We start from the raw sequence: 72,089 nt of genomic DNA, 5'->3' as shown, positions 1-72,089 counted from the left end.
CCTTCTAAATCCTAATTGAGCATCGGTCAAAATAGTTTTCCTTTTCCCATTCCATAACTGTGTTATATATATTTTGTCGATGATGAATATCAAGTATTAAAAGATAAGTATCAAATAGTGATTTTGTATCGCATTTCTTCTGTTAATCCATTTGTTTATCAACATTGAGGAATCAAATATGTTTAAATCATTAATTATCTTTATCTTATTGTCCGTTTTATAGTATTCATAAGTACATGTGAATTACCGAATACAGTTGAATGTTCATTGCTGTGTGAAACAAAATCAGGACAACAAATAATCTCCCATGATTACACCCTTCTTAAATTAGTATAGAAAATTTATTTCAATTAGCTATGGTATTTGAGATAGATAAATTGCAATTCACTAATAAATATATATATAAACTTTAACGCGTGAGCAACATATCTGTTAGACTGTTTCAAAGAGGCCCGGATTAATCTGTCTTACTTCGTCATCTGGGATATTATCTATTATATATTTACAGCTGCCGTGGTGGATCTCTTTGCTCTGCTGGCGATGTCGATTTGGACAGCTGACAATGGCGACATGCTTTACGTGTTTTCACTGGCCTTTTTATGGGGGATAGGGGAGGGCATCTGGACTACACACTTAAACAGTGAGCATTACTCATGAATATTTATTATTGTGTATATTATATATTAAACAGAGTTACAGCAGTTTTACAGGTGTACACCTGGTGTCATGACATTCTTGTTCTAGCCTTAAATGAAATGTTTAATGCTCACAAATTATAATGTTAATGACGAAATATTATTTATGCATGTGTGGTTGAAAATGACAATTTAAAATCTTTTACTATTTTGAATTAAACATTTGATTTACTTAGTAAAATTTATATATTTATTGTGCAAAACTTAAGCCCGTAATGAAAGGAGTATATTACTTCATTTGAATTGCTAACTATATCATATCATCATGCTAAATAAGGTAAATCGAGGTACATGTATTAAAATAACTTTGCTTCTGCTACCACGTCACATTAAAACACATAAAAAGATGAGCTCGGTAATTGGTTATGCTAATGTCACTATTGTACACAGGCAATATGTCTTCAGGTAAATTCAGGTCAATTTCAGGACAATTTCAGGTGAAGAGCAAAAAGGTCATTTCAGGTCAAAACCTTGACCTGATATTGAGCTGAAAATCATATGAAATTGATCTGAAATTGACCTGATTTCACATGAGAAAAAACAGCTCCAAACAATAAAAGAAAAGGAAATGCTATTCAGTATATCATTAGTCAATAAATGAAGCGTTTATTCAATGTCTCTTTGATTTATATTAATAAATTCATTAACAATCGAAAAGAAGACACAAAATAAATAAAAATGTATTGGATCATTCGCTATGTTTTTAACATTAAACCTTATTTTATATTAGCATATTATATAATTATCTATATTGCCTTGATTGTGACGTCATGTGTTTGTGAGCGTAGCGTCAAACAATGCAGAGAAAACGATGCGAGTTTCGCTCACAAAATAATGACGTCCCAATGGATACCTTTCCGTAATAGAGGTAACTATATAATATGCAAAGAAGGACTATATGTTTTTGTTTTTACAGGTTTGGTTGGGACACTGTATTCTAATCAGCCCGAGGCCGCCTACTCAGCTTATAACTTTGTTCTAGCCTGTGGAATGACAGTAGGATACATATATTCTAATTACGTGTGTATGAACATAAAAATCTACGTGACAGGATGTCTGTGTGTCATAGGCATATGTAGTTATCTAGTATTTATACTGAAGAAACCGTTTTATCGGATGCAAGAGGAAACTATCATAGTTACAGCAACTATAGAATCGCCGGAGACAGAACAGCTTAATGGCAATACACCCCAGAACGAAGAATGAAACACGACATCATCGGATAGTTCGACTTTATAACATATCCAGAATAGAAGTATGGATGATTCACATTCCAACGTATACTGGGGACAGAAGTTTTTCCGCGTCTCAGAAACCAGGGCACCTCAAACTCATTGCCAAAGTCTACTTCGTGATTGTGTGTGTGCTCATTCATGGGGTCCAGTACACACAAACTGTCCTAGTAGATGAAGTATAGACTTTGAACCAGGCTTTGGTTTCAAAACCAAAATAAACCATTTAGGACAATTAAAATCTTCATCCTTGTGGGAGCTTTAGTCCAGTAAACAAGTGCAGACTTGGCGAAAGCTGGAGGAAAATATTCTTTGCTAAGGAATATAACAGAATAATATCACGCAAATTCCATTGACAGGCCTTGGAAGGTGGCGGATTAGGACACAGGATTATGAATGAGGTTGAACGAGACCACTATTGCCCATGTGATTGATACTAACGCTCAAGTTTAATATCTTAACCAAGAAGTTTAGATGTAATTGCATGCATAATATATAACATAGCGTTTTAAGAATTGCACTTGAAATATTTCATTGCCATGTTTATACGTTATAGTATATGTTAAACTGCCTCATTTTTATACATATCAACCTTTAGTCAAAAACGGGCAATCAATATTCTGTCTATATTATAGAGGTATATGCCCTTGCGGGTAGGTAAAAATTGTGACGTCATATGTTTGAGAGGTAACATAATATTTCACTATATTTAAAAAATGCAAAATAATGACATCACAATCGATACCTTTTTACAAGGGTGACAACTCTAATATGCAATGACAGAAATATGCATTAAGTACCAAGAGGCTCTTGGAAGTGGAAATGGAGTCTATGAAGTTTCGTTTCCTTTTTGAGTTTTGGTTATGGACAAATTAAACTCAAATGACCTGCACGCAAAGAAAAAGGGAAAGCAATTTTCACTATTGTCAATATTTGACGCCAATTCATTGTCGACGCTATTAGGTCAAAGTGGTTATCTGCTGAGCATAACCAATAATCAAAGCGTATTGTGTGACTAGATAACAGGCATACTATGTCATAAATAAATCGTTGTTCCATATAGTCTTTCAGTAAAATATAAATGTGAATACTAATATCCAATATTTATATGTTTTTTGTTTGTTATTTTTAATGTATGTGTACGTGTATTAGAAAAAAAACTACCTATATTTTTACTGATAATAATATTATATAATTTTGTATTATTGCAAGCGATTTCACATTTCTGAAAGTATCTATGCAAATTATCATGGATTGTTTGTCATATTCTCATAATAGCATTCCATCATATATAGCCATACCTCGTATTATGAGAAAATTTTACTCCAGATGTCTGTTGTATTAGTTATTTAGCATAGAATATATAACTATATCGATATACAATGTTATGTAAGGTGAATGTATTAAGTCTGAAATATGTATTCCATTGAAGATTGATATAGATATTAATTATAGGCCTACTATTAAGTCATTGTTTAATATCTTTAATGTGATACTGAAAGAAAAAATGCGAAAAGCTTTAGAATTTTTCGCCATAGTACGTCTATTAATGAAGTTAAAACCGACCAATCGTATTAATAAAGATGTTGCTATTTCCTTGTTTTTTTTTGTCTATTTTTTTTACTTTTATTTGTCTGACGGAAACACTGAATCCTAGAATCCTAATGCAGATTGAAGAAAATATTGTCGAGTCTTATAAATTATGACCAGGAAAACAAATAATAATTTAATCATAGCCATAACGTCTATGGGCCTTTACGAACACCAGAGTTCAGATACATTACATTGACCATGCGTTCTTTTTGCGGGTTCGTACCAGAACTACTTGTATCGGTCCTATCAAGATGGTGGACCCGATGTATTTCTTTTGTCATCGAAACAAATTCATATTCGTTGAAATTGGATTTAAAATGCGTTTCAATGCATTTTGAAACTGTTTTGATGTCTATATCCGTAATGCTCTTAGATAGAAAATACTTCATTTTTTGAATTCGAAGCGTATCTTTTATATGAGTGACATCCGTCATACGTTGAATTGTAGTTATAACTAAATTACGTCTACGGTAGTATCAAACTCTTATCCCATATCTCATTACATCTAAAATTTGGTCATTTGAGTAGATTATTTCATCTAGAAAAATTCGTTGACTTATAGTAAATATTGGTTGGTGAAGGTTTTGGAAGTTTAGTCAACATAACCTCATTTGGAACAATCACCACGCCTCTGATGGCGTAGGAGAAGGTCTTGGACAAAGCTAATGCTAAAAGAGTATTTTACATGTAAAAATTACATGTTTAAAACTTGACTACTTTCTCTGAGGATAATGAGGGTCCCTTGTTACGTCCTAATTAAAGAGATTAGTAGTGGAGGTTTTATCAAGTTTTACCTCTTTTTTGTGTTAGCTTCTAAGGCGTTGACTGTGAGTGATCTTTGGCCATTTGATTTAAAATTGTGTTTAATGTGTTCAAAAAAGTAGACGAAAATGTAAATTGTTTACGGACGCATTTTTATTGTCGACATAGTAAGATATGACTTTTTATTGTCGACATAGTAAGATATGACTTTTTTTCGTCATAGTAGGATATGACTCTTATTGTCGACATAGTAGGATATGATTTTTATTGTCAAAACAGTAAACTATAACGATTTGAATGCAGTCAAATAGAACCCAGATAAGTTTTCTTCAGTTTTGTAGATGATTCCATTTCCTAATTACCTAGGGGTAGACATTGACTAACTGGAGTAGGTGAGGGATGTTTTGAATTAGTATTTTGTCACATACAAATGAAGTTTAAAATTGACTATTACAGCTGGTGTGCTTTTGATAAAATTTCTGAAATATTGATTTTAAAAATCTGTCGACCATATCAATATCATGGGCGTTATTGGCAACTTATACTGGCCATCTAATTAGTCTCTAGAATATTATATACATTACTAAAAGTTGGCCAGATATTTGTTGTATATCTGAGTCTAAGCTTCAAACCAGGGGGAGATATTCCAGCATTACAATTCTGCATAGGAAATCTCATCAATAATTCTATTGATTGCACAGTTGTTTAACCGTCACGAACGAGCAGCAACTGATCATGGCGGCTCATTCTGGTTCACTGTTGTATTGTAGCAGTTATTACCGATATTTGTAAGAAAATAGTATCATTCTCGACAGAAGTTTACATGTTGACATTGGTACAATTGTATATAATTAAAAAAACCTAAAACTTGGACTGAATTCCAATTTCTTGTTTCACTGTAATAATTTAAAACGAATATTTTATCTGCAATTATTTGGGATTTTACAGATTCCCTTTTGATTTAAACGAAATGTACAATCAAATAGCAAGGATATGATCGGTAGAGGGAATCAAGAGTTAATTCCATTGATAACTCTCACAACAAGAATCAAAAAGAAGAAATCTTGTTTGTTCCATGTACGGCATTGGTTATTGGAAACTATGACCGTTTTTGAAGATAATTGTAAAAAGATTCTAACGCTTGAATCCAGATTTTTCTTTTAACATTCCACAAAAAGATGCTTCAGATTGATTTCATGATTTTACCTTTCAGCAGTGCATTTATTTGTAAATAAAAAGGTTTGAAGCATACGTGATAACTCACTGTGTGATCCAGCCCTGTGTTTCAGCACGTTTGAGACACCTCATAAATACAGTTTGATTAATAAATGTCCAAACATAATAAACAAAAAAAAACAAAAAAAAATTGAATTAATTCAAGATTCATGATCCCTCTCTTTTTCCGACCTCATTGATGCGATCTATCTATCTTTTTATAGTACACAAGGGTAAGTGCAATTCGAAATGATTATAACAAGGTGTTTTGTCAATCATTTTTTTTTTTAAATTATGACATTTATCGATTTTTTAGGGGAAAAAAACTGAAAATATCACACACACACACCCCCGACATTTTTACAAAACTGAGAAGACGTAACGTCATAATTATGATTTAATCGTATTCAGCATGTTTCAATCATATTAAAAAATGTGTTTATTTGCCTCTGATTGTTGTCTAGTTCTCTATGCGCATATATGCGAATGTGTCATTTTGGCCATTTTTGATAACTGAAATCCAAGATGGCCGCCATATGACCCCCATGGGACATTAGTTGTCAATGGCAACAAGCATAAAATGAAACAAGACATCATACCAGTCCTAAAAAAACCATGTTTCGAAAAACTGCCAGAGGGCTACATGGGAACCTATTTCTCCTCCCCCACTAATTATTTTCATGTTTAAATACAGGAAATTAAGAAAATGACATACAATTTTTGTTCAGGGTAGTTATAGTTAGATTAAATTATACACTAAAAATTCTGTATCACATATTTTCATTGTTCCATTTTGGTTAGCGTCACGTTATATAGAACTTTTCCAGTCAATTCATATTAAATTTGCAATCGTATTGTTGGTAATATAGTATTGTTATATCGTCAATTAAGAATACATTAAATTGTGTACATGTTTGATCTTTTCCAGTCAATTCATATTAAATTTGCAATCGTATTGCTGGTAATATAGTATTGTTATATCGTCAATTAAGAATACATTAAATTGTGTACATGTTTGATCTTTCATTTTGCGCTTAATTAAATAAACAATTTTTATATAAAATGATCTTAGTTTATTTATGATCAATTACGAAAGCAATTGTGAACACAGAAAATGACCGAATAGATTGACAACATTACCAAAATTAGACCATTGTGGAGTTTAAATTGATATGCGAGGTGCTTCCCTAAGACTGTTGATGAACAGTAGAGAATCAAGCGTACTAAAGCCGTTTTTACTGCGATTATAAATAAAAATCCAACACAAATTATTATCAGATCTATTCAAGAACATGTCATTATGACGAGAAAATGGAATAAAAGGTAATGCGTTTGAATGATAAACTTTCATGTTTTACATAACATACAAAATCTTACAATGCATTGTTGTCACAATATATTGTTACATACAGTTTTGATTTGGTTAAGAATAATGTTTATATCGATAAGTTTGAAATTTCAAACTTCCTTATTCGCTAAATTGTAAGTGTAAATTATAAAACGACAAATAATGTTTAATGATATGCATCTTAAATGATGTCGAAGGGACAGGCGAGGCCGCCTTATTGTACTACCTACACACCCTCTTATATGTTGCGGAGCCAATCATTTGGGAGCATTCCCGTCTGAAGAGCTCCAACCCAAAAGTGCAATTGTCAGACTTAACGGTCATTCTCATCTAGGGGAAACGTCCTAGACTCTATTAGCTTATGTCAGGGTTTTCAGAAGGATATGGAAAAAAAGAATACTGGAATAACACAAAATTTCCAATAATCGTAATATGACTCATGTCAGACTGGCCTACATCTGCCACTATCACTGTGCAAAAATCTAATTGAGGAGATATTTTCTTTGAAAGTGGGTAAAATGGACATTTTTCATTGACGAATCACGCTAAATTAATATAGAAAAATCGCTTATGACTGACAATCACGGAGGTAAAAAATGGAAGGTTTTTAAAAATATATATATATATATATAGGAAACACGTAATACACTTTGTGGTTTGCTTTTTTTTCTGTATAGACTATGGTAGGGTCAGAGCTTTGAAAATTATTAGCAGTTTTCGAAATACATTGTAATCCAAAAGAAAGTCAATCGAAAAGGAATTTGATCCTGGACCCAACAACATGCGTGCACAATTTAGAATACTTGTGTACATGTTTGAGCTGTTTTCACATCTGAATCCCTTAAAATTATAGGATATCATATATTCACCACTGAAGTTATGTCCCTTTAATTGTACGATATTATTATATCAGTACATAAAATATATTGTATCAAAATATACGGATATTCAATAGATAGTTGTTCCTGACAGCTCTTATTAAAGTACGGATGTATATATTATATAAACAACAACAACAAAAACAATATGAATGCATCTGGATATATTTGTATAGATAACTATTATATAACATGTGCTGCTTGTTTTTAGTGTCTCGAGGTCTCAAGGTTGTGAGATAAAGAAATGTACCACGAACAGTCAAGTGTGGTTTCTTCGCAGAAATGTATCAGTTGAGGTCATATAGTTGTTTCTGCATACCAGAATCGACTAGCAGAAGGTACACTTCCTGCACCCCTGGAAAGGTAAAGTACAATGTCTGAAATGCTTAAACATTGTGATAACTATTAATCTTTTATAACTTTTTTTGCTAAAGTTATGCATTTCTATGTGCCGTAGCTTTCATTACTCGCCAATTAAAAAGGGTTTTTAATTACATATATAGACGGTAATTGTCGTGGGAACTGCGGTAGACCATAAAAAAATCGGCTTCTTGTGTTGACTGTGTGTACTCATTTCATTGCATTGTAAACGTAGATATCATGATTTTTGGACTCTTATTTTACTTTGAATTATTGTAAGTAATGTAATTCTTAAAATGTTGGTATTTTGTGGTGGTGAGTAACATATCAAGATAAGCGCAAAGAAAGGAGGTACAGACGCCCAAAAATTAAATACATAGCAGATGTAAAAAGATGTTTTTAAAAGATAATATTATAAATAATCAGACAATTAAGCATAGGCAATTATTTTGACAACCATAAACATATTGAGTGTGTCTTTAGACCGAATGAAAGTTATCACATAAGTATCTTTGTATGGATCACGAAGAAAGAGGATTTTAAATGAGCTTACAATGGCTTTCTATATATCAAACAAAAGACAATTTACAACTTACTTTTAAATCAAATCAATAAATTTCAGTGTCGTGAAAATTTTAAAAATTTCAAAAATAAATGCTTGTAAGGTGTCTTCCAGGTTTCTCCACAAATTAATTAGCACTAGTAGACGGTGTGCCGAGTGGAATATTAATTATTTCAAGCTCATGATATATTAAATAAGAGATACATTTGAATTCAAAGCCATTTTTATTGTTTATCTTTTATATTCGTTTCAACACCAGTGTATTGATATCTCTCCAAATGTTCATTCATTTCGATCAGGAGTTTTGTTTGAAAATGTTTCGTTGTGTTGGTATGAAATGTGGAAGCCTATTTGTAGGCATCCATAAGGCGGCGGTGAAAGACTGATAACAATGATAACGAAAGATAAGTGGTCAGCATGTGTGTTATACAGTACATGTATAGTATTAATAAGGGACTAGAGATGTCGCACGTAGCCATGTTGCCTTGGTGAAATTGGATATACATTGTATGTGAAAGTGCTGTAAGAAACAGGTTATAGAATGTGTATTATAGCAAACACAAAATAGTAAAAGCTGCAGAAAAAGATAAACGAAGTAAAGAAAGTTGTAATTAACTAATTAGCTAACATTTCATCGCTGTCGGGAACACGTCTTCAGCTCTTGCAAAGTTATTGAAATAAAAATTATAGATTTTCGACATTATATTTAATGTCTGTATTTTTATTTCAATAATGTCGTAAAGGATGTGCATCTCATGGACTGCCATTAAGTGTTAATTATAGCTTATTAGACAACTCTTTCACTTACATTATCATATTTTACGTACTTTTTTGCTATTTCGTGTATGCTAAAACATGTTATTAACTGCACTGTCTCTAACAGTGCTTCTGGGCATATATCCAATTTATATTTCTAGTCCCATGAACAATAAAATAGAACACTAATAGTTTCTGTGTCCTTTATTGTGAATTTTCTCAATTTATACAATTTACACATCTGCTCATTTTTGTGTTAGTTTAATCGACATAATGATTTAATTGGCATGACGTTTACTTTTAGGTAACTTTGTAGTTTTGTGTTTTTATTTCTACCATCTAGATTCTAATTCTTCTTTAACAATGCGACATGTCCCAAAATGTGACCTGGATATTCATGACAGGTCCCATGATTAAAGCAGATAAGTTTTCAGCGCTTCCGATTATATTTTCCATGCACTTTCAGCAGCAGAAAAGCTCACGGCCTCTAAGGGCCAGAGGAATATTATAGTATTGATTAAAATTCGCACACCAACTACTTATGATCGGTAACGTCTAAAAACATATTTTTTAATGAGTGGATATTGATTATTAGCATTTAGTTAATGACACATCCAGATACTTTAAGTTTTGCTAGGATTTAACGTTACAAGCCGTTTGTCACTCTAGGTTGGGATTTAAGAAAGAATCATACACGTACAAATGTATATGTATAGCTCAGTTCTCTCTTTTCATTGCAGAACTCGAAAGACTGCAATGGATTCCGCCAGTAAAGATGGTAAATATAAATTTAATATTTTATATATAGAAATCAAAAGATTTATGCTACACGTAAAACTAGATTAAGTTTGGAGGTAAATTAAGTTGTGAATACAAAGTTAAACTAGTCAGCACCAAGTGCCCATCTGATTTTTAATAATAACCACAAACAAATTCAACTATTTGAAATTGAAACAAATTGTAAATGCGTGCTAAAGGGTTCATTGCTCATGACATCATCATCAGGTTCAGTAGCTTTCCTTTTAACAATGAACGTATGCCATTTTATCAAAATATCATACGCACATCTTAACGTGATGGTTCCTTGTTTTTTTATTTTCATTTAAACATTTCTGAATATTCTGACATTTCACTTATACCTATAATTTATATTTAAAGCATAACAGGACGTACTGTGAACCAGATTTCTTTCGTGTACGAATTATTTTATCGAATAAAACGACCACGGTAATTTCGCGAAAGATTTCTTCGCGAATTAATATCTTCCACAATTATTTTGAAAGGTATTTCCATTTAATTTTAAATCCGCGATACTCAACCTCCGCAAATATGCTTTAAAATGCAAATCGAAAATTTAGTAGACGGGAAAGTTGGATTATAACATTAGCTTTCAGGTTATATATATATTAGAAACTTTACATATCTATGAACTTCGCTATATATTGACCGTCACGCAAAAATCCATCTTTGGCGCAATCGTTTATACACCTTATTTTTCAATGGTTGGTTTTTGTCTATTAGCCTATTATATAAATACATGTAAGTAAGTTTTCATATTTATCTCTATGTATAAAAATGTGTATGTATACTTATATTGATTTATAAGAAACAACAATGCCTTATGTATTCCTGCTAATGTCTGTGACAAATGATATTGCAGTGTGAGGTTATAGATAGAATATTGTAGATGGTTGTGACTTTTCTAGTCATTAATTCATCATTGTCTTAATTTCCTGGTCTCGTTTAATTATCTTAGTGGTTATAAGACAAATGAACTTTAAACTATTTCAGCTGGTGGCCTTTTGGAAAACTTTCTGGGGTATTGATTCTTTTTTTAGTACCTCCGGGTTACTGATCTGTCAACTATATCAATATCATTGGTGTTATTGGCAACTTATACTGGCCTTCAGTCTCTAGATTGTTAAATACATCAAAGAAATTTGGCTTGATATTGTTGTCTCTACGACATATCTGATTCTAAGCTTCAAACAGTATTACAATTCTGCATAGAAAATCTTATCACTAATTTTATGGATCGCACGGTTGTTTAACCGTCACAAACGAGCAGCAACTGATTATGGAGGCTCGATCTGCTTGAACGCCTCATATCCTTCCATTGTTGCATTGCAGATACCGATATTTATCAGAAAATAGCAGAAGTTTCATTTTTGAATTAAGTTTACAAGTTGTCATTGGCATAATTGTACATAATTGAAAAAAAAATCGATTGAATTCCAATTTCTTGTGTCACTGTAATAATTCAACAGGTATATGTCATCTACATATGTTTGCGATTGTACAGATTCTGTTTTGATTTTTGTTTTTAAACGAAATGTACATTCCATAGAACTTGTGATTTTCTTAACACCAATTCATTCCCGTGTCATCAAACTGATAGCTAGACAGAATCAAGAGTTAATTCTCTTGATAATTCACAAAACAAGAAATATCGATGTTCTATATACGGCGTTAGTTATTGGAACGTTTTTGAAATTGGAACATTTTTAAAGATAATTCTTAAGTGTTCTACCTTGTGATTGAATCCAGATTTTTTCCAAAAATTCATGCCTTCAGTTTAATTTCATGATCTGTTTAATTGTCAACAGTGCATATATTATAAATAGAGATTTTTGAAGCTTGCGTGATCCTACATTCCCTGTGCGTGATCCAGCACTGTGTTTCATTAGGTTCGAGAACCCAAAATGCAAAACCTTCTAAGTATTGTTTGATAAATAAATATCCAGACACCACAAATAAGACTTTTGAATTCATTCAAAGAAAATTTGAAATTCGAACTTTTTTTTTGAAATATTCCAGTTTTAAACTACACTGCCCTCCAAAGTTCTGTTACAACTCTCTTCATTCTGTATAAAATTATTTTCGACAAAATTATTGGGGATAGATTTTTTTTGTCATTTGTTTTAAATGAAGTAAAGGGGGATAATGCTACTTTGGTATTTTAATACAAATAATTGTCCTCATTAAGTCCTAAACGGGTTTTTATTAATAATTCAATTATTTCATATTTTATACAGACCTATCAAATGCCTAAAAATAGTAAAACAAACTCACTTATGGACTGTATTTCCATGGAAATTTAATTTAAAATGACAAAATTAATCACTGCTCACCATGTGTCATCATTTTTGTTATTCTTAAATTATGATTTAATTATGAAAAATTTCATGTAACAAAATGTAGCGATTATCTAGAGAAGACCGTTTTCAGTGTGTTTTTAACCATCGTAATGGTGTTCCGGCGGCACAAACTGCAAGGATACTTGGAACTAGCAGGTGAGTGATCATTGTTTTCCTTGAAACTTTTGAGGATTTCGCAATTCATAATTTGGTATGCAGTTTTAAAGTTTGACCATTTCTCTTTTGTTACAGACAGAACGTGTACAGGGCTATTAAAAGATTCCAAGATACGGGTAACTACGAGGATCGGGAACGTTCTGGTCGGCCAAGTATTTCTAAGGATCGGGATGACAGATTGCTAGTCCGGGCCAGTCTTAGAAATCGTAAGCAGACCGTTCCTGAACTTCGAACTGAATGGATCCAAACTGGTGTTGTGGCATCCAATACAACAGTGAGGAGAAGATTACACAATGCAGGGTTGAAGAGTTGGGTTGCTGCCACAAAAATACTCTTAACAGTTACCCATCCTCAGAAGATGTTGGCATTTGCACAGAATCACACAAATTGGACCAGGGTGGACTGGTCAACAGTTCTATGGACTGATGAGTCAAGATTCACTCTCTTCCAAACAGATGGCAGAACGTACGTGAGAAGACGAGTGAATGAAAAATTACATCACGAGTGTGTAGTGCCTGCAGTTAAGTTTGGTGGGGGTGGTGTGACGGTTTAGGGTGCTATGTCTTTCCGAGGGACTGGATATCTTACTCCTTTGAAAGGAAATCTCAACGGAATAAAGTACATTGACATTTTAGAGAACAGTGCAATACCATCAGCACATCTGCTAGGCAACGGTAATAACTTTTTCTCCCAAGATGATGGTGCCCCATGCCACAGAGCCTGTATAGTAACTGAATGGAAGGATGAAAACAATATTCAGTCTTTGGAATGGCCCCCACAATCGCCTGACCTGAACCCAATCGAAAACCTGTGGAGAGATCTTGGTATGGAAGTCCGCAAGCACAATTGCGGAAACCTTGGGGAACTGGAAGCTGCATTGCAGCTAGCATGGAATGAGATACCTGCTAGAAGATGTAGAACATTGATCAGAAGTATGCCTGACCGTATACAGGCAGTACTTAGAGCACGTGGAGGATATACAAAATATTAACAGAATAACAATATTTTTGATTTTTAACAAATATTCCAATTTCATTACAATACATGAACTCAGGGTCATTGCATTATCATGAAAAATTGTAAAAGTATTTGGACAATAAAGTATTCACGTTTTAACTAAAGGAAAATTGAAATTATTTTTTTTTTTAATTTATTTATAAAAAATGCATGTGTAACAGAACTTTTGGAGGGCAGTGTATATGGTGTTTTAGGGTTGTCTCACGACATCGTTTCCCGGTTTTTTTTTTTGTTTTTTTTACATTTTAATTATTTTCATGTGTTGATAGAGATAATAAGCAATACGAAAGAAAATGACATATACAGTTGTCATAATTACTACACACCACCAGCATATATTATAAATAGAGATTTTTGAAGCTTGCGTGATCCTACATTCCCTGTGCGTGATCCAGCACTGTTAAATAAATATCCAAACATCATAAACAAGACTTTTGAATTCATTCAAAGAAAATTTGAGATTAGAACTTTTTTTATGAAATATCCCAGTTTTAAACTATATGGTGTTTTAGGGTTGTCTCACGACATCGTTTCCCGTTTTTTTTCTTTTTTTTTTTTTTTTTTTACATTTTAATTATTTTCATGTGTTGATAGAGATAATAAGCAATACGAAAGAAAATGACATATACAGTTGTCATAATTACTATACACCACCATAATGTTTGTTCAGGGCAGTTATTGTTAGGTTGGATTGTACACTTAAAAGTCTGTATCACACATTTCAAAAGCGTCCCATTTTGGGTAGCGTTCCAATTAGGATAGCGTCACGTTACTTGTATATATAACTTTCCATTTATTTCTATATTACATTTTCCTTGGCTTGTGATAAGAGTGATACTTTATATATATATAACGATATACAATAGATAATCGGTCCATGTGTTGATACCATAGTATTGTTTGTAATAAAGTGTTTTTTATATTATAGTACTAATAGTCATTCCTATACTGTCAATTTGATGATTCTTCTTGTGTAGTGAAAAATATCTTAGTTTATTTATGATCAATTACGAAAGCAATTGTGAACACAGAAAAAAGATGAAATCAAGTCGACCACCTAGTGGAGGAACCTGCGGAGTATAGGCTGATTGCGTGTGTAACCGACAATGTAGTGAAGGAAGAGTTCGACAACGTTTTAACATTACCAAAGTCTTACAAATTTACTGTTACGATAATTTTATCGTCGATACAAATAGTTTGGTTTTCTTAATATGTTATGTTTCATTAAAGATGCTCCATCGCCGACAGAACATAAACGATACCTATCATTTGAACAATAACTGATGTATAATCGTTTTTATATGTGTCTGATTAACACAAAAATGCATATGAAATAATTCGTTTGACTTTTGGTGCTTGTACAATCAGTACTTAATTTCATATAGGACACAGTGTGACGGAATTTTTTCGGGATGCAATTAATTATTTTTAATAGTTCTATCTTTAAGTAAAATTATAAACCCAAACTTTTCAATGGTGATAATGGTGTAAAGTAAGTAACTTTTGTAACTGAAGAAAAATACGAAAGTGTCTGCTCCTGTTTTTGAAAGTGAAAAAATACCATTTGTCAGCGGTGGAACCTGTAATCATAAAACATTTACATTACATATCATTCAGATATTCTTTTTTCACATACATTGATGAATATGCTTAAGCCCTTATTATCAAAGTTTGAAGAAAAACAGTATATTAGTGTATTGTTTTTAAACAATCGTTTATTTAAGCATTTTGAACAGCATTCAGGTGATAGTCTATGGTTTATCATTATTAAGGACTATCGGGCCTTAACTAGTTGTACATCAGTAGAACGGGCTCAACGTTGGCCTTCGGACAACCAGGCCTTCGGACTATTGGGCCGTAGGGATATAAGGCGGTCACCCTTTGGGATAGCAGGTCTGTAGGTAATCCAGAATCTCTCAGAAAAGTCTGGCAACCGGATTCTGATGTTGAGTGGACCGCCAAGGTCTTGTACATTTTTTTATCTGCGGTAGGCTAGTAGCGGTGGCTTTGGGAAAATACGCCTGAGTTTGGTAGATGACTCGATGATTTTCAAATGGTTCCTAATGATAGAAGGGAAATGTGGTAAGTTAGGATGGAATGTTTCCACACAGGGAACACGTTGAGTGGCAGTTCTGGTTTGGTATATGAGAATATTGGCTCTATACATGTACATGTATAGGGCGCGGACCTTGTCGATTTCTTGGTCGATCAGATGCGATTTGTATCCTCTAGAAAGAAGGTGGCATTTCATCTCATCGCAGCGGCGTTCGAAGGTTGTAATGTCCGAAACTATTCGTCGGATTCGAAAAGCTTGTGAATAGGGAATGCTTCTGGTAGGACCATGATATACATTCAATTAGTAGAATACTAAAAAAAAAAAAAATGTGTCACAAACAACGGGCTGCATAAACAAATTTCTATTTTGCAATCAAATTATAAATATAATATTTTTTGCGCAAAGATTCGAACAAAGCGTCAAAGTAAAATCCCGAAGTCAACCCGAAGTACTAAAACCACTGGCAACAGATCAGAATGCTCTGCTTGTTTAAAAGAAACTTGTGTGCTCTCGAACTATCAAGGAAGCCTTAGTAAATATAGACAAGACTTTTGATATGTATGCAAATGGATATGTTCGTATAAATTTTGCTGACAGCGAAATAAGCGAAATACCGCAAGTAATCCCTCTTTAACAGTACAGTACTCTTATGCAACGAAATATGTAGTCCACACCTTTACACAGTATATAAAGTCACACACTTTAGCTCTAGCCTGTATTAAACAGTACATGTAGTATTCAGGGAGTTGTTGCGTTAAAGACGGGAGTTCTGCTATCACAAGAAGACACAACGCCAGTATACAGCAGCATCCAAGAATACACTATCACATGGAGACACAACACCAGTATACAACAGCCTCCCAGACTACACTTACACATTGTAATGAACGGAGGAAGTCATGAAATGGACGTATTTGTTGTTAGGACATTACATTATAAAGATGAGAAATGATATTTTTTCAAAATCAAAAACAGGAGCAGACGATTTAGTATTTTTCTTCAGTTACAAAAGTTACTTAATTTACACCATTACCATAAAAGAGTTTGAGCTTCTATTTTTACTTCAAAATAAAAATATAGAAAATAATTAATTGCATCCCGAAAAAATCGGTGGCACTATGTTCTACATGGAATGAAGTACTTATTGCTCATGCACTAAAGGCAAAATAAATTATTTTATGTTATTTTTTGTGTTAATTTGACATATACATACATAATTAAACACCAATTATTGTTCTAATGATGAATGTCATTTATGCTCTGTCGGCGGTGGAGCATTTTTAAGTAAAGGGACGCTTTCTTACAGATTGGGGATAAGGGAAGCAACTCTGGTATATAAACTGGTGTAACTGATAACTAGCTCTTGCCAACAAATTTCTTAAAAACCACAATCAAGCCATTTAACAACTGATACTATTACATAAAGTGACAAGCTAAGAATATAGTAATGTCAGTGATAATGGTTTATTGATATCTCATTGATACTGACGTACTTAATAACTGACATTATATATACTACATACAATTATACTGCATAGAAAATATACTTCATACAACTATAATGCATGTATACAGCATAAAAATATACTTCATACTAGTATACTGCATGTATACTGTAGATAATTTTAGTACATGCAATCACACTGCATACAATCACACAATGCATACAAATATGAACAGGACCAGTACCAAATGTATTGCATGACATATGGTCTGAATATAAACAACAGCAACATTGATTTGATCCTTTGAAGATACCATCCAAAACTTGGATATTTGATAAAAATATCTTTGGTCTATTTAAAACAATAATAACACATTTGGTAGTTAAAGATCCTACCCAATGTTTGGATAACTGATCCTCATTTTCAGCAGTATGACAGGTAATTACCATCTGAATTTCACTTCTCACTCACAGATATTGAACATAAAAACAGCCATTTTTTAAATATATTATTTGGCTACATAAACTAAGTCGATATTGATTGTCAGAAAATCAATTTGTGTAAGACACCCTTACTGCTTTCTCACATTAATTAATCAATTAAACAGGTTTTGATAAGTGCTCATAAGAGCATTTACCATTGCATACACTGACCATAAATATCTTGCCAACATCACTTTCATTCTCAGCTCAAGATTAACTTTAGTCTGTTCTAAGACAAAGAGAATCCAGGAAACTATTTATTGGTGCCCACTACTTACATCTGATATGTTTTTTCAACCTTTTTTTTTTCTTTTTCTCCCTCTTCCCTTTAGTCATTGATAACATGGAGAGTCTATGTACAATTTTAATGATTTGATTATAAATCGATAACAAGAGGCCCATGGGCCTTAACGGTCACCTGTGTTCAGATACAGAATGAAACAAAGACATGCATATAAACACTATATATTTGCCCATCAGGCCCTTGAAGTCAGTCAGTGATTTTATAAATTTGACTTTTTAATCTATGAAGATTATTTGGTTCCATCAAATCTGTGAAATCAGAAGAAAGATTTTTGAAATGTTATCCATTTTGACCCCTTTTGGCCCCACCCTCTGGCCCCTGGGGGTCGGCCAGGACCAATATGGATATGATGTTAAAATGCTATCTCAGACTAATAATTCTAACCCAGTTTGACTAATTTCCTATGTAAAATAGGCAAATAATGTTCATAAATGTGTTTTTCCTATATAAACTAATATAAACTTGACCCCCTCCCCAGAGGGAAACATGGGACCCCAGGGCCATGAAATTCACAATTTTTGTAAAGGACTTTAACTCCTTTCAATCTATGCAGAGTATTTGATTCTACAAGTTCCAGAATTTCAGAAGAAGATTTTTGAAGTTTTAGCCTATTTGACCCGTTTTGGCCCCGCCCCTAAGGCCCTTGGGATCAGTCATAGAAAATTTTGGTAATAAGATTCAATGGTCATCACTATAGGGATAATTCTGACTACAATTGACTATTTCCTATTATAATGACTAAATAATGCTCAAAAATGTCTTTTCCCTTTATAAACTACAGTAAACTTACCCCCTCCCCAGGTGGGAAACCTGAGACCCAAGGGTCATATAATTCACAATTTTCATAAAACACCTTAAGACCTGCCTTTTTTATGACGAGTATTTGATTCTACCCATTTCCAGTATTTAAGAAGAAGATTTTTAAAGTTTTAGCCTATTTGCCCCTTTTGGCCCCGCCCCTGTGCCCTGAGGGGGTTGACCAGGACCAATGTAGATATAATATTTAAATGTTATCTCAGGCTAATAATTCTAAACAAGTTTGACTCATTTTCCTATGAAAATTGAGCAAAAAATGCTCATAAATGTGTTTTCCCTATATAAACTATAGTAAACTTGACCCCCTCCCCAGGGGGAAAACGTGATGGGTCATATAATTCACAATTTTCATAAACACACCTTAAGACCTGTCCATCTAAGAAGAGTATTTGGTTCTACCATTTCCAGTATTTAAGAAGAAAATTTTTTAAAGTTTTAGCCTATTTGCCCCTTTTGGCCCCGCCCCTCTGCTGCCGAGGGGGTTGACCAGGACCAATATAGATATGATATTAAAATGTTATCTCAGGCTAATAATTCTAAACAAGTTCGACTCATTTCCTATGAAAATTGAGCAAAAAAATGCTCATAAATGTGTTTTCCCTAGTAAACTTGACCCCCTCCCCAGGGGGAAAACCTGAGACCCCAGGGTCATATAATTCACAATTTTTGTAAAGGACCTCAAGACCTTTCCATCTATGAGTATGTGATTCTACCATTTCCAGGATTTCAGAAGAAGATTTTTGTAGTTATAGCCTATTTGACCCCTTTTGACCCCACCCCTAAGGCCCCTGGGGGTCAGTTATGGAAAATTGGTTAAATAGGATTCAATGGCCATCTCATACGGATAATTCTGACAATATTTGACTCATTTCCTATTACAAAAGATCAAATAATACTCAAAAATGTGTTTTCCCTATATAAACTATAGTAAACTTAAACCCCTCCCCAGGGGGAAACCTGAGACCCCAGGGTCATATAATTCACAATTTTTGTAAAGGACCTCAAGACTTTTCCATCTACGAAGAGTATGTGATTCTACCATTTCCAGGATTTCAGGAAGAAGAATTTTTGAAGTTATAGCCTATTTGACCCCTTTTGAACCCCGCCCCTAAGGCCACTGGGGGTCAGTTATGGAAAATTGGTTAATAGGATTCAATGGCCATCTCATACGGATAATTCTGACAATATTTGACTCATTTCCTATTACAAATGATCAAATAATACTCAAAAATGTGTTTTCCCTATATAAAACTATAGTAAAAACTTAACCCCCTCCCCAGGGGGAAACCTGAGGACCCCAGGGTCATATAATTCACAATTTTTGTAAAGGACCTTAGGACCTTTCTATTATGAAGAGTATTTAATTCCCATCCACATCTGTGAGTGGGAGAAGAAGATTTTTGAAATTTTAGTCAATTTTTCCCCTTTTAGCCCCTCCCATAGCTCCTGGGGGATGGGGACCATATTTATTTCACAATTTTGATTGGCACCCTTATGCCTTAGAAGGTTTGTACAAAATTTCATTGAAATTGCTTCATGCAGTTTTTGGAGAAGATGTTGACTAATGTAAATTGTTTACGGACATCGACGGACGACGCACGACGCACGACGCACGACGCACGACGCACGACGGACGACGGACGACGACGGACAAAAGGCGATTAGAATAGGTCACTTGAGACTTCGTCTCAGGTGACCTAAAAAGACACTCCTGGTATCAAAATAACCCACCCATACACAGGATGGTGATTTTTGAGGGGAACCTGAACATATATTATTTGAAAAGCTTTATGTAGGTTCTTTTGAATGCACGTATACAAACTGTATAACTATTCAAGATGGCCACCAATAGGCCATTTTGTATTCCAATAAGTATCAAAATTTTATGTGCATGCATACTTAAAAGCTAAGACAGAGTGATCATACAATAATAGAATATTAGACAGATAAGCAAAATGATTTTTGAGAAAAAGCAGTTATAAGTGGTGCTACAAAAAGCTACAGAAATGTAGCACTTGGACAAAAGCCAACATTAACAGTTCATCATATATCCATCCACTACTTGATTTGGTGAACTAAAAAGTTCAGCAAAAGAAATGACGTCTTAGAGTTACTTCCCCTTGTGTAACTGAAACAAAGGGAAGTAATTCTATGATCAGAATGCATAGCCGTGAGACAGAGGGGAGATAATTATGCAAAAGGAAGTGGAATTGCCATATCATTACAAATATATGGATTCCAGTAGATGTGACAGGGGAGATAATTATGACAGAGGGAGTGAAATTCCCATATCATTAGACCTCCTCTACACACACCAGTAGGTATGACAGGGGAGATAATTATGACAGCGGGAATGAAATCCCCATATCATTACAGACCCCCTCTAAACACACCAGTAGGTATGACAGGGGAGATAATCATGACCGAGGGAGTGGAATCCCCATATTATTACAGACCTCCTCTATACACACCAGTAGGTATGGCAGGGGAGATAATTATGACAAAGGGAGTGGAATCCCCATATCATTACAGACCTCCTCTATACACACCAGTAGGTATGACAGGGGAGATAATTATGACAGAGGGAGTGGAATCCCCATATCATTACAGACCTCCTCTATACACACCAGTAGGTATGACAGGGGAGATAATTATGACAGCGGGAATGGAATCCCCATATCATTAGACCTCCTCTATACACACCATTAGGTGTGACAGGGGAGATAATTATGACAGAGGGAGTGGAATCCCCATATTATTACAGACCTCCGCTATACACACCAGTAGGTATGACAAGGGAGATAATTATTGACAGCGAGAGTGGAATCCCCATATCATTACAGACCTCCTCTATACACACCAGTAGGTATGACAGGGGAGATAATTATGACAGAGGGAGTGGAATCCCCATATCATTAGACCTCCTCTATGCACACCAGTAGGTATGATAGGGGAGATAATTATGACAAAGGGAGTGGAATCCCCATTTCATTACAGACCCCCTCTAAACACACCAGTAGGTATGACAGGGGAGATAATCATGCCGAGGGAGTGGAATCCCCATATTATTACAGACCTCCTCTATACACACCAGTAGGTATGGCAGGGGAGATAATTATGACAAAGGGAGTGGAATCCCCATATCATTACAGTCCTCCTCTATACACACCAGTAGGTATGACAAGGGAGATAATTATGACAGAGGGAGTGGAATCCCCATATCATTACAGACCCCCTCTAAACACACCAGTAGGTATGACAGGGGAGATAATCATGACCGAGGGAGTGGAATCCCCATATTATTACAGACCTCCTCTATACACACCAGTAGGTATGGCAGGGGAGATAATTATGACAAAGGGAGTGGAATCCCCATATCATTACAGACCTCCTCTATACACACCAGTAGGTATGACAAGGGAGATAATTATGACAGAGGGAGTGGAATCCCCATATCATTACAGACCTCCTCTATACACACCAGTAGGTGTGTCATATCCTGAGGATACAGGTCCCCAATATTACCTATCCTAAAGCAATCTGCATTCAACACTTTGCCAGGATATATCACCTGATCTGAAAGAACAAACATCAATTTTACCTTGATGAACAGAACAAGTTAGAAGAAAAAAAGTGCTTTTAACAAAATTCGATGGTAACTAATAGAATATAAAAAAGTTTCTTACAGTGTAAAACAGCTCTAAGTAACAGTGTATTGATGATTTAAACATATTATATATAAATTTATATGAGACACTTCTACATTTCATTTTTAATGAACAATTAAAGAAAATGATAATATATCGAACCTTATTGTTTTGTTACTAAATTTTTAACAACTGATGATCCCAAAGAAATCATTTCATTGTTGCTAAATTAGATAAAATGTTATCTCTTGTAGCTGTGATTAACAATAATTTGATGCAAACCTTTCTCATTAAGTTTACTGTAGAAAATTTTGAAGTCAAAGTTAGGATGATCCGGGAAGTTGTATGAAGTGATAATATAGCCATCATGACTGTCATCTAAGAATTCTGTGAATCCCAACTTCTTCATTCCCTCTCTGATAATCCTACGGTTTTCTATGTACCTAAAATGGAAACACATACTTTATATCAGCTTAATAATAATGATTCTCTTTGATTTAACATACTGCTGTGTGATCAATATTAACACACCAGACAACAGTTTAGTGGTGAAAAACACCAAATCAACTTTAAATGGCATATACTCATATATACAACTATCTTAATTATTTTCCTTCCCTTCATCAGTACAGAAATATAGTTGCAATACTGTAGCTCTAAAGACTTTTCGATGTATATTGTTGGCGTCTTTAGAAAAGTATAGTTGGCCAGGTACGTATATTTGTGAAGCAAAGGGAAGTAATTAAAATAGATCAAAATGCTTTTACATTACATAAAATCAATCACATCCACCACATAGGACTTTTGAGTGATGAGAAGATTTTGAAATACCCTGACTATTATACCTGGCAGATCGTCCCTGAAGACCACCCTCGTCATCAAACTCCTTGAGAGCTTGACAGAAGGCCAGCATGGTGTGAGTGGCTGGAGTGAATCGGAACTGACCAGTGTCTTCTAGTCCTTGGTACTGGTCATATAAATCCAAACTCAAACTCCGAGAATTTCCTTCAATAGATCCAACATTTAATGATACTAAAAGGCTTACAGTTATATAAAAAAAAGATTTGAGGATAAAAACAATACAGATCATCTATTTTAACACAATACATGTACGTAGATAATATATATAACCCAAAGAATTTCGTTTTCAATGCCTATTCAAAAGTCAATAGGAGCTGACAGAATGTTCACCTCATTACAACAAAATGTATAGATAAAATAATTCAGAATTTGAAAGCAACAACTAGTAAGTTTAGAATTTAATGTAAGGATATAAAGATAATTTAGTATAACAGTGATAACATTGTACCTACCTTTACATTTCTGTAGAGCAGATTTCCTGGCCACTGTGTATGAGAAGCCTGGTATTCCCTGGAGACACTTGTTGGCTGAGCTGACCATGAAGTCAACAGAACCAGCGGTCATATCCAGGGGGATCGCCCCAAAGCTGCTCATAGCATCCACAAAGAATAAACAGTCTAGAAGGAGAATCAATTACACATTATATTTATGATGCATTATGTTCTTTTAAAATTTGATATATCCTAGTTCAAGGTAGAAAATTCTATAAGGATTTGCTAGGTGATGACAGCGGATGACATTGTATAAACAACTATAAAAAAAACACTTAGAAACCGATACATAACATAGACAATATAAAAGCATCTGTTACACAAGTTGTATGTCTAGCAATATGAAACTGACATTTCAACATGAGCAGTATGTGGATAAAACTAAATAACATGTATTATGACTAAAATTCTTAAATACTAGATTTGAAAACTCAAGTAAAACAAATACACATTACTTTGCTATAAGGTTTTATACACAAATGTTAAGATTCTCTAACAAATAAACCACGAGCACCAACAACATTATAGCTTTTAAACTAACCTGGTCTAATCTCCCTGACGACAGACCCCACCTCCACCACAGGGTTTATAACACCAGAGCTTGTCTCACAATGGACCACACTGACTAAAGTGAAGGAGTTGTCTGCTCTTAGTATATCTGCTACCCTATTCACATCTACTTTCTTGTTCTCAGGGAAGCTTTCTTTGTGGTAAGGTATACCTATGTAATCACATACCTTGCCGATCCTCTTACCGTAGGCTCCGTTCTCAAGTAACAGTACCTATATATATCCAAAATATAACTTTGTTTTTATAGCACAAATCAAAAAGTCTGCTACAAATAGCAATGTTTGCAGGACACCAAGGAATTTTCTACAAGAAATATCATTCAACGCAATTCATCGCATTTTTCCTCAATTTTGATAAATATTTATAATCTTCTGTATTCTCACCTTGCCACCTGTACGAGGAACTGCTGTCTGGATAACAGCTTCCACAGCAAACGTGCCACTCCCCTGGATTGGAATAGTGGTATAATCCTCCCCACTTACACCTACAGAAACAACACAGGATAAAGGGGTAGGGGTGAAATAATTAATCAGTTTAATTGCATCTCAAGCAAAGATCATCATGGTTAAAGGGAAAACAGGTCCAAAAAGTTTACTTCATACAAACACAAAAAGGAGATATCTCAAGATAGTTCAATTGCTCATTCTCAATACACAATTATAGTACAAGATGAATCAATGGGGATATAAAATAATAATTTCAACATAGACAAGCATTATATAGGACAAAGGGGAGATAGTTTGCCTGAAGAGAAGGAAAAAGAGTAGAGAAAGATGTATGTATATATTGTTTAGTTCATTATACAAGCACACCTTGCATGGATATTAAAGGAGGAGGGGGGGTGGGATTTCAAGCCGACACAGCCACCAATGTTGAACGATCAAGGGAAGATAAGCTGCTCAAAGAAAAGGAAGGGGAGGTGAAGGTTTACAAAGCTTTTCATTCCCAATACACCTCCATATGTTGATGAAGGTCTATACAGTGTTACACAAATACCGAGGTGTCTGTAATGAAAACCAGTGGATCCATGATCAGCTCATCACACACTTATGACCACAGGGAGATTAAGGTTTTATCAGTATACATATTTGAATTTAGCTTGATCAAAGATAAGTTTTAATATTCTAAAGGAATTTTGTAATGGATCAGTTTAACATGGCCAACCAAACCAAAAGCAGGAGGTTCATGAGAAAATAAACAATTCCTTACAGTAGATTTCTGACAGGTTCTCCTAAAATGGATTGTTTATGATCATGTAATGAGAAAAAAAGGAATTTTTTATCATGGTCGATGCAAGGAATTCCATTCTCATGTCACTGTTCATTTTTAAATTCTGTGATCTAGCATATAAAATGAAGTGTCCGATATACTAGGACAACTATGCAGCTTATATGTATCCTCAATATATTTCTTGGGATTTACTTGATAATGATAATTTGACTTCTAATTTAACAGACATATATTGCGAAAGTTGAAAAAAATGGCCGGATATTCGGACCGGCAAGGACTGTGAGTAAGCCGGACCGAACCAGATTTTGCCGGACTGAACATTAATGTGAATTTTTGAATTAAAAGAACTTCCTGCTATTAGTATCCAGGCAGCTGTTTTCATGATTATCTTATGCAGTTTACATTTTTGCCAGGTTCTGCACCTGCATAAGACTTCAGAGAATGATGGTCGGTCCGAACCAGATTTAAAAACGGGCGGTCCAAGTCAAATTTTGCCGGACATGTCCGTCGGACCGGCAAATTTCGCAATGACTGATTTGATTAGACCTTCACCTACATTCTCTTTTCATAATTCTTCCATCAATCTTACCAGCAATTTGTACAAGCCTGGAACGCAGGTATTTCACCTTGTCTATGAACACAACATCTCTGGAGCCCAGGTCAGGCAGTGCAGCCTCTCGAACAGTCCTTGAGGTTCCTAACGGACCTGGGGTAAATAGCTTCTTTCCCTGTTCTACAATACCATAAAAATTACAAGAAGGGACTACACTACTCCAATAACATGAGAGGTCACTGGTCAGCTTAATTTAATCAGATATCATTCTACTTCTAACATTGTTAGAGTCAGAGAATGTACATTATGCAATAAATAAGCATATGAAGTTTACTACAGCTATTGATGAGAAATTGAATGATAATTTTTTTTTATTTCAACTGAAATTAACAGAATGCCATGTACATTAGACTAAACAGTTATTTTGAAAAATAAGCGGCAGTCTACTTAGAGTGGCAATAACAAATTATGATGTGTAAGGGAGGTAACTGAAGACAAAAAATCAGGGGAGATAATTTACATGTGATGCCGAAATTGTCAAGTTAATAAGAATAATTAATATAAATTATTGCAGTTAAATACTACCTGCAATGGACCTTGATTTTCTAGACATAGTAAACCCTCGTCTGTGGCCATACTTCAACGCTGAAATAGGCGATGATTTTTGAAGTACCATTCTTGTAAAGGCTCTTCCACAAAATCTACTGATTTCTTCCATAGTGAATGTCGCTTGTCTAGTCCTGTCGACAGGATGCACTATTTTTAAAAATGTGGTTTATCACAATAGTTGATGTTTAGACGTTTCCATGCAGTGTTGTAGAACGGCTACGTAAACACCGCATGTAGCAGCTGATTCTTGTACTCCTATAAGTAGTCAAATAAAATATCCGGAAATATTCAGTACAAAGGAACAAATGGTGGCCTGAAAATTAAACTAATAAATTTTGGTGTTGCTTCGTACTCCACGTAAACAATACTGTTAATCTGTGGTACAAAATTAATAATGTACCGTGTTCGGTCTTGTGTAAATAAATTATTCGTGTCATTTCAGGGGAAGATTAACCGTTCGTTTAATTTACTAGATCGGACCCGGTGCGGAACCGGAAGTGAAGCACATGCCATTAGTGACAAAGCTGAAAACGCTGTGAGAAAATGAGTTCGATAGGAACCGGGGTAAGACGACCAACTGTATAGGCTTTAGCTTTAGAATTATTTGGATACGCATTAAGTTTTAAAGCTATTTTTGTTTAGACGATTTACTTTCTTTTGGCAATGTCATAAAAAACTTTTATGGGCTTGCTGACTGTAAGTTGTAGCCATCAGTATAAAGTGTTATCAAAATACCATTCGTTTATTGTCTTTCATTGAATCAATGGAAGAAAGCTGCTAGGAGCATTGTCAAAAGTTATCCAAGATTCAAGATATTTTAAATTACATTTATATTTTAACTTTCAATATTGAGCTGGAAAAGTAAAAAAAAAATTCATTTAATACATGTACAGTATAAATAATTAAATTATATAGTATTAAAGTTCAATAGTTATGTTTGATCATTTTTAAAAATAAGAATAAAATAACAAGATGACAAAAACGTCATTAAAAAGGAAAGAAATATGCATAGAAATTATTCTTCCTAGCTGTAAAAGTTAAAGTAGGCCTACAGTAACACTTGCATAGTACAATGATAAGTTAAAACATATTACAAGATACAAGAAACTTTATTTAGTGTCGAATATATAAAAACATGGCAACATAAGCTAGGTCGAGCTTGTATTTCGACAAAACAAAGTATATTGTATATATAACTGAAAATTAAAACTAAAGCATCACAGTCGTCAGTAATTATAAGTACAGGCACTATATAAGCTATCACAGAATTGTTCACAGATTTATATTAAAAGGGGTGGCAAAATTTAAAAATAAAATAAAGACATGTGTTACACCACAGGATACAGGGAGACATTAAGAACAAAGTTTACACTAACAGTCCAGGCCGTCCCACTTACGGAGCAGCCTCCGAAACTGAGGCTGTTCCATATGCGGGACGCCTCGTACCTGAATGATTTCTTACCATACCTGGTGGTGTTAACTCTGTGTAGGTTTGCTTTGTTTTCAGATCTGAAATTATAAATGTTTTCTTGTTTTTTTAATAAGGTTACATATGTAGTCAGGAGCAATATTGTTAAAAATTTTAAAAACCTCACAGGCAGGGTTCTCACTAAGTTTTTGAATACATGGTTGAAAATTTATAATAGGTGTTTGAGGGCCACAAGCCCCCATGGGGCCAATACTTATTTCTGACAAAAATAGCCGGTTGTAAACAAGGAAATACACAGCTGTTTTTGCCGGCAACCGGCTTTTAACGAGAACCCTGACAGGCCATCATTTTCAAAAGGCCAAATTTGATCCGGCTAGCAGTTCTTTAAGGTTAGAGGTGTAGTCATTATGAATGAATCGCAAGCCCCTCTCTTGCACTCGTTCGATTTTTCTAGTTGCAGAAATACTGCAGAAATGCCAAATAAGGGGACAATAGTCAAAGTTTGATAAAACAAAGCATTTGTAAATTAAAATTTTGGTTGCTTTAGGTAAACAAGAGGCCCAGAGGGCCTGTATCGCTCACCTGGTTTGTAATGCCAAGTAATATTCTGGATACAGGTTCATTGTTTATTTTCTGAAGAAATTTGAACATTTACCTCTAATTCCCCTATTGGGCCCCACCCCTCCTGCCCCTGGGGGGTCAGAGCCAAAATTTATACAAGTTCTGTTCCCCTTCCCCAAAGAATGTTTGTGGTCAAATTTGGTTACAATCCATGCAGAATTCTATGACTAGTAGCGATTTATAGGATTTACCTTTATTTCCCCTATTGGGCCCCGCCCCTCCTGCCCCTGGGGGGTCAGAGCCAAAATTTATACAAGTTCTGTTCCCCTTCCCCAAAGAATGTTTGTGGCTAAATTTGGTTACAATCCATGCAGAATTCTATGACTAGTAGCGATTTATAGGATTTACCTTTATTTCCCCTATTGGGCCCCGCCCCTCCTGCCCCCGGGGGGTCAGAGCCAAAATTTATACAAGTTCTGTTCCTCTTCTCCAAAGGATGTTTGTGGCCAAATTTGGTCACAATCCATGCAGAACTCTAGGACAAGTAGCGATTTATAGGATTTACCTTTATTTCCCATATTGGGTCCCGCCCCTCCTGCCCCCGGGGGGTCAGAGTCAAAATTTATACAGGTTCTGTTCCCCTTCCCCAAAGAATGTTTGTGGTCAAATTTGGTTACAATCCATGCAGAACTCTATGACTAGTAGTGATTTATAGGATTTACCTTTATTTCCCCTATTGGGCTCCGCCCCTCCTGCCCCCAGGGGCTCAGAGCCAAAATTTATACAAGTTCTGTTCACCTTCTCCTAAGGATGTTTGTGGCCAAATTTGGTCACAATCCATGCAGAACTCTAGGACAAGTAGTGATTTATAGGATTTACCTTTATTTCCCCTATTGGGTCCCGCCCCTCCTGCCCCCGGGGGGTCAGAGTCAAAATTTATACAGGTTCTGTTCCCCTTCCCCAAAGAATGTTTGTGGTCAAATTTGGTTACAATCCATGCAGAACTCTATGACTAGTAGTGATTTATAGGATTTACCTTTATTTCCCCTATTGGGCTCCGCCCCTCCTGCCCCCAGGGGCTCAGAGCCAAAATTTATACAAGTTCTGTTCACCTTCTCCTAAGGATGTTTGTGGCCAAATTTGGTCACAATCCATGCAGAACTCTAGGACAAGTAGTGATTTATAGGATTTACCTTTATTTCCCCTATTGGGCCCCGCCCCTCCTGCCCCCGTGGGGCTCAGAGCCAAAATTTATACAAGTTCTGTTTCCCTTCCCCAAGGATGCTTGTGGCCAAATTTGGTTACAATCCATGCAGAATTCTATGACTAGTAGCGATTTATAGGATTTACCTTTATTTCCCCTATTGGGCCCCGCCCCTCCTGCCCCTGGGGGGTCAGAGCCAAAATTTATACAAGTTCTGTTCCCCTTCCCCAAAGAATGTTTGTGGCTAAATTTGGTTACAATCCATGCAGAATTCTATGACTAGTAGCGATTTATAGGATTTACCTTTATTTCCCCTATTGGGCCCCGCCCCTCCTGCCCCCGGGGGGTCAGAGCCAAAATTTATACAAGTTCTGTTCCTCTTCTCCAAAGGATGTTTGTGGCCAAATTTGGTCACAATCCATGCAGAACTCTAGGACAAGTAGCGATTTATAGGATTTACCTTTATTTCCCATATTGGGTCCCGCCCCTCCTGCCCCCGGGGGGTCAGAGTCAAAATTTATACAGGTTCTGTTCCCCTTCCCCAAAGAATGTTTGTGGTCAAATTTGGTTACAATCCATGCAGAAGTCTATGACTAGTAGTGATTTATAGGATTTACCTTTATTTCCCCTATTGGGCTCCGCCCCTCCTGCCCCCAGGGGCTCAGAGCCAAAATTTATACAAGTTCTGTTCACCTTCTCCTAAGGATGTTTGTGGCCAAATTTGGTCACAATCCATGCAGAACTCTAGGACAAGTAGTGATTTATAGGATTTACCTTTATTTCCCCTATTGGGTCCCGCCCCTCCTGCCCCCGGGGGGTCAGAGTCAAAATTTATACAGGTTCTGTTCCCCTTCCCCAAAGAATGTTTGTGGTCAAATTTGGTTACAATCCATGCAGAACTCTATGACTAGTAGTGATTTATAGGATTTACCTTTATTTCCCCTATTGGGCTCCGCCCCTCCTGCCCCCAGGGGCTCAGAGCCAAAATTTATACAAGTTCTGTTCCCCTTCTCCTAAGGATGTTTGTGGCCAAATTTGGTCACAATCCATGAAGAACTCTAGGACAAGTAGCGATTTATAGGATTTACCTTTATTTCCCCTATTAGGCCCCGCCCCTCCTGCCCCCGGAGGCTCAGAGCCAAAATTTATACAAGTTCTGTTCCCCTTCCCCCAAGGATGTTTGTGGCCAAATTTGGTTACAATCCATGCAGAACTCTATGACTAGTAGCGATTCATAGGATTTACCTTTATTTCCTATATTGGGCCCCGCCCCTCCTGCCCCCAGGGGGTCAGAGCCAAAATTTATACAAGTTCTGTTCCCCTTCTCCTAAGGATGTTTGTGGCCAAATTTGGTCACAATCCATGCAGAACTCTAGGACAAGTAGCGATTTATAGGATTTACCTTTATTTCCCCTATTGGGCCCCGCCCCTCCTGCCCCCGGGGGCTCAGAGCCAAAATTTATACAAATTCTGTTCCCCTTCCCCCAAGGATGCTTGTGGCCAAATTTGGTTACAATCCATGCAGAACTCTAGGACAAGTAGCGATTTATAGGATTTACCTTTATTTCCCCTATTGGGCCCCGCCCCTCCTGCCCCCAGGGGCTCAGAGCCAAAATTTATACAAGTTCTGTTCCCCTTCCCCCAAGGATGTTTGTGGCCAAATTTGGTCACAATTCATGCAGAACTCTATGACTAGTAGCGATTTAAAGGAAATGTTGACGGACAGACAGACGGACGGACGGACGGACGGACGACGGACGCCGCGCCATGGCATAAGCTCACCGGCCCTTCGGGCCAGGTGAGCTAAAAATGTCCAATCCTTTTCAGAACTGCTAGCTGCTTAGATGCTTTCCTGCATATATCTGAAACATGTTTATCAAATTTTAAAAGATGGTCGATTTCGATACCTAAAAGTTTAACACTATCTTCACAAACAATTTCAGTGTTAGAGATATTAAAATGTTTCACAATGTTCTTACCCAGAGAGATAGCCTGAAATTTCTATGGATTTGCCTTCATTCCATTTATGTTAAACCACTTAATTAAAACACTGGCTTCATCTTCTAAAACTCTCTTAAGATTGTTTATATTTATATTTTAATAATAAGAAGTGAAAGACTTCAAGGCTCAAGCCAGTCTAAATTCTGAAAGATATGCTGTGGTTCATTAATGAATATGATTGTAATGTAGCAAGTTTATTGCATTTTATCTACTCAAAAAAATAAAAAATAAATAAATCAAAATTCCCTACTGACCTACCCTATTTTTCAGTCATGTAACCTGAAACATGTATATTTGTATATATTATTTGTCTCCTGTATTATTTAAAGTCAGTCTAATATTTATATTTTTCTCATCAAATATAGGATCATACTTTTACCTCTAATGTAAAAAAAATCTTATTATTACTTTTATGATAATAAGGATCTTTTAATTTGTAGTATGATCTCAGTGCATCACAATTCTCTCCCGATGGAAGAGTTTTCCAGGTAGAATATGCATTGAAAGCAGTGGAAAACAGTGGGTATGTGTAACCTTTATGTGATCAAGTATGTTTACTGTTACAGTATTACAATAGTACATAATATTATAGTGTTAAATGTTATAAACTTCATTATATATATAGCTACATTTAATAACGACAAAGTGTTAATTGTTATATTTCTGCAGCAGTGCATATGTTATTGATGAAATCATTATCAATTTTTTAAATTAATAGCTACTATCTAACAAAATATGCCACTCCCATCCACTAAAGGTAAAAAAGAGTACCGGTACCTGTCAAAAACAGGCAACAACCCATATACAATATTGATACCTCTAGATCTAGTCTTAGATTAAGTCATTGATTTGCTTAAGAGTGGCATTGCAAAAAACTTAATTGTAGTTTTAAACAAAGGAGAAAAAAGATAGATCTGATCTATTGTGTTAGTTTAAGTCATTGATTTGTTTAAGAGTAGCATTGCAAAAAACTGAACTGTTGTTAAACAAAGGAGAAAAAAGATAGATCTATTGTCTGTAAGTGTAAAATAATATACACAGAACTATTTTTGTTGTATTTGTAATTCTCAGAACTGCAGTGGGAGTCCGAGGAAGGGATGGAGTTGTGTTTGGTGTTGAAAAACTTGTCACATCAAAGCTATATGAAGCTGGAGCTAACAAAAGGATATTCAATGTAGACCAACATATCGGAATGGTTTGTATCTTACATATCACTGACACTAATAACATGATATTGGTGTATCAATCAATATCATTAATGTTGATATAAAACATCTTTTTAGCTAAGACATTTTATGCATGTATATATATATGTTATTGAGTATATGAATACACATACAAGTGTCTGTATATCTGAGTTTAGTTTTCTATTATATTTTCAAAAATACAAGAAGACAAAGTGGCCAATATCAGTAGCATTATGATAATAATCAGTTGCAATGTTAATTAATAACCTGAGAAAATATTTCCTCTGTTGACTGGGAGTTTATTTCCCTTTGCAGGCAGTAGCAGGTTTGTTAGCCGATGCCAGACAGGTTGTAGAGACTGCAAGAGAGGAATGTTCTAACTACAGATATAACTATGGCTGTCCTATTCCACTCAAAGTAAGATTTATATATGGTCCTATATATTCAAACAAAAATTCCATAGAATCCTCTTTACTGGGTATATACAGTGTAGTTAAATACAAAATAATGACTGTTGAAAAATGATGTGTTTACTTTGTATTTACATTGTATATAGATATAAACCTATAAATGATGGTATTGTTTCAAATGGATAACTTCCATCAGAATTCTGTTCATAATTTTAAAACTTACTGGTCAATTAGAAATAACTATACATACTGAACTGCAACAAAAGAAAAAAAATGCAGTTGTTGAAAGTCAAACATGTCTTTTCTGTAAAATAGTTTTTAATTGAATAAAGTATTAAAATTCTTAGGCAATTGTTATCAAATATTGTTTGGGATTAATGTTATCATATGGATATGATGTTGTTTCAGCATATGACAGACAGAGTCTCACTGTATGTACATGCACACACTCTGTACAGTAGTGTACGGCCGTTTGGAGTAAGTGCCATTGTGGGATCATATGGTAAAGAAGGACCCCAGATGTACATGATAGACCCATCAGGAGTGTCCTGGGTATGTACTACAGCTGTGTAACTATCGTCACCACATATGTTAGGGTTATACAGTGTAACTTGTCTAAACCGAAACCTCTGGAAACTTGTCCATAACAATTAATTTGTGTGCTCCCGGCATATCTACCGGTATCACCGTATTTCACCGCAAATAAGACCCCCCTCCTAGAGAAGAAATAAAGGTCAAAAGTGGTGGGGGGTCTTATTTGCAGACAACCCGCCTGATAACATCGATCTATGAGGTCGCCATCTTGGATTTTTAATGTCCTGTCATTGTTGTAACAGTCGTATGACAGATGGGTAATAGCAAGATGTTCAAATATTTATAATAATTATGAAGACGTATGAGTAAAATTAAATCAAATGTTATGACAAATTAAAATATAAACAAAACTAGGGCAGTTGTAACGTAAGTCTGTAACTTTTAAAAAATAACTCACTCGTGTGGAATAAATTCATTATTCAACAACCACTCATTGTGTAACCTCTATTTATTACATGATTAAGTTATATAAAATTAATATTGATATATATTTCTCTTTCTTTGCATGTAGGGATACCATGGTTGTGCAACTGGAAAAGCAAAACAGGCAGCAAAGACAGAAATTGAAAAATTAAAGGTATATTTCTTTAGATGAACTGATAGACTCCAAACACATTGTCTAAGTATCACCATCCATTATCATAATTAGTGATATGGTGCTGGAAAAGTAGCCAATCACTCATATCTAATATATAGTTCTTTGTTGACTGCTTTGTGCTTTGCTTTTTTGCAGATGAGAGATATGCCTATCAGAGATCTTGTCAAAGAAGTGGCTAAAATGTAAGCCTTATTAATATATCAAATTTTCAGTTTGTTGTTAAGGTTTAAACTTTATTTTTATTGTGATTTACATATTATTAAAAATCAAATTAGCCAAGTGTTTTATCACCATATTGTAGATCATCAGCATTTCAGTCTAGTTTCAGAATATCCAGTACTTATAAGTACATATAAGACCCCAAAACATGAATACACATGTAGAATTTATTTGAAATCTTTTACTGCAGTGATGTATTAAATGATTTTTAACGTTTATTTCAGTATTTATATCGTCCATGATGAAGTAAAAGATAAGAACTTTGAGCTGGAGCTGAGTTGGGTAGGAGAAGGTATGTACCAGTATATATCGGTTCTTTCAAATGTGGTTAACTACTCTTTTCATTTTCTGTATCACAAGTTCAAAACTTTTCTCTGTTTGAAGGAAACTATAATCAATATTTACATTCAAATGACTGATTTTGGTGTTTTGGTGTAACTTAATGGTAATGACTTTGGTAAATCTATAATTTAATTGGGTAAATTGTATTTTATTTTGCCTTGATTGTATTAAGAAAACATATTTACATGACAATTGCTATTTTATGTTTCATTACTTTCAGCTACTGGTGGCAAACATGAAAGAGTTCCAGAGAATATCTTCATAGAAGCAGAAAAATATGCAAAGGTATAAAAAAATTTCATTTACCGAGTCCCACACACACACACTTGTTACAGCCATTGGTTTTTACAAGGTTTGGCTCTTTTAGGGTTCTAGGTATTTTATAATGTATCAAAATAGGGTCATGGCCACTACAATATACATTTGAACTTTTGAAAAAGTTCGGATAATACTACAAATCATTATCTCCATTGCCAGCGCCAGTTGTTTGTAATGACCATAAAGCCTTGATAATATAGACATCTTAATGCTTTTGATATGTAATACCATTAATGTTTAGAATTTGAAGTGTTACATAACATGGTATAATATTGCATTTTCAGGAAGCACTGGAGGAGTCTGATGAATCGGATGAGGATCTTTGATAAACAGCATATTGAAGTAGCAATATTGACCAGGATCATTGAACATTTGTTTAAAATGTGTATCAGACAAGGATCTTTGACATGTTAAGATGTGGATCAAACAGAGATCTGTGACAGTTTACACATACCCAGCTAAAGGTGATATGTGCCAAGTAGATACAAGTTTTAAGTGATACTATCACATGGCAAAACTCACCTCTGAGGATCAAACAACAGACTGATTTATGGAAATAAGATTTCTAGTGGTAAAGTGCTCATTATTTTATAGACATGTTTATAAACAAACTACATGACTATATCTCTCACCATTGTTTTGTCATTGAGATTGTATATTCATCATAAATTAAACTCTAATGGAAAAAACAATGCATTTATTGTTTGTTATAATAATTTCTATCAATCAACATTCTAATAGATAGCTAACTGAGTTTTGACATATGCATGTTTGTCAGACCAAAAGGCTCATTGGGCCTTAAATGACATCTGATAGATGTATTTTATATAGATAAATACTCGCAATAGCTACTACTAAACTACAAAGGGTCATATTTACTGTCACAATACAAATAATTTCTGTTCTCAACACTGGCCTCAAGATCTTTTTGATACAAGGTTGCATACAGTTTCGTGAATGTTGGTTGCAATTGTTTACTACAAAGGGAAATAACTTTGTATATATTTAAGGATTAACTTGAATAAAAATTTTATGTAATGGAGATATAACACAAAAATCTGAGTGTACTCTAATTATGATGAGAGTACACCCAGATTTTTAGGTCATCTGACTCGAAGGGTCAGGATGACCTATAGTCATCGTGATTTGTCCGTCGTCCGCCGTCTGTCGGTCGTAAACTTTTTTCCTTTAAAACGCCACTCCTTAACAGCTAAGCGGATTTCAACCAAATTTTGTTTGAGACATCATTGGCCAAGGACAATCATATTTTATATGAATGAGCCTGGTCCGACCCCTAGGGGGTGAGGGGTGGGGCCCCAAAAGGGCAAATTTTTTTAATTTTAGCTTTAAAATCCTACTCCTCCTTCATCCTTAGATGGATTTCATCCATATTTGATGTGAAACATCATTAGGGACGGACAATCATATTTTATATAAATGAGTCTGGTACGACGCCTAGGGGCTGAGGTGTGGGGCCCCAAAAGGGCAAACATTTTCGTAAAGATTTTGGCATTCCAAAATGGCCGCTGGCCCACTTCCTGTTTTCAGGATTCGGTCTCTGATCTCAACGAAAATTGATCTATAGGGGTTTCAAGGGATGGCAAACATAGGGATGGAACGGCGGGGGTCCAAAATGGGAGCTTTGCTGAAATTTGGCTTTAAAATCTGACTCCTCCTTAATCCTTGAATGGGTTACAACTATATATGGATGAAGGGCTGCCAAGTTTGTTAACAAATGACCTTTACCTATTTCAGAAACTTACATATTCAATAAAGGAGTTCCTTGAATTGCTTATATTAATTATTAACCACAACAATATACTGTGACTTTGTTGTTTTGTGCCATGAGTCAGATGACCGTAAAGGCCCATGGGCCTCTTGTATATAAATGAGCCTGGTCCGACCCCTAGGTGCTGAGGGGTGGGGCCCCAAAAGGGCAAATTTTCTAAATTTCAGCTTTAAAATCCTACTCCTCCTCCATCCTTGGATGGATTTCATCCATATTTGGTGTGAAACATCATTGGGGAAGGACAATCATATTATAAATGAGCCTGGTCCGACCCCTAGGGGCTGGGTGAATTTCATCCATATTTGGTGTGAAACATTATTGGGGAAGGACAATCGTATTTTATATAAATGAGTCTGGTCTGACCCCTAGAGGCTTAGGTGTGGGGCCCCAAAAGGGAAAATTTTCTTAATTTTAGCTGGCCCACTTCCTGTTCTCAGATTTCGGTCTCCGATCTCAAGGAAAATTGGTCTATAGGAGTTTAAATTGATACCTAACAACATGCAAACATTTTCATAAAGATTTTGGTATTCCAAGATGGCCGCTTGCCCACTGCCTGTTTTCAGGTTTCAGTCTCTGATCTCAAGGAAAATTGGTCTATAGGGGTTTTAATTGATTCAGAAGGGTGGATTAGGTGAGGACAATCATATTTTATAAAGGACCGAGCTAAGGCCCATGGGGATAGTACGGTGGAGGTCCAAAATGGGAGCTTTGTTTATACTGTGACTTTGTTGTTTTGTGCAATGAGTCAGATGACCGTTAAGGCCCATGGGCCTCTTGTTTCCATATTTGGTGTAAAACATCATTAGGAAAGGACAATCATATTTTATATAAAGATATTGGTAATCCAAGATGGCCACTGGCCCACTTCATGTTTTCAAGTTTTGGTCTCCGATCTCACTGAAAATGGGTCTATAGGGGTTTTAACGGATGGCGAACAACATGCAAACATTTTCGTAAAGATTTTGGCATTACAAAATGGCCGCTGGCCCACTTCCTGTTTTCAGGTTTCGGTCTCTGATCTCAACGAAAATTGATCTATAGGGGTTTCAAGGGATGGCAAACAACATGCAAACATAGGGATGGAACGGCGGGGGTCCAAAATGGGAGCTTTGCTGAAATTTGGCTTTAAAATCTGACTCCTCCTTAATCCTTGAATGGGTTACAACTATATATGGATGAAGGGCTGCCAAGTTTGTTCAACAAATGCTTATATTAATTATTAACCACTACAATATACTGTGACTTTGTTGTTTTGTGCCATGAGTCAGATGACCGTAGAGGCCCATGGGCCTCTTGTATATAAATAAGCCTGGTCCGACCCCTAGGTGCTGAGGGGTGGGGCCCCAAAAGGGCAAATTTTCTAAATTTCAGCTTTAAAATCCTACTCCTCCTTCGTCCTTGGATGGATTTCATCCATATTTGGTGTGAAACATCATTGGGGAAGGACAATCATATTATAAATGAGCCTGGTCCGACCCCTAGGGGCTGAGGGGTGGGGCCCCAAATGGGGAAATTTTCTTAATTTTAGCTTTAAAATCCTACTCCTCCTTCATCCTTGGATGAACTTTATCCATATTTGGTGTGAAACATCATTGGGGAAACATCATTATATGTTATATAAATGAGTGTGGTCCGAGCCCTAGGGGGCTGAGGGTTGGGGTCCCAAAAGGGCAAATTTTCTTAATTTTAGCTGGCGCACTTCCTGTTTTCAGGTTTCGGTCTCCGATCTTAATGAAAATTGGTCTATAGGGCTTTTAATTGATGACCTAACAACATGCAAACATTTTCATAAAGATTTTGGTATTCCAAGATGACCGCTGGCCTACTTCCTGTTCTCAGTCTCCGATCTCAATGAAAACTGGTCTATAGGGGTTTTAATTGATTCAGAAGGGGGAACTTTAGGTAAGGACAATCATATTTTATAAAGGACCGAGGTAAGACCCATGGGGATAGTACGACAGGTCCAAAATGGGAGCTTTGCTGAAATTTGGCTTTAAAATCTGACTCCTCCTTATATTAATCCTTGAATGGGTTACGACCATATATAGATGAAGGGCTGTCAAGTTTGTTCAACAAATGACATTTACCTATTTCAGAAACTTACATATTCAACTAAGGAGTTCCTTGTATTGTTTATATTAATCGTTAACCAATACTTTATACTGTGACTTTGTTGTTTTGTGCCATGAGTCAGATGACCGTTTAGGCCCATGGGCCTATTGTTGTGTTATATCTCCATAACATAAAAAATCTAATCAAATTAATCCTTATAATTCAATTTACTAAAGACAATCTCTTCAATATTCAAAATTCATTTCGCATCATTTTTGTCTAGGAAATCATTACGCCGTCATCTCATGATCAGCTAATCAGAAGCAAAGTTATAAAAGGCGACGCCATTTTTTCCTGTATTGGCTGATAAAGTAAATTTTTAAGCCAATGAAAATGCTCGTAACAAGCAACATTGAATTATATAAAGTTAAAATATACAGTTGAATGTTTTACATCGCAAAATCTCTTTTGAAAACGACTTCCAGCAGCTGTCTACTTGCAACTGAACTATATGTCCATCTCACATGCCTAGTCCATCGTGTTTAAATATTTTTATTTATAGTTGTTTTGGGCAATCTAATTACATGTGCTGTGCTATTAACCATTTTTGTATTATTTTCTGCAGGTAAAGCATATTGTTATAGATTAAGAAACAGTTATAACACAATTGTGTTTACTGATACATCATTTCAAACTGGACAATGTGCTTTTCAAGAACAACACTAAGATAGATGTATGGCATAAAAATATTTTATTTGAAAGAAGATTCCATTTCTATATCATCATTAATACATTTCTGATTAAATAGACCATGTATCTGGTACTGCCCTCCAAAAGTTGTCTTACACATGAATATTTACAAATATACATAAAATATAAAAACATGTAAAATTTGTTAATACAGACATCAGTAGATAATAATCAACTTATTTATCTTCACTCTAAATCCTTAATAGCATTTTCATGAGTTTTCTTAGCGATGAATTGTCAGCAAATTTGAACATGTAACAGAACTTATGGAAGGCAGTGTATGTTTGGTGCAATTTTAACAAATGAAATTAACAATTACATTGTATTTAAAATTTCCCTTCAGATTATCCCCAATGACATGACAATTTTTGATTACGGTTAACCTCCGATTAATTTGAATTGACACACACATACATGTAGTTTGAACTTCAGCAATCTGTAGGCTTGATATGACCTATAATGGTTTTGAGCAAGATTTTCTGCCTTACATTGCTTAAACTAGCTATATATACAGGCATGTCTGTATTCAAGCTGACGTTTGCTGATGGAGAGTTTAAACTCCAAAAATTTAAAACTGGTCCATCAGTATTTCTTTTATTTTGTTTGAATTACCCAAAAATTAACCATTTGCACGATTAGAGATCACAATCAGATGCATGAATCTCGAAAATTATATGCAATTTTTTCACTTTTCAGCAATTTTTCACAAATGGTCACACACAGATCTATAGAACACAGGTACATATATAAAGAAATAACAATAAAAAATTGTTGGTGGCATCTGTTTGAACAGTATATATAAAAGATTTAAGAGAAAGAAAAAAAAAAAAACGCTCAACATCTATGGCAAGATATGTTTGCATGAACACATTTACTTTCTTATTTTGGCCTTAAGTAAAACACTATAACAAATATGGCATAAACACAATTTTTAATCTTTTATTGGTACCTGCATGGTACATGTCTTCTGTTGTACCGATAAATAAATCAAAGTACTGTAAGTACTGAAGGAGGTGTTATTCAAAATCATGAAAAAGACATGTAATTGTCCCAATTTCAAAACTATATGGTATTTTGTTAAATAAGATAAAGCATAGAACAGCTTCCTCAAAGTCCATGCACATACCGGTATTCTCCAATGATCTTATCCCAAAGGAAGTGTTAAATGCTGCAAATTATGGCAAACATTACATCAGGATTCTTAAGGTTACTGTCATGCTGTATATTTTCTAGGCGTAATCTTTGAAATAAATTTCATAACAAAATATCCATCAGCAACAGTTGGCCTTTTTAATTTACTAATACTGAACTAAGCTTTCCCGTCGGTTGTTTTATACTTGAAATACTTCACCAGACATATAGACTGACCTTTTCTGCCATCTGTCCTTATAACCATGCCCTTGTAAGTCTTTCGTTAAACTCCTTGGATGTTTCTATACCTCTGTTATTTTTATGTATACATTACAAAGATTCATTGTGATTGAAAAAAATACAAGGGTTCAATAGAACGCAGTGGTCACTTGTTACCTGGTATTCTCGATCTATTAATGCTATCATCTGAGTATAAGATCCAAAGGACAATGATCAATATACTGTATAAAAGGTCATAAATATAAAAATATATGTACTAGTTTTTTTTTCTAAAATCCATACAAGGTCACATATCAGGACAAATTTTGATTCACTTAAAATACACACATAACACAGGTTTAATATCAGTCCTCTTAGCTATAATATTGACAGGAAGTTGTTACAAATAGCTTATTTGGAACCCCGTGACTTTGAATAAAGGTCAAAGCAATTGATTCAATTTTCGGACATACTTTAAAGCCCCATTATTTGTATTAAATTTTGCAGTTCTAATAATGTATAAGATCATCTGCACTAATGACAAGACGTCAGTTGAAAGTATTTGGTTATTTGATTCATGTGACCTTTAGGTAAAGTTTATTCATTATTGTTAAATATCAAAATCAACACAAAGTCATTTAATTGGTAAATATATATACGTGTAATAATGATAATAATAAACACTGTATTAGTATCCACATGAAAGGTATATCTTTCTCTTCATGATTTTTTTTTAAATGGCTGTTCAATAGTTGCACTTCTCCAGTAATATTTTGAAAAATATTAAACAGTGACTTAATATATCAATTTTAATATAAAATCATGATTTCTCAGATGTAAACGGAATAAATTAATAAAATAAACTACTGTTTTTCATTTCATTTTAAGAAACTATGAAGTACAAATCATAAATATCTTTCATCTAGTAGAATTGATGGAAAAATAATATTATTTCATGTAAGTCTACATTGGTTTATATTTCACTTTATTCCAAAAATTTATTTTAGTTTTTTATGTCCAAAAGATAAATACATATATCTATTCTGTTTTACATTGATTTATTGTACTGTATTCAACTATACAATAAATCAATGTAAAACAGAATTGTACTGTATTCAACTCTGCCCTGCAGGTAGGGCGTTAGAATTGTACCTGCTGCCCCTATTGCATGATCGTAAAAGGCGACTAAATTTAGGATCTTATCTTTTCTCTTCTTCCTAACTGACTTTATCCTTCCTAATGCCTCCCTTGGCACCGCCTCACTTTTGGCCTTGAGTTGAGCGTTCGCCCCTGTGAGGAAGGCTCTGGATTCTGTCCCCTGACCGAGACACACCAAAGTCTATAAAAATGGTAGTTTCTGCTCCTGCTAAGCGCTCAGCATACAGGGAGTGGGACGACTGGTTCGCCCGTTGTCAGTATAATGTGACCGGATGGGGTGTGTTGCTTGGTGTATTCGGCGGCATGCTTCAGTGATATAGCACTATAAAAAGGGCAACAGTTCCACTATACAAGAAGACACTACATGAATATACCGCAGTCTCCTAAAACACGCACCACGCAATACACACACGCTACACACCGCATACATGGGAGGCCGTCCTTACATGACCAAAGCTGTTAATAGGACGTTAATTAATAAAACAAACAAACAAACAAAAGTATTCAACTTTTTTTATTGGCCATTTGTACCTAGAGTTACCTCCCTTACAATACTGCATGCGTTTCACGGCGATGTTTTTTCTTGCAGAGCACTCAAATTTTCTTGATAAGAAATATAAATCACTGATTAAGCGTAAGTTGACCAGTTCTGTATTATTATCATTCATTGTAATTATTTTTTTTTATCAATAAAACATTATCTGCTTGACCACGGACGCTGTAGTTACAAATCCTTGACTGTCAAAAGATCGTGGCCATTTCCTCTCAAATTCGTTCTCGCACTTCAGCTGAAGAAATATAAACAACCTGATAGAACAGTGACCGTAATGTAAGCTATCGTGATGTAAACTTTGACGATAACTGTTACAACATAACTGTAGATATTTAATTTTGGAAAAAATATTGCAGTTTTTCCTCAGTCATGGTTGCAAAAACTGCTGCCGCGCATGCGTCAAGTAGGATGAATACCGGCGATATAAAAAACACATTTAGAGTACTGATGAAGTGAATCGGATTGATCTCGCTAATAATCAAGTTTATTATTTACAATCAGATTCAAATTTTAAAAGCAAATACAATACTAGATCTAGCACTACGTATAACGCTTGTACTAGACACTGGCCGTGCACTATTATAAGTTACTACTTTTCCCCCTTAAATCCGGGACCGCTACCTAACGTTATACACCAGTGAGACTTATCTGTGGACGAAAACCCAAATCTGACGATGTTTTTGCATTATTACATTGTACGTCATGATCCACACATGAAAAAAAGTTTTACTTGCCTGTTTAATAAAGTTATACATCGAAAACAATCGCCGTAAAAGTGTTTAAAAGATATAATATGTAATAGAAATATAATAAAGATGAAAATAATTACGTACCAGGAACATGTTCAATCGTACAATTGTTTAATTCACAGAAAATCGGCCAACTGAAGCGTGGTTGTTTACTATCACAACACAATGGCGGACTGAACTCGCTATCGATTTTCTGCGGGGTTGTTATCGAGATAATTATATTAAAACGTCAAAAATGATCAAATATCAAATAAAAGGTTTCATATATTATTTAAATATTATGTTTGGACAAGAAATGTTCGCAGACACCAAGAAAAAGGTCTTCTGAATGACTGCTAACTTGCACACGTGTTACACAGTTATCTGTCAACAGGTGTATTTCCCGGAATCCTGTCGTCGTGATTTCAATGAAATAATCAGCAATCAAGTTATACACGTAAATAACATGTAATATAGAACATAAAACCAATTTTATAAGCATCCCACTATCGTATAAAACATCTTTTAAACGATCTCTGCGGTGGCAAACAGATATCCCGAAGTTTGCAAATATAAGGCTACGGTAATGCATTAGGCCTATGCAATACGTCTTCAAAAACGAAGTCAAATTTAGGTTACGATGCTAATCTTGAAAATACATTAAACTATAACACAACAATATGTTTGATACACAACCTAAATCAAAATAGTGATACAGTACAATCCTATTCATAGTGAAGACTGTATTTTAACCGGCTTACTGACACACGAACGAGAGTAAGCGTGGATTCGTACGGCCGCCATGTTTGTTTACACAAAAGTAGGCTTACGTAATGGCACAGTAAACAACAAACAGAAACTTGATCAAATCCATTTTTATTCAAGATATTTACATCATTGTGAGTGTTTTTTGTTATTTATTTCCATTAAGTTTACAGACAGTTTTAGTTATTCTAATCAATCGATAATCATTACCGTATACATGTACATAGTGTATGTACATGTACGTACTTCTTCAGAGATCGATCGTTTTTACTCAAACGTGGGTAACATTGATATTGGGGAATAATAAATTGATGATCCTGTTGATACATAAAACTAGATAAACTAAATCAAATAAAGTATGTGTAGCAAATGTGAAGCATGTGAGAACAGGCATTCCCTGACAGTTCTTGACCTTTGTGCAATACACAACGTTACAATACACAGTGTAAAAGTTATCTCCCGTAGTTACGGAGATTGCCGATAGGATTACCAAGGTATAGTGTTCCGGTTGTAATGAGATCCACAGTAATCACATAATGGAAGTGTATACACACCTCCATAAAAATTTAAAGCAGAGAACACTGTACTGATAAAACAAAATCAAAGCTGACAATTAAAACATGATTTGGCCCATATTAAGATTAAAAGACATACACTGCAGTACATGTATATATTTTTTTCAAAGTAAACAACCCTTTGATTTGGTAAAATTCTTTGGAATAAAATACAGGCAAGTACACTTTACATTAATTATAAACAATATATACAATAACTCAAAACTCACTACAATTAGGGTTAATAACTTGCTTTGAAGAGGATGTTAAAACTTGCTTTGGTACAATTTGTCTGTAGTTAGAAAAAAATTGTTTAAAATTAAAATCATATATATGTAACCTTGCTGAATGTGCATGTACTGTGTAAAGAAAACACTAAATTATTTATGAACACAAAATTAAAAATTTGATTTTTAATTAACGGGTATTAGCACCAAATTAATGATCAAATATAAAAACAATTATAAACAATAACTAAAACCATATATCACAAAAAGATTATATCAGGCAGTTAATATAGGCAAGAATTAAAACAGACTATTTAAAAGTCTGGATATATAGTAACATAACAACTGAATCAATTATTGTGAACTAAGTGCGCATTTACTTCCCCAAATAACTAATCCATAATGAATTCAAATACCTGCAACAATTAATGGGTCACACTAGCGAAGTGAAAAAATTCTATTCTTAGACAAACTTTTAGATAAACTAATTACTATACTGTATATTTACTATTACATATGCTAGTATTAAAGTGAATAGTCGGCAAAGAAAACCAGTCTAAATGCGTTCATTGGCCTTCCAAAAGTGCTCACATATTAATACGACGGTCAAGTTCTGCTTACGTTTCCCAGTTCTGACCATTGAAATAAAGAAAAGTTGAAAGCATTGAAAGCGAGGCTGCGTGGAAATGTAACCACGGACATAATCAGCCGAGAGGACGTTTTAGGATTCCTATACTTTAAATTAATTTCTACTTACGCAGACAGATTTTGAAGAGAAAGATTATTTTTCTATTCCATAAGAAATTACACTGGATACATTCACACCATTTTTACCGACTTTAGTCATCCTTGCCCGACTGTTCACTTTAATCAGTATAAATTATAAACAAATAAATCACAGCAGCTGCCATGTGACTAATGATGTTATTCTGAAAGTCTTGAAAATCAAAGTGATCTAAATTTTGAAAGTGAATGATATTATCATTTTTCTGAATAAAGTTAAACTAATTAAAAAATAAGGGCAATTAACTCTTAACTTGACTAATTAGTATGTTTTTGATATTAAAATCCATCTCACTACTAGTTTCTCAATTTACAGTACACTTGTAATCCACTGTGAAAGCAACAAGTTAATATATGTCTATATATAGGCAGGTGTAATGGCAACTGAAATCCCTTGTGGAAATAGAAATCCAAAAATTTTACAATTGAACATTGTGTACTTCCTTTGTGTTACTGTTACATTCACATCTTTTTCAACACAATGACAGCTGTCTAATGTTCAAATGTATGAAATATATAACGGAGATTCATCAGATCTGATGTTGCTGGAATATGTATCATTCTGTTTTTATTATCTGTCCAAAGCCTTCCATTCCATAGGTATAGTAGGCCAGGGTCTGGAACAGGAGTCTGACGTGTCCTGGTAGTACTGTACAACCAGTGTATACACACATGGCTATCACAGCAAGCAATAATGAGTCTAAAGATCTGTTAAGGTTCATAATGGTGAATTACATTTTGGAAAATACCAAGCACTTAATTATAACTTGACCTTTAAATGATACTGATAACAGATGATCTGGTGCTCTTTCATTCCCAATTATGCTGAATGCTATATGAAGGAACAGCATTGAACAAATATTTTTTTGAAGCAAGGTGTGGAATGCAGGTGTGTTTTGACTTTTGACGAGGAAACTGAACCCAGTCTTTTTAACGTGGGTTTTGGGTTTTTGTTTGTTTAACGTCCTATTAATAGCCAGGGTCCTGTAAGGGCGTGCCAGGTTTGTTGGTGGAGGGAAGCCGGAGTACCTGGAGAAAAAACTACTGACCAGCGGTCAGTACCTGGCAACTGCTTTTTTTCCTTTCTGACTTTTAATTTATATATAGTTTAGCTTATTTCTTTTGAACATAATAAGCTAAATTATATATAAAATTAAGTTGGAAAAAAAGAAAACAAAAAAAGAACAGAAACAAAGCTCTTAATTAAGGCTTCCATCATTTCCCTGTAAAATGAGTAAAGGCTTCTACTACCAACAATATCTCTTATATTATTAGAACAGGAAAAAGATAAAACATGCAGTAATTAGTGTTGAAAAATTAAACCATTGTCAAATTTTACTGTATACCATATGAAATTATGGCTCTTTGACTGTTGCAGCTATAGAACTTTATACTAACTTCTATTCTCTTCATTTGAATCATTACATAATACACTAACATCACAAAACGATTAGACACTATATAGCTACAGTACCATGCCAAAAGTATTCGGTCACAATGGCGGCGTGTTTACATGACGGTTAAAACGAAACGAATTCCAAATTAATTTTACTTATATACTAAACAGTCGATTGCAACGGTATTACACACTTACCTTCAGTATTTTGTAAGATGTCCTTTCAATCTGATTACGTTTAAAATTCGTTTAGGGATCGTGTTGTACAAGCTTTGAATGTAGCAAGGTGTGATCTCCGTCCAAATCCTCTGAATCTCGGAGAACAAGTCATTTGCCGATTTCAAAGCTGCTACTCGAGACTGAAGTTTTCTTTTTATCAATAACCAAAGATTTTCAATTATGTTTAAATCTGGTGATTGAGCGGGCCAACTCATTCCATTAATTCCGTTCTGGGCGATGTAGTCTTGGGTGGACCTCGGATGGTGAACTGGGGAATTGTCGTCTTGGAAAAAATAGCCACCAGTAGGAAAATGTCTGGCAAGAACTGGCCAAAGATTTTCCTCCAAAACCTCCTGATATTTTGCAGCATTAATATTTCCTTCCACTCGAGCTAATGTCCCCACACCGTTCCAACAAATGCACCCCCAAATCATAACCTCGAGTTTGTTTTGGGTATTACGCGGCTGCACAAGATCCGGTCGCCATCCTTCACCCCGCTTTCTCTCCATATATAAACTCTGTGGTCCTGTCCAATAACTATTTTGCTTTCATCCGAGAAAATAACTCGCTTCCAATTATATATTGTCCATCTCCGCTTTTCTCTACACCAAGCAAGTCTCTTAGTTCAGTTACTCTGCTTCACGACAAGTTTCTTCCTAGAAACACACCTGGTATACCCATGTTGGCTCAGATGTCGCTGAAGTGTTCTTTTAGAAGTCGAAACATTACTTTGCTCATTGTATTTAATGGTAACATCAGTAAGGGAATCCCTCCTATTGTTTTTAACAATCCTCTCCAAAGAACGATAATCCCGCAAATTTCACTAACTTTGGTCGTCCGCTTCTCGGCCTGTTTTCCACTGAACCACATGTACAAAATTTGTTAACAATGTCAATAACTGTGGACTTGGGTATTTTTAACATCATACCTATCTTTCGTCGTGAATATCCACTCCTAAACATCCCTACGATAATATTTTTAACGCCCATTGATAGTTCTTTTCCTTTTCGGCCCATCTTGGCAATACACGTCCACGGGAAAAACAGAAAGCAGACGACAACAAAAAAATTGTGTGACGTAACATGACGTCATACGCAAACCTAAAAATGACGCACGTCATCATCAGTGACGTTTACAATGAATGCCAAGGCCATTTTCAGCGATGTTATTGACACAACGTTAACACGCCGCCATTGTGACCGAATACTTTTGGCACGGCACTGTAGTTCAAACAACTACACAGGATTATTTACACATTCTTTTTAAACCTAGTTTCCTGTTCCGTCACAACAATTTAACATCTAGCTATAGCTCAGGTTAATAGCGTGATATAAAGATACACATTATAATTTTACAGCAGAGCAGCTAGGCTAATCCTTTATCCCTGTCTGAATGATATACAGTTGGTAGTAGACTAAAGGTTACACATTGTGCACACGGTGTGAACTACGAGTGGACACGGAGTGCACGAGGTTTAGACTACAGGTAGACACGGAGTGCACGAGGTTTAGACTACAGGTAGACACGGAGTGCACGAGGTTTAGACTACAGGTAGACACGGAGTGCACAAGATTTAGACTACAGGTAGACACGGAGTGCACTACGTGTGAACACGGTGTCCACTACAGGTGGACATCGTGTCCAGGTAAAATGTCCACTACATCAAGACCACAGACAGACTAGATGATGTGCCACAGAGATATGAGAAAATATGTATTTATTCTGCAGTCTATATGGACTTTGACAGATAGAAATATTTATTGCGATCAGAAACATAATATTTATTGCAACATAAAATTGCCGTTATTTACTGGAAATCATTCGTACTGTAATGTTTATTTGAATAGATACATATAAAGTAAAATGTATCAATATATATTATCATACAATTTAATTTATAAATAAGGACGTTTATTAGAAGTTATAAAAGCAAATTAACTGCGTACGGTAAACCACGGTAAACCACGTACTGGTTATGTCTCATCAATGGATAGTTCAAGTCCGCATTTTCCCAGTAAAAACTATTTTTCTTAGCTAGTGATATGTAGTTTAAAGATGAAATTCTTTTTCGAACGCATAAATTGATGAACCTTGCAGGGAGTAAGATTTTCAGTGTTAGCAAATCGTCGCCCAAGAGATATTTTGATCGGCAAAATATTTTGATTGAAAAAGGATATATTGATGGGCATAATTAAAGCAAGGACATCATGATAAACATAAACAAATTAAATTCTTCATAAGATGTTTAACTATGTATGCATTGAATATAGTTTTCTAAACGGCAAGGTGCGCGAAATAGTTTTAATCCTGTCAAATGTATAATACGTATACATTTGCTACATAGAACCTGGCGCGTTGCAAAGCATTGGAAATATGTGAAATCGTCCATAGACGTTAAAAATCGGCATTCGTCCATAGACGTTAAAAATCGGCATTAGAAATTACATTTTATTGTGTCAACCGATTGAGGAACCTGTAAGCACTGGCTTATAGAAAGCAAAAATTTAGTATCAACACTGTTCAAAGTACCGATCGGAAAAATGTAGGTCACATGCCTGATAATAAATTAAACAGACAATCAAAATAAATCCAACTTCTACCCATTAAAACTGTAGATTCATAGTTGTTGATTAGATTCTGAATTTGTCACAATTATTTTAATTCTAGAAACTCTGATAATTTGACAATATCCTATTCTGACCTTCTTTACAATGTGTGATCCATACATGTATACATAGTATATTGTACAAATATGCCTGCTCGAAAGGTAGACCCCTAGGCTAGGACTGCAGTTGCCATGGTCACTTGGACTTCATACTGTTCCATCAACCACACGGATATGATAATCTAAATTACCTAACATTGGTCAGAGTGGGGCCAGGGGCCTGGGGCCTTCTTTGGGCACCCTTCAATATGTTCAGTCAAGTGTATCACAGACTAACAACACCTGTATACATGAAGTACCTTATCCCGGTGTCTTCCAGTCTAGCCAACTTTTGGGATTTTAGGTGAGAAACAGGTAGGGTAAAAGGTTGGCCAGGGTGGAATAGGTGTGTTTTACTAAAACAACACAGGTTCTACTAGCACAACACTGACAGCACAGGTAAATTCCAGGGAAAGGGAAAACCATATCCTAGTAGATATTCATTAGATGTCGATATTTGATTAAGAATGATACACTTTTGGTTTATGTTGGTTTGTAATGAAATAAATTGTACATGCATAAACTGTAGTATTAACTTCATGAAACAGAACAAATGCTATTCAAATGGATCATGTTGATCAAAAATAATTTTTATCAGAAAATTTGTGTACCACATATTAACTATTTAAAGAACGAAGTTAAACAAAAACCGTTACCAACAGTATTATACATTGGACCTCTTGTCACACATTTAGTGTGTCTGAGTGAGATATAGATAGAAACATTAATCATTATACAGAAATATTCTAATCTGTCAATTAAATACGATTGAATTGAAATATAAGGATTGAATCTTGCTTTGGTCGATTTCATGGGGTGATGAATTGAGTTCCCTTTGAAACAAATTGAATATGAACTGCTCATTAGAATCAGTTCGGTCAATTCGTTTGAAGATGAACTCATTTCAGCACCCCATAAAATTTACCAAAGTAACATTCGCCAATTCTCCCATGAATATCAAACATTTCCATCAGAATATCACTGTTCAATCATTTAGTCCATCAGGGTGTTGTCCTGCGAACATTGTCAAATTAAAGGTCCATTATACATGTAATTGATATACATACCCATTTTTGAGACATTACTTTTTACGATTTCAACATTTGAAAGTTGTGCATTCAATTATTTTCTCATTTATGCACACAATACATATGGTATACCCAGAGTTTAATTGAATTTACAAAGAATAGGTAACGTTTCATTTGATATGAAACAATTTCATATTAAGTATATTTTCAAAACTGATCAAAGCAATTTCAATCTCAGAATACCAGAAATCCAGTGGGGTTTTTTTCTGTCGTAAAAGAGTCGAATAGAAAAAGAGGAAAAGTGTTCCATCTTGTATCAATTAAGATGAAGAAACTTGTAGTTTAGCTACGCTGGAAAGGTATATTATAATATTAAGTATCACCAGTATCTTGCGACGCGTCATTATTGCTGTATATGTATATACATGCATTATGTTTGTTTCCTCATTCCAATAAGTTGTAAAAAGATAAAAATAAGTACATTATGTAAATATAGTATTGTGAACAGTAGAATCAAATATTAAAATAAATATAGGTAAGTGACTACTTTTAACTTGAACATAATTAATTACCTGATGGTCACTCAGGTATGACCAAGTCTGACCAAGGTGTGAAAACAGGAAAGTTGGCCAGACTGGAATGATGTTCACTTAAAAAATTGGCTAGACTGGAATGAACCCCTTATCCCAACCCCAGGAGGTCCATTTATAGCATGCTGTACTTAGGCGGCAGCCTCTCTACATATACATTGTACTCATCACACAAATACGAACAGTTATACAACAATGGTAGTCAATAGGGATATGTATTTTAACTGGTAGTGCATTTTAATTTATTTGATAATGAAGCTTTATATATTAAAATAAAAAATAATCAAAATACCAAGTGTATAATTAACTAAAACATTTATTTCAAAATTATTGGAAAATCATATTTCATCCAATATCTTTTCATTAATTTAATTTTTTTACACTGGCTTTTTACATATATCAGAAACCTGATTATCATGACTATGTATATAAAATACCATATTACAATGTTGAATAAGTACATAATCTAAATTAATTTTGATTATAATATATACATGTATTATTGGTAAATTCAAGGTTGTGACAGACATGCTTGATTTACGCATTGTACAGCTCCCGTCAGCTCCACTTCAAGGCTGTCTGTCATGACAATAATTGAGGTGTATTCAGCATCACTTACTATATGTTTTGCCAGCTAGTTTTTACCTCATCCCAATCTACCCCCCCCCCTCCCCCGGGAAATGGTGTACATGTTTACCCAGGCTCTACAACAAACATGTACATGTATCTAATAAGAATGGTACTTTTGTGTTTCAAACTCACAAACCTATATGATTTTTAAAAGGTAAAGTGTATTTGTTTGTCTTAACAAACTTCCATTGAAACAATTCTAAAATCACATATTATATAAAGATACTGCCTCCATTCTCATAAAGCCGTGCAAACACAGAAGACAACGATTCTGCCCTCTGGCCATCTATCGATGGTCACCTTGAGGTACCTGTATAGCTGGATACTGTGGCTTACCTGTATGTTTGACAAGTTATAATTATTGGACCATGACGCAATATACGGTCAAGATAACTTGCGGGGTTGGGATCATAAACATATTGTGTTTACCGGTAATTAAGAATCAAAACAAACTGAATTGGGTACTTGTAGGTAGGGCTGAAACGATTAGTCGAATAATCGGAGGCGATTAGATTAATGAAGCGAATTGCTGATAATCGATTAAAGATTTTATTAATCGTTAATCGTAACATGCATAGCCAGTGCATTGTAAGCTGACTAAACACGTTGACAGATCATGGATTTCTGAGTAAGCCATTCCGACTGGAGTTTCATCTTTATGTACATGTTTTGAACTCAACAAAATATAAATGATGTGAGAAATACTTGTTAAATTACGTATCTGTGGAAGTTAAAGTCATTAATCAATGAAAAAGTGGATGTCATGAGAAAGCTTGCAACACGCTGTTCGCCAATTTTCACTAGCGATCGACTCCATGTTGTTACGTCACGGAGGCCTAATCGCCGCCGGGACGCTCGGGAGCGGAAGGAGCAGTAATCTTGAACATTTAAATTTTACTATTGCATGTGTTTTATCATATAAAAAGAAAGTTTTTGTTCATATTCTAATTGAATATAAGAGTTGTTGATTTATTTTATTTTTTTGATCACGGAAATAAAAAAGTTCATTGACAAAAATTTGGTCATGTCGTTCCGTGGCGAGTCGGAGGTCTTTTTTTTGTTTTTTTTGAGTCGTACGCACAGAAATGTGAGGTCGCGTCAAAAACAGGCGGGTTAGCAGAATTGATTTAAATTGAGGTGCAGCGTGAAAAAGACAATACAGGAACGGAATTCACGGCATAACTTTGGAGATTAAATACCGGTGTGTTTGTTTCGCAATAAATCTATTCTTATTTTGTTGGTAGGCTTATTATATTACTATAAAGGCTACGGGAAAGTGTTATTATTAGTTATAACTTGTTACACAATACATGGCGGGACGTTTTCAGTAGTCATTTGTGGTAGGTTGAAACAATATCGTTGCTTCTCAATTCAAGAACGATTAATACGATTTTGTAACCTGAATTACATTCGTGACCGATTAATCGGTATACAAATATTTACTAATCGTTTCAGCCCTACTTTGTAGTAGATATAATGTAGCTACGTCATAAGTATGATGCCTGGATTTATTCTGCATGATCTTTTAAAGACGTTCAGTTTTTAATAAAGAATATGTACTTAAGCTATTTTTACGTACAATACTTTTAGAACTTGATATAGCAAAGAAAAATATTATAAAAGTGTATATTTTATGAAAGACGATCTACAAGGGTGTCGCTAGAAAACCGATTGATAGGGACCAAATCTTTTTATTTAAAAGCTATGTATTACCCGGTATATGATTGTATTACTAATAGCTTAAATTATAAAAGAACAAGTGTCTCAAAAGCACAATAGGACTGGTTTTTGCCGTAGCTGCAAGATTGTAGCTCAAAAGACTTTTAGACAGAAAATGGTGTCGTCTTAGTAGGCCGGGTACGAATATTCGTTCTAGTTTTTGCCGCAATTCAAAGTTGTTTTTTACTTATATTTACTATTTCATGTAAAATTTAATGCAATTTACCCATAAAACATTGACTTTTGAAAACGTAATATAGAAAATTTAAGATATGAAATGGAAACTACTGATATAACATTAAATAGACATATACTTAATGAATACAAATTAATCTTTATTACTTTTGCAGTGAAAAGGTTTTATTCATGTATACTGAAAAAATATCGTATTATATAGTTATATATACTGTACATTAAATTGTAGATGTTGTAATTTAAAAAAAGAAACACTAAAAAATTATAACTATGTATTATTTTAAATTGAAGAACGTATTCTTCCCCGATCCCTAACTATAACACATCACCTTGTCTGTCTAAGTCTGAATGTACCTGGACACCATGTCCACCTGTAGTGGACACCGTGTTCACACGTAGTGCACTCCGTGTCTACCTGTAGTCTAAATCTTGTGCACTCCGTGTCTACCTGTAGTCTAAATCTTGTGCACTCCGTGTCTACCTGTAGTCTAAACCTCGTGCACTCCGTGTCTACCTGTAGTCTAAACCTCGTGCACTCCGTGTGCACAAGGGTGTAACCTTTAGTCTACTACCAACTGTACCAATCGAACAAATCTAGATCTGATTATAAAATCAAGACAGGGAATTTCGTGTCTAGGTGCAACACTTTGTAGTGGAGAAGTATTTCAGGACAACCTGGTTTAAAAGTGCAGATACGACCGCTCGACTTTCTTGTGCTTAGTACAAGCAGGCTGTACGAGATTAAAAATCAAAGATGTAATGTACAATACTACTGTAGCCGGGTGCGGTTTTCCACATCTAAAAAGGATACTAAACGTTCGTCTTTCCGTCGGTTCCAGCATGTATAGGGATGTGACCAGGGTGTATTGTAGATAGAAATATCGAATGGATGCTTTTAACCTTTCCAAAACCATCTTCAGATTGTATCTACAGGTAAATTGATGATCTGATCAGTTCAGAATGTTGTCAAATGTCTGTATGAGTCTGTATGATGCCTCACGTCATCGGTTACAAGTCGGTGTAACAATGGCGCTTGACTATCGGTGTTCCATTCAAGCGTTTGGACGGAGTAAAAACCGGATATTGGTTAGATCGGCGGTTAACTCCCCATCTAACTTGGTTCGACGCTCCGGAACGACACGATCTTTATTTTTATTTTCAAATACTGTAAAAGTGGATTTTTAGTCATTTTTTCTTGATATAGAATACACGTATTTTTTTTTAAAACAGAATGTTTTTCATGATTTCTTTTGTTTTGTTTTTAAAAATGAGTTCTTTTTATATTTCCTCTTAAAAATGTACTGGCACACATTTATTATTTGACCCTTTGGATTATCAGCAATGAAATATTATAAGACTCTTTCATATGTGGATATGAAGGATAGGGATATTCTACCCGAGGGTCACAAAATGTAGTAAAACCGAGGCTTGCCGAGGGTTTTGCAACATTTGTGATCCCGAGGGTAGAATATCCCTATCCTTCATATCCACTTATGAAAGAGTATTTTTCTTTCATACCACGACGTTTTTACTGCAATTTTACAACTATAACATCCCGCCATTTTGAAATAAATTCGAAGAAATCCACGACTGGAAGTCAATTTCCATACATGAAAAATTACGTGATATTTTCAACACAAATTCCGTTGCTTTCATCTTTTATAGTAAAACCAGTCAATTTTGTGAAAAAAAATGTTAAAATTTTACCGATGAAATAGAGATTTTGTTGACGCCGTGACGTCACGAGGCTTTATTGCATGGGTAGCCATGCAATACAGCCTCAGGCGACATGAGTGATTGCCCTAGACCAGCCAGTATTACACGTGTAGGTATGAAAGAAAAATTTCTCTACAACCGGTTCAATATAATTATCATATACTGGGACCCTACCAGTGAAGCAACAGTAGTCATGACACGGGAAAAAAATGTTTGCATCTCATGAAAAACAACAACGTAATACTGGTTGGGTTTTCTAGAATATATTTTCATAGAGTATTAGCTCAGTAGACTTAGTCTGTTTTCAAAAACGATTTGGACGTATTTGATTGCGTTTATTATGTTCCTTATACAGTATATTTCTGTGAGATAACATTAAATTAGAAACTAATTGATCCAGTTTTGATCGTAAAACAACATTTTAATATTATACACTTCTCGAGAATATTACTGCTCTTTTCAAATGCTTACATATAGGGTCTCATGCTTAGATTCTCAATGTCACTTCTGATTTTGATTGTTTATCTGTTTATATATATATTTTAAATATCAAAGAAACACAATTTAAACAAAGCATGACAATTTATTGACTCGTGCCCTATCCGGGCCTCGAACTCACGATCTACGGCACCCAATCGCCTAGCCAAACATATCTGCGCCTTCTACCACTGCGCCACATCCACATCCATATATTTTTTATCTACACTGATTTAAATAGATTAAAACATTGTAAATGTATCTTATTATGTATAATTCAATTATTTTATTACTTTAAAAAATGGGTTCGGGAACATGACCAGTAGTACTCCATTCTTGGTTGTGAGTTTTGATGACCAATAGGGGGCATATCCCAGGTATTTATCGCAGGTCGGTGATTTTTCTTCAGTTCTTCTGGCGGCTTCGCTCCACTTTCTATACCTGTGTAGCCCTGTTAATTAGTGATGGGACGTAAACAAAATAAATAAAGCTACCACCAAAATGTTATTTGCATTTATTGATTTATCTATTCAGTTCCAAATATTTTGCGATGCAGGTCGAGCGTTAGAATTATACCTTCTGCCCCTATTGTATGATCGTAAAAGATGACTATATTTAGGATATCATATTTTCTCTTTTTCCTAACTAACTTTCTTCTTCCTAACCTCTTCTTTGACACCGCCTTACTGTTGGTCGCTCCTGTGAGGTAGACTCTGGATTCTGTCCCCTGGCCAAGTCACACCATAGTCTATAAAAGTGGTAGTTTCAGCTTCTGCTTAGCGCTCAGCATAAAATTTCATTTTTTATAGAACGTGCTAGAAATCTATTATTTATATGTATTCAACAAATGTCACCTCGACTACGGAAAATTATTCTGGTTTGTTAGGTTTTCGCACGAACTTAAACAATTACTTCATACATGTATATGGATTTAGATTTTATCTAAGGAAGCCCTACCTTTATGAAGTGTTCAACACTTTGTCTACTAGGATTTGTCAAGGACTTTTTTAGATATAGTATACGTAATGCAAATACAGGTCGTTTAAGCATACAAATCAATGGCACATTAGAGGTTGGTTATTAAACAGTTCTCATTTTATTTAACATATATGTTTATTGTGTATTGGGACCGCGGTGGACGAGTGGTTAAGATGTACAGACATATTATCAAAAGCCCACCGCGTCTGGGACGCGAATTCGAATCCCATGTGGGATAGTGGCTAGGTATTGACCGCTGTGGGTGCTTTTCTCCGAACACTCCGGTTTTCCTCTATCAGGAAGTCCACAGGATTCGGAAATTTTTTTTTGTTATAAGATATCCATTTCACAATGTTTGCTAATGTCGATAGTATGTCCAAGGAGTGCTTATTAGACCGGATTCTACTTTACAAAAGCATACACATATAGTTCGTTTTTTACCTTGTCATACAAATGGTGGTTGAAATTAAATTGTATCATACAAGTGCAGCTAAGAAGTTACATAAAGGCATACAAAAATGTTACTATTTTAAATAGGGGCTAATACCTTAATTAAAAGTTAAAAAGGTTAATTGTTCTTAAACATCATAAGTTTTAACCATCATATGACCATTAATGCATCTATGGGTTTCACTTAATGTAGAGAATTTCATACATATATAATGATCACAATTTAATAATTTCAGACAAAAAAAGAATGCAGAGACGGACACGATTGGGTATGTGTAGAAATCCCCCTATAGTTGTGTGTGGATTAGCCATGATATGAGACTATATAAATGAAGTTATTCTACAATTGTGTATAGTTTTCTTTTACATATTTATTTGTTGCATTTGCTTCTTTTTCAATTCAAGCATACGTTCAAAATTCAATATTTGACACCACATTAAACTTTTTGGACATGAAATGTAAAAAAGAAATCTCGCGAGATTTCGATATGATGACTTAGGGTGCCTGACGACATTAAGTCCTCGTACGTTACTTATTATTCATTTTCATCAGTGGTAATCATTTTTTTTTAAAACGCGTAAAATAGATTATTGAATATTAGTGGGAAAAAGTCATCTATTAACTTGTACAAACGTTAGCTAATTTGTAACGCATTTTAGTAAAATAATGTTCACGCTTCTCTCTAGCAAAAGTCTTCTGAATTCCACAGTGGAATTTTAGTTTTGAATTGTCACAGATTCAGTGAAAAGAAAAATGATTTTATGTACATGCAGTTTAAAACCAAAACCTAACTACAGTATATATTGTCTTTGTAGGTGGGAATGCTGTTGGGGGACGTTACAAGAAGGATAATGAAAAACACCAATCGGGTGAGTATTGCCCTACCTGATAGTATGAGATTTAGACTTTTGGAAGGGGGAGACTTACAGGCCTTTATCACACGTTTTCCATACGGTTTTTTACGGTTTACTAATCCATGCATAGAAAATACCGACCAGTGCGAACGGTTTGTCAATGTGATTGCACGATCTACTAATCTGTGAACACGAATTCTTTTTATCCGTTACACAGCTTTCCATAGATTAGAAAACCATGCGAACGGATTGACAAACCATGTGCACTGATTTATTTCCGTGTCTGAAGGCTCCAGAACTTCCACCTTTTCACGTTGAAACTTAATGAAACTTTGTATGTAGACTAACATTGGAAAGATCTCGGACGAGTTCGAAATTCCGCTTGATTTAACTTTAACTTACGGCGGTTATTGCCTTATGCACAAATAATTATTATTGGACCTTCTGATCACGATAACTTAAGTCAATATGCACTCTGCTTAATGAAACTTTGAATTTAGATAAACATCGGACGAGTCTGAAATTCGGCTTGATTCGACTGTAATTTACGGAGTTATTGCCCTTTGCGTTAATAATTATTATTGGATCTTCGTTGTAAATATGATCATTTGTCGTGTTCATAAGGAAATGTTAATGGACAATGGACAAGGCATGACGACGGACAAAAGACTATCGCAATAGGTCACCATGACCTATGGTCAGGTGACCTAAAATAAACCATGTCCTAGTATACTTCTAGTAACTACTTGATCATTACTTTTACAGATATAGATATATCTCCATCTGCTATAGAGGATGATGAGCTCCGAATTATGTGTATTGGAAAAACTGGTTCAGGTAAAAGTGCAACAGGAAACACCATCCTTGGTAAGGATACGTTTGAGTCGTGTTCGGCTCTGGCATCTGTCACACAAAAATGTTCGGTAGAAAAAGTAAATCGCTTTAGGAAGAAAATAGCCATCGTGGATACCCCAGGCATGTTTGATACCATTATGTCCAACGAGGATGTGACAAAGGAGATCGTGAAATGCATCGAGATGACGGTACCTGGAATCCATGCAGTCATATACGTGATGAAATTTGGGAGATTCACACCAGAAGAACAGAAGGCGATTCAATGTTTTAGCAATATATTTGGAGAAGGTGTATACAATCACATGATATTGTTATTTACAGGCAGAGATGAATTAGAAAGACATGGTAAAACTATAGAAAGTTGTTTGCAGGACGCTACACCTGAGTTAGAGGAGGTCCTGAAGAAGTGTAGTCGTAGATACCTTGCATTTGATAACACCAAGTCGCTTCAATCGCGTGAGGATGATGCCAGAGAGCTTTGATCGATATGGTGTGCGATATCACCGAGGTGAATGGTGGCAAGTGCTATTCCAATGAGATGTACGAAACGGCCGTGAAGCAAAATACATTGAGAATCGAAAAAGAAAAACGTAAAGAGAAAGAAGAAAAAAGAACGTGAAAAAGCAGAGATACGGAAAGCTCTGCAGAAAGATCACCAGAAGGATATTGATAGACTTAGTAGAGAAAGGATGAGAATAGAAAAAGCAAGTAATGACAGGGAACGAAGATTAAACTCACAGGTACGGCAGCTTCAACAGTCTCTTGAAGATAGCCGAAGACGCAATAGGGAAACGGAAAGGACACAAGCGGTACCTTTCAGTAAACAACTACGGGGAACCGAACAACGAATGTTACAAATGATGGTGTCACGAGAAGAGGAAAGAGACAGAAGACAGAGAGAATTGAAATACGCGCGAGAATGCTGGGAAAGAACTAAAGAAAGAATCAACAGGGAAATTAGACAATTTCAAAGCTCAAATCGTAGTTCCAATTCTATTATTTTATAATTGGAATCATAACTGTTTTATTTCTGTATACAACGTACATACTGATCTGCTGTTGTCGTGTGCCGTGTACATTTAATTAATGCCTTCTATTTCTGACTAACAAGTTGTTTAAAAGCTTAAATATATGCTTCATATACGGTAACATATTGAACTTTACCGACGATAAACGGGTTTATCGACTTTTGACATCAAATGCTTTACATGTATATCTCAGTTTGGAGTTTATTTTATATGTTGATGTTCGTCACCAAAATGGTGGCTCTCCGATTTCCATCATTTCTTGTTTTGCTGTGGTAAGTTTTGAAGTCCATGTTATTGAGTATTTTTTCTTCTTTCTTTGGTTTTCCTATGGTAACTGTTTGTTTCCATTTCTACACTCCATGTTTTCAAGGTTACACATAATATTTGGATAACAAGTATTGACATTGTAGTTTTGTTAGAGACCAACCAGTCAATGACTTTTCCATAGGCCATTGTATTAGTATTTTAGTGTATATCATTTAAACTACTAAACTTATGGATTCAATTAGAAAAGTATTACGTATTCATCTCAAATTTATGCCAGGGTAGACAATATGGAATTGGATCAATTTCAGTAAATCATTTCTGAATATTCTGACATTTCACTTATACCTATAATTTATATTTAAAGCATAACAGGACGTACTGTGGACCAGCTTTCTTTCGTGTACGAATTATTTTATCGAATAAAACGACAACGGTAATTTCGCGAAAGTTTTCTTCGCGAATTAATATCTTCCACAATTATTTTGAAAGGTATTTCTGTTTAATTTTAATTCTGCTAAACTCAACCTCCGCGATTATGCCTTAAAATGCAAATTGGGAATGGAGTAGACGCGAAAGTTGGTTTATAACGTCAAATTGATATCAACATTATCTATGAATGATTAGCTTTCAGGTCATATATATTTATGTAGGAATTTCGCTATATACTGGCCAATCAGTCGTCATCCAAATACACAATGGGGAGTTTCAAAACCCTATTTTTAAATGGAAGATTGTTGTTATAATATATGCTTTAATACATATAAACTTATATATATATAACTATGTAAATCAGTTGTACATATATACTAATATTGTTTGTTGTCTTGTGTATTCCTGCTTGTGTCTGTGACAAAAGATATTGCAGTGTCACATTGTAAATAGGATATCGAAAATTGAAGCGTAAATTTATAATTTGTCTTCCTGGTCCCGTTTCATTATCTTAGTGGTATTTAGACATACAAATGAAGTTTAAAATTGACTATTACTGCTGGTGTGCTTTTGATAAAATTACTGAAATACTGATTCTATTTTAAACATCTGTCGACCATATAAATATCATGGGCGTTATTATACTGGCCATCTAATTAGTCTCTAGAATATTATATACAGTACTAAAAGTTGGCCAGATATTTGTTGTATATCTGAGTCTAAGCTTCAAACCAGGGGGAGATAATCCAGCATTACAATTCTGCATAGGAAATCTCATCAATAATTCTATGGATCGCACAGTTGTTTAACCGTCAAAAATGAGCAGCAACTGATTATGGAGGCTCATTCTGATTCACTGTTGCATCGTAGCAGTTATTACCGATATTTGTAAGAAAATAGTATCATTCTCGAAAGAAGTTTACATGTTGACATTGGTACAATTATATATAATTTAAAAAAAAACCTAAAACTTGGACTGAATTCCAATTTCTTGTTTCACTGTAATAATTTAAAACGAAGATTTTATCTGCAATTGTTTGGGATTTTACAGATTCCCTTTTGATTTAAACGAAATGCACAATCCTTGTGGTTTTGTTCCCGTATCATCAAATAGCTAGGGTATGATCGCTAGAGGGAATCAAGAGTTAATTCCCTTGATAACTCTCACAACAAGAATCAAAAAGAAGAAATCTTGTTTGTTCCATGTACGGCATTGGTTATTGGAAATTGTGACAGTTTTTGAAGATAATTGTAAAAAGATTCTACCGCTTGAACCCAGATTTTTCTTTTAACATTCCACAAATGATGCTTCAGATTGATTTCATAATTTTACCTTTCAGCAGTGCATTTATTTGTAAATAAAAAGGTTTGAAGCATACGTAATCCCACACTCCAGCTGATCCAGGCCTGTGTTTTAGCACGTTTGAGACACCTCATAAATACAGTTTGATTATATTTAAGTCAAAATCCCATTCCCATGCAGTTTTTTATTTTATTTTTTTTCTTTATTTTAAAATATATGATGTTTTTAGAATTGTCGTTTCCTGGATTTTTTTCACAATTGCATTATTTTCATGTTTAAATACAGGAAATTAAGAAAATTACATACAATTTTTGTTCAGGGTAGTTAGATTAAATTATACGCTAAAAATTCTGTATCACATATTTTCGTTGTTCCATTTTGGGTAGCGTCATGTTATAAAGAACTTTTCCATTAAATTTCATATTAAATTTGCAATCGTATTGTTGGTAATATAGTATTGTTATATCGTCAATTAAGAATAGATTAAATTGTGTACATGTTTGATCTTTCATTTTGTGCTTAGTTAAATAAACAATTTTAATGTAAAATTATCTTAGTTTATTTATGATCAATTACGAAAGTAATTGTGAACACAGAAAGTCGATCCCCTAGTGACCGAATAGATTGACAATATTACCAAAATTAGACAACTATACCCGTAAGATCTTAATAATTTTATTATCGAAACAAACAGTTTGTATTTTATTCAACCATAAGACGATATCATCCCTTAATAATAAAAAGATTATTCCATTTGCATTACATATCATTCCCGTATTCTTTTTTCATGTGCAATGATTAATATGCTTAAACCCTTATTATTTTAGTTTGAAAAAAAACATGTGTATTACATGTTTAGCATTTGACCAATAGTTTATACGATTGCGTATTCTGATATAAAACATATTTCTCACCCGGTCTGTCTGGTATGTCAAATCACCATCATTATGTCTTGTTTGGCGTTAAGGAGCGTTCCCAAGATCTTTGTTTTTAAGTCAAGCATTTACTTTAACCAAACGGAGGAAGAATTGAGACCTATTCAGTAACTTATACCTTGCTAGCAATTACAGGCTTGTGAAAGGTTTGAACATCTTACAAGGCCGTGGTGTACATAAATCAGACAATAATCAATAAACAACTCCCTTTTTTTCATATGGGGAAACAGAATACCAAATAATATTTTTTTGCATAATCTAAGCTCGTTGTAGTGTGACATCGTTTTAACAGTTTTTAACATTGTAGAGTTTTAAATTGATGTACGAGGTGCTCCCCTAAGACTGTTAATGAAGAGTAGAGAATCAAGCGTACTAAAGCCGTTTTTACTGCGATTATAAATAAAAATCCAACACAAATTATTACAAGATCTACTCAAGAACATATCATTATGACGAGAAAATGGAATAAAAGGTAATGCGTTTGAATGATAAACTTTCATGTTTTACATAACATACAAAATCTTACAATGCACTGTTGTCACAATATATTGTTACATACAGTTTTGATTTGGTTAAGAATAATATTTGGATCGATGAGTTTGAAATTTCCAACTTCCTTATTCGCTAAATTGTAAGTGTAAATTATAAAACGACAAATAATGTTTAATGATATGCATCTTAAATGATGTCGAAGGGACAGGCGAGGCCGCCTTATTGTACTACCTACACACCCTCTTATATGTTGCGGAGCCAATCATTTGGGAGCATTCCCGTCTGAGAAGCTCCGCCCAAAAATGCAATTGTCAGACTTAACGGTCATTCTCATCTAGGGGAAACGTCCTAGACTCTATTTGTAGCTAATGACAGGGTTTTCAGAAGGATATGGAAAAAAAAGAATACTGGAATAATACAAAATTTCCAATAATCGTAATATGACTCATGTCAGACTGGCCTACATCTGACACTATTACTGTGCAAAAATCTAATTGGGGAGATATTTTCTTTTAAAGTGGGTAAAATGGACATTTTTCATTGACGAATCACGCTAAATTAATATAGAAAAATCGCTTACGACTGACAACCACGGAGGTAAAAAAATGGAAGGTCTAAAAAAATAAAATAAAGGAAACATATGGCAAGCCAATTTAACATTTATTGAAGGAGCAAGGTCTATCCCGTATTTAATCGAATTATATAAGATATCTTATATAACTATATAAAATATCTTATATATATATGAGATATCTTATATCTTTATATAAGATATAAGATATAAGATATCTTATAAAGTATATAAGATATATTATAAAGTATACAAGATATCTTATCAAGTATATAAGATATCTTATAAAGCATATAAGATATTTCATAAAGTATATAAGATATCTCATATATTATATAAGATATCTATATAAAAATGAATAAGATATCTTATATATGTATATAAGATATCTCATATAGTATTAAAGATATCTTATTTAATTTTCTATATAAGATATCTTATATCGTATATAAGACATCTTAATTAATAAATAAGATATCTTATTCAATTGAAATCTCGTTGCTATAAAAGATATCTTATATTTCAATCATATATATGTAGTGAAATTAAGGATCGACATTGCTCTTTGAATAAATGTCATGTTGGCTTACCATAGAAACACGTTATACACTTTGTAGTTTGCTTTTTTTCTGTATAGACTATGGTAGGGTCAGAGCTTTGAAAATTATTAGCAGTTTTCAAAAAGCATTGTAATCCAGTAGAAAGTCAATCGAAAAGGAATTTAATCCTGGACCCAACAACATGCTTGCAAAATTTAAAATACTAGTGTACATGTTTGAGCTGTTTTACCATCTGAATTTCATAAAATTATAGGATATCATATATTCACCACTGAAGTTATGTCCCTTTAATTGTACGATATTATTATATAAGTACATCAAAAAATATATTGTATCAAAATATACGTATATTCAATAGATTCTGTCAGATAACCAAGATGATCCTTAAGTTACCTTTTATTCTTTCACTAAAATCTGTAGTCCTTCAATGAGTTGTTCCTGACAGCTCTTATTAAAGTACGGATGTATATATTATATAAACAACAACAACATATTTGTATAGATAACTATTATATAACATGTGCTGCTTGTGTTTCGTGTCTCGAGGTCTCAAGGTTTTGAGATAAAGAAATGTACCACGAACAGTCAAGTGTAGTTTCTTCGCAGAAATATATCAGTTGAGGTCATATAGTTGTTTCTGCATACCAGAATCGACTAGCAGAAGGTACACTTCCTGCACCCCTGGAAAGGTAAAGTACAATGTCTGAAATGCTTAAACATTGTGATAACTATTATTCTTTTATAACTTTTTTGCTAAAGTTATACATTTCTATGTGCCGTAGTTTTCATAGTCACTAATCAAATAGGGCTTTTAATTACACATATAGACGGTAATTGTCGTGGGAACTGCGATAGACCATAAAAATTCGGCTTCTTGGGTTGACTGTGTGTACTCATTTCACTGCATTGTAAACGTAGATATCATGATATTTGGACTCTTATTTTACTTTGAATGAGTGTAAGTAATGTAATTCTTAAAATGTTGGTATTTTGTGGTGGTGAGTAACATATCAAGATAGGTGCAAAGAAAGGAGGTACAGACGCCCAAAAATTAAATACATAGCAGATGTAAAAAGATGTTTTTTAAAGATAATATTATAAATAATCAGACAATTAAGCATAGGCAATTATTTTGACATCCATAAACATATTGAGTGTGTCTTTAGACCGAATGAAAGTTATCACATAAGTATCTTTGTATGGATCACGAAGAAAGAGGATTTTAAATGAGCTTACAATGGCTTTCTATATATCAAACAAAAGACAATTTACAACTTACTTTAAATCAAATCAATAAATTTCAGTGTCGTGAAAATTTTGAAAAATTTTGAAAATTTCAAAATTAAATGCTTGTAAGGTGTCTTCCAGGTTTCTCCACAAATTAATTAGCACTAGTAGACGGTGTGCCGAGTGGAATATTAATTATTTCAAGCTCATGATATATTAAATAAGAGATACATTTGAATTCAAAGCCATTTTTATTGTTTATCTTTTATATTCGTTTCAACACCAGTGTATTGATATCTCTCCAAATGTTCATTCATTTCGATCAGGAGTTTTGTTTGAAAATGTTTCGTTGTGTTGGTATGAAATGTGGAAGCCTATTTGTAGGCATCCATAAGGCGGCGGTGAAAGACTGATAACAATGATAACGAAAGATAAGTGGTCAGCATGTGTGTTATACAGTACATGTATAGTATTAATAAGGGACTAGAGATGTCGCACGTAGCCATGTTGCCTTGGTGAAATTGGATATACATTGTATGTGAAAGTGCTGTTGGAAACAGGTTATAGAATGTGTAGCAAACACAAAATAGTAAAAGCTGGAGAAAAACATAAACGAAGTAAAGAAAGTTGTAATTAACTAATTAGCTAACATTTCATCGCTGTCGGGAACACGTCTTCAGCTCTTGCAAAGTTATTGAAATAAAAATTATATATTTTCGACATTATATTTAATGTCTGTATTTTTATTTCAATAATGTGATAAAGGATGTGCATTTCGTGGACTGCCATTAAGTGTAAGCTTATTAAACAACTATTTCACATACATTATCATATTTTACGTACTTTTTTGCTATTTCGAGTATGCTAAAATATGTTTTTAACTGCACTGTCTATAACAGTGCTTCTGGGCATATATCCAATTTATATTTCTAGTCCCATGTACAATAAAATAGAACACTATTAGTTTCTGTGTCCTTTATTGTGAATTTTCTCAATTTATACAATTTACACATCTGCTCATTTTTGTGTTAGTTTAATCGACATAATGATTTAATTGGCATGACGTTTACTTTTAGGTAACTTTGTAGTTTTGTGTTTTTATTTCTACCATCTAATTCTTCTTTAACAATGCGACATGTCCCAAAATGTGACCTGGATATTCATGACAGGTCCCATGATTAAAGCAGATAAGTTTTCAGCGCTTCCGATTGTATTTTCCATGCACTTTCAGCAGCAGAAAAGCTCACGGCCTCTAAGGGCCAGAGGAATATTATAGTATTGATTTAAATTCGCACACCAACTACTTATGATCGGTAACGTCTAATAACATATTTTTTAATGAGTGGATATTGATTATTAGCATTTAGTTAAGGACACATCCAGACACTCTAAGTTTTGCTAGGGTTTAACGTTACAAGCCGTTTGTCACTCTAGGTTGGGATTTAAGAAAGAATCATTCATGTATATGTATAGTTCAGCTCTCTCTTTTCATTGCAGAACTCGAAAGACTGCAATGGATTCCGCCAGTATAAATGGTAAATATAAATTTAATATTTTATATATAGAAATCAAAAGATTTATGCTACACGCAAAACTAGATTAAGTTTGGAGGTAAATTGTGAATACAAAGTTAAACTAGTCAGCACCAAGTGCCCATCTGATTTTTAATAATAACCACAAACAAATTCAACTATTTCAAATTGAAACAAATTGTAAATGCGTGCTAAAGGGCGCATTGCTCATGACATCATCATCAGGTTCAGTAGCTTCCCTTTTAACAATGAACGTATGCCATTTTATCAAAATATCATACGCACATCTTAACGTGATGGTTCCTTGTTTTTTTTATTATCCAAAGCTAACACTGTTCAATGGTATAAATATTATCATCTTGATATCATAGTTAAATAGTTTTTTTGTGATAGGAAAAAAATGACAACTTAATTTTTGAGGAATTTATTTACATCACATTTTGTGAGAGAAAATGAACAGATTGTACATAAAAAGGTGACTCTGTCCGCCTTGGAACTGAAGGGGAGAGACCCAATTATAAAGGAAATAGGGACAGTTGTTTATTTTTCATCATGACAAATGGGAACCATATGCAATAACAGGTCACTTCTTGTCTTCCACTAGCCACTACTAATGTTGCGACTAAATAGAGAAATACTGTTTCACTTTATTCAGAGCGTTTTTCCAAAATCACTCCAATAATCCAGGTGAGCATTACATGTCCTCTTTTCCTAATGTTATATACTTTCATACCTCATCTAATACAACATTTTTCATGGACCCGATATATTTCCTTATCACCCTTGTTAAACACGATATATAGAATTTTCTACCACCAATGTCCCTTAGTTATATAACTGATAGCTTTTCTAACATGCTAGATCAAATTCATGCAATAAAACGAGTCAACTTACAACTGTTCTAAAATTTCTACAAGTCGCGTTTCTCGAGCCTTGGGTTTTACAACATTTTGTGACCCTCGCGCATAATATTCCTGTTCTTCATATCCACATATGAAGAAGTCTTATAATAATTATCAACTTTCGAAAGTTATCGAAACTTTGTGAAACGTTTCCCAGGACTAAGAAATATGTACTCAAACACATTAAATAAGCAATCAATGCATTTGCATCACAAACGTTTATGGTTATGTACGTCACATGCGACCACAATTGATTGATTGCGTTAGTCATGTTTGTAACCGATCGAACCTAATGATACAGGACAGGCTTAACGAGACTCAGGTCGTAACCAACAAACACTTCTACATACATTTTCTCGTGATAACATATTGCTTATAACGCTATCATCTTTCAATGAAATTGCAAGATTACTTTTAACTTTTTGTAGATGTGAAGGTCGAGCCAACATCTGGATCATTAAACGTCGGGATTCCATCTTCAGAACAGATGGAAAGTGATATGAGGAGAATGGTTAGGAAGTCCCTACAATCAGGTTTGAACCTTTATCCTGCCGATCTGTGGAGAGAGGAACTAAGGCTATTCATTTAAATTACTTCCTGTATTCACTGTAGTGTTATCCAACGAGCAATATTTTATTATTTATTACCCAAATTATTTAAGGATTAACTTGAATATATTTTTTTATGTTATGGAGATATAACACAAAATTCTGAGTGTACTCTAAATAAACCGCGAAGCGGTTTATGATGAGAGTACACTCAGATTTTTGTGTTACATCTCCATAACATAAAAAATATATTCAAATTAATCCTTATAATTCAATTTACTAAAGATAATCTCTTCAATATTCAAAATTCATTATGGGACTCTTTTGTCTATGAAATCATTACGCCGTCATCTCAGCCAATCAGAAGCAACGTTATAAACGGTGACGCCATTTTTTCATTTATGGGCTGATAAAGTAAATTTTTAAGCCAATGAAACAAGCAAAATTGAATTATAACTGTTTAAACAAAACTTTGGCATTCAGAAAGTTCGATTTACTGAACCTAAAAAACATGGTACATATTGGCTACGCTATTCCGCACAAGACCTACTGCATACTTCGCATTCTTTTACATTTACATACCGTATGACAGTAACCCCAAGTTTATAATCAATATACGAACTGTTTTGTTTGTTTATTTGTTTGGTTTTTTTATTGCGTATACTCCAGGAGACAGCAAAATGATATAGGTATAGTGTACCGACTTTGGTTTGTCCGCTATATGGAAATATCTTTAGGAATAGATACTCAACTATTACTGTGCCAAAGACGTTGTATGGTTCTATCATAAATATGGTTGATATTGGTTTAAATCTTATTTTTGAATTTGCACGTAGTAAGTTTACACAAGGTTTAAAATTTCTGTTGTGATAAAGTACTTGATACATGATTTTGCAGATGGATATCGCTCAAAAACACAAGTAGGTGGATTTGTGAACGGAATGCAGCCTTTGGCACTGTCTCATATCGTTTAATTGTCAAATCGTTGATATTCGGTTTTTTTTCATATAATTGAACGAATAAGCTTGCATTGAACCTGTTTAAACTACTTTGAATTAATAGATCAAGGTTATTTCCATTTTGTTTCCCTTGTCCCTTTACGTTCTACATTCTCTTAACATTAGCGAAATTGATTTTGTGAGACTCGCAAATGCACGTTTACAGGTATGAACGAGTACGTGGCATGCGCACGTGTGTAGTTGAAGTTGTTGATGTTATGATAGTCTATCCGACTATATATATTGCACAACAACGCTCGCACCTCGTCGAAGACACGATCACATTCATCTTGATTGTACGTGTGCGCACACGTACGCGTATTATTATGGGCTATTATGGCTTGTACGTTATACCGAAACAGTTTTTGGCCATACATTCACGTCATTTTTTCATTGGAATACGGGCGTATCATGTCCAATAAATACTCAGTTTCGTACTTGATAAGTCAATTAGTTCCATTTGTTTTTGATAGCCCCAGTTTAATTGGTATTTTATTGATATAGTAAATCAACTGTATGCGTTGTCTTCTAATAATCCTTCTCCCCCCCTCCCTATTACAATTTGTTATAATATAAAGTAAACTGGGTATATTTCACCACTGTCCAGTACGACCATATATATATATGTATGTATTTACGCTCAACTATATTACCCTTTACTCATTATGAATTGTTATAATACAATGTGAACTGGTTATATTGTACCGCTGTCCAGTACGACCAGATACACATGTATTTATGCTCAACTACATGACATGGATTCTAATAATCCTTTCTTTATTATAAATTGTTTCAATATAAAGTCAATTGGGTATATTGCACCACTGCTCAGTACGTCCATATATACTGTGTTTCAGATGCTGCATAGGTACTATATGTCTGTGGAACTTTCCTATTCTTTGTGTCTCCCTTGATGTATGTTAACCACACTGTGTCCTTAGTACATTTCAGGGGTCATGTGGTTGCATTTAGTGCCTTGATATTTAATTATAAGTAAACTGAATATACCATACCACTGTACCGTATGTTCAATTACGGTGTACATGTATATATGTAGACGAATTACAATATAATATTCACTTGTATATATTTTATAATCATAAATAAATAAGTCAGC

The 72,089-nt window shown here is 34.5% G+C and overlaps 4 protein-coding genes and 3 long non-coding RNA genes across 8 annotated transcripts in view; 5 read left to right on the top strand and 2 right to left on the bottom strand.

Moving 5' to 3' along the window:
• Nucleotides 1-3,528, top strand: part of LOC138318293 (protein unc-93 homolog A-like) — an 18,727-nt gene extending 15,199 nt beyond the window's left edge. The window contains exons 4-5 of the mRNA XM_069260514.1: nt 509-640; nt 1,612-3,528. Coding sequence (XP_069116615.1) covers nt 509-640; nt 1,612-1,901 — 422 coding nt within the window. The 3' untranslated portion in view covers nt 1,902-3,528. The remainder of the gene's footprint in view (nt 1-508; nt 641-1,611) is intronic.
• A 4,499-nt stretch (nt 3,529-8,027) lies between these two features.
• LOC138320012 (uncharacterized) lies at nt 8,028-14,747 on the top strand. Its single transcript, XR_011208068.1, has 3 exons — nt 8,028-8,086; nt 10,142-10,179; nt 12,791-14,747. It is a non-coding gene; the product is annotated as an uncharacterized lncRNA (long non-coding RNA).
• Nucleotides 14,748-20,426: 5,679 nt separating this feature from the next.
• On the bottom strand, nt 20,427-27,082 carry LOC138318291 (2-aminoethylphosphonate--pyruvate transaminase-like). The gene is made up of 8 exons (XM_069260512.1): nt 26,773-27,082; nt 26,224-26,367; nt 24,788-24,888; nt 24,376-24,616; nt 23,796-23,960; nt 23,328-23,487; nt 22,765-22,925; nt 20,427-22,411 (listed from the first exon to the last, which is right to left on the bottom strand). The coding sequence occupies exons 1-8, from the start codon at nt 26,903-26,905 to the stop codon at nt 22,263-22,265; spliced, it is 1,254 nt and encodes a 417-aa protein (XP_069116613.1). The 5' UTR covers nt 26,906-27,082; the 3' UTR covers nt 20,427-22,262.
• A 141-nt stretch (nt 27,083-27,223) lies between these two features.
• LOC138318292 (proteasome subunit alpha type-3-like) lies at nt 27,224-36,348 on the top strand. Its single transcript, XM_069260513.1, has 10 exons — nt 27,224-27,360; nt 32,432-32,514; nt 33,063-33,186; nt 33,494-33,595; nt 33,997-34,140; nt 34,694-34,759; nt 34,916-34,962; nt 35,224-35,291; nt 35,562-35,626; nt 35,944-36,348. The coding sequence occupies exons 1-10, from the start codon at nt 27,340-27,342 to the stop codon at nt 35,983-35,985; spliced, it is 762 nt and encodes a 253-aa protein (XP_069116614.1). The 5' UTR covers nt 27,224-27,339; the 3' UTR covers nt 35,986-36,348.
• A 3,886-nt stretch (nt 36,349-40,234) lies between these two features.
• On the bottom strand, nt 40,235-55,894 carry LOC138318290 (uncharacterized). Of its 2 annotated transcripts, none has more exons than XR_011207863.1 (3): nt 55,661-55,894; nt 43,268-47,068; nt 40,235-42,676 (listed from the first exon to the last, which is right to left on the bottom strand). It is a non-coding gene; the product is annotated as an uncharacterized lncRNA (long non-coding RNA). The 2 variants fall into 2 exon arrangements; XR_011207864.1 differs by lacking the exon at nt 40,235-42,676 and adding an exon at nt 42,706-42,719.
• Nucleotides 55,895-58,611: 2,717 nt separating this feature from the next.
• On the top strand, nt 58,612-60,662 carry LOC138319634 (GTPase IMAP family member 7-like). The gene is made up of 3 exons (XM_069262785.1): nt 58,612-58,739; nt 59,287-59,340; nt 60,091-60,662. The coding sequence occupies exons 1-3, from the start codon at nt 58,718-58,720 to the stop codon at nt 60,660-60,662; spliced, it is 648 nt and encodes a 215-aa protein (XP_069118886.1). The 5' UTR covers nt 58,612-58,717.
• A 5,742-nt stretch (nt 60,663-66,404) lies between these two features.
• On the top strand, nt 66,405-69,960 carry LOC138320011 (uncharacterized). The gene is made up of 3 exons (XR_011208067.1): nt 66,405-66,454; nt 68,490-68,527; nt 69,855-69,960. It is a non-coding gene; the product is annotated as an uncharacterized lncRNA (long non-coding RNA).
• Nucleotides 69,961-72,089: the final 2,129 nt, after the last annotated feature.

The sequence above is a fragment of the Argopecten irradians genome, chromosome 3, assembly GCF_041381155.1.
Source record: "Argopecten irradians isolate NY chromosome 3, Ai_NY, whole genome shotgun sequence".
Lineage (NCBI taxonomy): Eukaryota > Metazoa > Mollusca > Bivalvia > Pectinida > Pectinidae > Argopecten > Argopecten irradians.
Note: the sequence above shows the minus strand (reverse complement) of the source record. Positions and strands in the feature narration are given on the sequence as shown.

What these genes read in the sequence shown, in the direction of transcription:
- LOC138318291 (XM_069260512.1), bottom strand. Translation starts at nt 26,905, where the DNA reads ATGGAAGAAATCAGTAGATTTTGTGGAAGAGCCTTTACAAGAATGGTA. An exon ending in AAAATCAAGGTCCATTGCAG is followed by an intron (nt 26,368 to 26,772) that starts GTAGTATTTAAC and finishes ATGGTATTGTAG; the next exon opens with AACAGGGAAAGAAGCTATTT. An exon ending in CGTCAGGGAGATTAGACCAG is followed by an intron (nt 23,961 to 24,375) that starts GTTAGTTTAAAA and finishes TTCTCCTTCTAG; the next exon opens with ACTGTTTATTCTTTGTGGAT.
- LOC138318292 (XM_069260513.1), top strand. Translation starts at nt 27,340, where the DNA reads ATGAGTTCGATAGGAACCGGG. An exon ending in AAAGCAGTGGAAAACAGTGG is followed by an intron (nt 32,515 to 33,062) that starts GTATGTGTAACC and finishes TGTAATTCTCAG; the next exon opens with AACTGCAGTGGGAGTCCGAG. An exon ending in ACCCATCAGGAGTGTCCTGG is followed by an intron (nt 34,141 to 34,693) that starts GTATGTACTACA and finishes CTTTGCATGTAG; the next exon opens with GGATACCATGGTTGTGCAAC.
- LOC138319634 (XM_069262785.1), top strand. Translation starts at nt 58,718, where the DNA reads ATGCAGAGACGGACACGATTGG. An exon ending in GCAGAGACGGACACGATTGG is followed by an intron (nt 58,740 to 59,286) that starts GTATGTGTAGAA and finishes TTGTCTTTGTAG; the next exon opens with GTGGGAATGCTGTTGGGGGA. An exon ending in TAATGAAAAACACCAATCGG is followed by an intron (nt 59,341 to 60,090) that starts GTGAGTATTGCC and finishes TTACTTTTACAG; the next exon opens with ATATAGATATATCTCCATCT.